The 72089-nt window shown below is 38.1% G+C and overlaps 1 protein-coding gene across 1 annotated transcript; it reads left to right on the top strand.

The window, feature by feature from the left end:
- Positions 1-33645: 33645 nt before the first annotated feature.
- LOC121803957 (protein FAR1-RELATED SEQUENCE 5-like) lies at positions 33646-35491 on the top strand. Its single transcript, XM_042203525.1, has 5 exons — positions 33646-33992; positions 34076-34357; positions 34475-34670; positions 34722-34869; positions 34968-35491. Exons 1-5 carry the CDS (start codon positions 33646-33648, stop codon positions 35489-35491), a joined length of 1497 nt encoding a protein of 498 aa, XP_042059459.1.
- The last annotated feature ends 36598 nt before the right edge of the window (positions 35492-72089 follow it).

Genomic DNA, 72089 nt, shown 5'->3' with positions numbered 1-72089 from the left:
AATTGTGTACTTTTATTTTTTTAGGATTTTAATTGTGTGCTTTTTATTTTTTTAGGATTTTAATTGTGTGCTTTTTATTTTTCTAAAAGTTTAAATTTTTTTAATGTTGTGTGTTTTTTAATAAAGTGTGTTTGTTTTTTAATAAAGTGTGTTTTTTAAATTGAATTGGGTTGGAAATAAAAAAAAATGAAATTGAATGAATAGTAATTTAAGGAACGGTAAAGGAACGGAGGGTTGCAGGTTCCGTTCCTTAGTTAAGAAATGAAGTAAAAAAGTACAGTGGAACCTTCAAATAGTGGTTTAAGGAACGGTATAGGAACAACATTGTGGATGGCCTTGTGAACTTATGATGCCTACGGAGAAAGGACTACAACGCCCAAGCAATTTTGAAGCTTGCACACAACATTTTTACCATTTTACCCCTTCCAACACGTTCATTTTTCCACCCACGAAATCAACAAAAATTAAATAATACGAAGTGACAAAATAGTCGTTACTTTCCAAAACAGACTGCAGAAATAGGCCTCTGCGGCAATCCCAAGAAAACGTAAGAACCTAAATTTGGAGTCAAATCAGGTAATAGAAGATTGTGAACAACGGAGAGATTTTTCCGATTAGTTGATTTATAATGACAAAGAAACACACTCACCGGAATCGGAGCAGCCGATTTTTTTACAATGAAAACGCCACTTTCTGTAAGATCGGATACGGATTGGAAGAGAGACAGGGAGAAAAATTATACGGAAATTAAAAAAAAAGGTCTATGCTTACGATTTGGAATTTAAAAACACTTCGCAAATAAATACCCCAATATTTCTCCCAAAGGATACTGGAGTCTTTATTTATTTATTTATTTAGATACAACTGGAGAGATTAAAATAAAATACTAGTAACAATCTTTCAATAAGAAAAATATAAGAAAAATAAACTATTTATGCAAATATAAAGAAAATTAAGTCTATTTATTAGTGCAATTTAAATAATAGCCCTTTCCCTTTTAAACTCTCCATTTTCTATTCTCTCTGTCCGCCATTACGAGTCTCATTTCTTGGTGGCACGGGTTTTAAGAAAAGTGGCTGAAAAAAAAGATAGTGGATTATTAATCCGACTGTATATATTAGTTTTAAATGAAATGTTAGTGGAATGAGTTAGTTGAATGTGAGACCCTATTAACACTTATAGTAAAAAATGAATCGGGAATCCTATTCACATTTATACGTATATATTCGAGGACAGATAGAGTATTTATGTCTAGCTCTTTATTCGTTCTCCTTTTCTTCAACATAAAACTAATAATTAGGACAAGATTTTATAAACAAATGAGATAAATTTGATTAAGGATAATAACTTATATAGTTGGAAGAAAACAATCGTGATATATAGGGCGATTGAAGACAACGATGGTGCAAAACAATATTCCAGAAACCTCGTCATATATGGGGCGATCGAAGACAACGACGGTGCAAAACAATATTCCACAAACCTCGTCATAAATCAGACGATCGAAGACAATGACAGTGCAAGCAAGCCATTTCAGACTAGATTAAAGTTAAACATAGGGGCGGGCGGGCGGGCAGAGTTGTTTCGTTTTATTTAATAAAGGAAATGTATACAATTTTATTAAAAAAACATTTTATGTGGTTTGTCGAGATACTTACTACGTAGCTTGAACGACCAATGGCATGAACACATACATGTCCATGTGCATCTCTCAGTGAATTCTGGCGATTACATTAGCCCCATGATAAGAAACCTGAGTAACTCTCAGCTATTATACCAATTATGATGATATATTTTGAATTTACAGATTCCACCTGATCTATAAATAGGGTAGTTATTCAATGTAATTCTACACACCATCTTGCATAACGAAATCATACCAAAGATCTGTAGGGATCAGACTTAGATCGGATTCACTAATTACCAAGACCTCTTTGTTCTTTATGAGGGAGCTCAGTCAAACTCCAACCAAGCGACTGATATTACAAGGAATTGAATATTGAATACAGAATAGGTGTCTAACTATTACACAAGATACGACTCCTGTTCAAGCTTCAGTATCTTCTACCTGTACACTCAACAATCGAGTCAGTAACACAAGAAACCGATCCTCACGGATCTAACAAGGTTACACAAGTAAACACACTGAAACACAAAGCAAACACACTGAAACACACTGCTTTGGCTCAGACACCCGCCGATAGCACTAGCCTATTCTCAAGAACACAGATCCAAGGGAGAACAACTGAATCCTTGGGTGATTAACCTCACACTCCAGATTCCAGCACCAACAGGCTCCACAGCACCAGATCTATCACCTCTGAGAACGATCTCACCAGAAAACCCTCACACACGAAACCCTAATTCGCCCAACACATCAGCAACCGAAGTGGTTGCTTCCTTAGTTACTGTAGCAAGATCCTTTGAACTTTCAACCGTCCAAGATCATCAGAAGAACCAACGGAGAGCCGTCGGAGAAGAAAGCAGAAGGGGAGAACGAGAGAGAGCGCAAGAGAAGTGAGAGAGTGTAAATGAGTGAATGATAAGAACCGAAAGGTCTAACCTCTCACATAACAAGCACACATCGCCATCCAACGGCTGAGAGCCTTGATCCGGGTGGGAGTACACATGGCGGCATCTGGAGTATGAGGAGTAAGTATTGGGCCAAGCGCAATTCAATCATCACATGGGCCAAGGAAATAGACAAGCCCAAATGAAAGTCCACCAATCATTCAACATACTCCACCTTGGACTTCATTATGAGAAACCAGCAAGTGCTACAAGCTAAAGTGAAACTCATCACAGCCAATAAGGCAATCCCCCTTCAGCCTTAAAGAACACAACCAAGGTTCACTGGCATTTAGGGAATCACCATGCTGCCTCCAGACACCAGAGGGATTAAACCCATTAGTCTAGGAGGACTTCCTGCCTCTAGCCATATACCTGCTTTACCAATGCAAGTAAATGACTGAGGACTTTTATCCCCGGGACATGCATCTAACCTAAATCAAAATGCAAAAACCTTATCCAGAAAAGGAGTTTCTCTACAGGTAAGCTTTTTGTCCCCATATCAGCAGGGTTTTTATCAGTGTGAACCTTTTGAAGAAATACTTCACCTTTTTCTACAATGTCTCTAATGTAATGAAATCTAACATCAATGTGTTTTGTCCTATCATGGAAAACAGGGTTTTTACATAACTGAATTGCAGACTGAGAATCAGAAAACACATTAGGAGATAACTTCACAAACTTAAGTTCAGAGAGTACTCCCTTCAGCCAGATTGCCTCCTTCATTGCTTCTGTGATAGCAATATATTCTGACTCAGTAGTGGAGAGAGCCACTATATGCTGCAACTGAGACTTCCAACTAACACAAGACTTGCAGACAGTAAACACATAGGAGGTAGTTGACTTCCTCTTATCCCTGTCATTGGCATAGTTAGAGTCCACAAAACCAGTTAAAGTAACACCTTCATCACATTTAGAATAACACATGCCATATTTAACAGTCTGTTTCAGATATCTCAGAAGCCACTTTAAGGCTTCCCAGTGCACAGGACCAGGGTTAGACATGTACCTACTTAGGCATGACACAACATAGGCAATGTCAGGCGTAGTGCTTATCATTAAGTACATCACTGAGCCAATAGCATTAGCATAGGGAACCTTCTTCATAGCATCGATTTCAGATTGAGTTTGAGGGCATTGATCTTTACTCAGCACAAAATGGGCAGCCAAGGGAACTGAACTAGGTTTTGCATCAAACATGTTAAATTTTTTAAGCACTTTGCACACATAGGGTTCTTGATGCAGCACAAGGGTAGAACACTTTCTATATCTGAAAATATTTATCCCTAAGATTTTCTGAGCATCACCTAAGTCTTTCATGTCAAAGTTTTCACTTAAAGCAGACTGCACAGATTTGATAGTTTTCAAACAGGGTCCCATAATAAGCATGTCATCAACATACAGCAACAAGAACACAGGCACATGAGACTCAAGATTCTTAATATACAAGCATACATCAAAAGTACTCCTTACAAAGCCCAACTTATGCATGCAATTATTAAACTTGATATTCCACTGCCTAGGGGATTGTTTCAAACCATACAAGGCCTTTTTTAGCAAACACATATGATTGGGGAGCTTGGGATCAACAAAGCCTTCAGGCTGCTTCATATAGATAGGTTTATCTAAATCACCATGCAAGAAAGCAGTTTTAACATCCATCTGTTTTAACTCCCAATTAAAGTGAGCACACAAGGCAAGCATCAATCTGACAGTAGTAAATTTAACAACAGGAGCAAAGATTTCAGTGTAATCTACCCCCTCTTGTTGAGTAAACCCTTTTGCAACTAGTCTGGCCTTGTACCTAAGGCCCTCCACCTCATTTTTTAGCTTATATAACCACCTGCAATCAACCACGGATGCACCAGGAGGCAAAGGAACAAGAATCCAGGTAAAGTTGACTCTAAGAGAATGCATCTCCTCTAACATTGCCTTATGCCAATTATTCCAGAACTTAGACTTTGTAGTTTGCTTATAGGACTGGGGTTCATCCCCATCAGATTCAAACACATTAAAAGCCAAGTTAATGAGAGCAACCAAGCCAACAAATCTAACAGGTTTGTGTACATTAAGCATTCTAGTCCTATCTCTAGCTAACACATAATTGCTCAAGTCAGTATTATCAATAGCATTTTGACCACCAACAGGACTATGCAAAATATTCTGAGCAGGAGAGTTCTGCCTAATAGGGCTAGCTTGCACATCATTGTCATTCACATTTTGGGGTACATTATCAATTAACTCTCCTTCTTGGGGTGTCTCATCAGATGTAAGAACTGGATAAGTATGCCAGAAAGGCTGCTCCACCTCACTTGGAGTATCATCTTGATTCTCCACATCAGTGAGTGGTATTGAGGACTCTTCCTCCATAAGAAGTTCACTGTCCTCAGATGGTAGAGATGAGTCAGAGGTCAATTTCAAGCAAGGGAATTCAGTCTCATTAAAGACAACATCCCTGCTTATAATGACCTTGAACCCTGGTTCATCTCTCAGCCAGACTCTATAACCCTTAACACCCTCGGGATATCCAAGAAAAACACCTTTCCTAGATCTAGGCTCAAGTTTATCAGACTTAGTATGCACAAAAGCAGTACAGCCAAACACCCTTAAGTGAGAAAGAGATAAGTTTTTTCCAGTAAACACATGCTCAGGACACTGACCATTTAGAGGCATAGAAGGGGATCTATTAATCAGATAAGTAGAAGTTAATAAAGCTTCACCCAAAACTTTTTTGACAAACCAGATTTTGCAAGCATGCATCTCACTTTTTGAAGCAAAGTTCTATTCATACTTTCAGCCACTCCATTTTGTTGGGGTGTGTAAGGAACAGTTTTATGTCTTTTAATACCATGAGCAGCACACAAGTCATCAATCTGTTTATTGCAGAACTCAAGGCAATTGTCAGTTCTGATAGCTTTAATATTCTTACATGTCTGAGTTTCTATCAACATTTTCTAGGTTTTTAATCTCTCAAAGACATCATACTTATGTTTCATGAGAAAGCACCAAACTTTCCTAGAGTAATCATCAATGATAGATAGAAAATAAACAGAACCAGAGTGAGAAGACACTGAGGCATGACCCCATACATCCATATGCAAGTACTCAAGAACACATTTGCTCACATTAACAGGCACAGGAGAAGGAAAAGAAACCCTATGCTGTTTACCCAGCACACAAGTGTCACAAAAATGCAGACTGCCTTGCACATCAGAGTCAGTCAACATAGCATGCTTTTTCAGTATATTCAAGCCTTTTTCACTCATGTGTCCTAGTCTCTCATGCCACAGCATAGTTTTATCACTCTTAACCACATTGGCATAAGCATTTTCACATGATAGAGGCACAACATTACAAACATACAAGCCACACTTCTTTTTGGCCTTGAAGAAACACATAGATCCTCTGCAAATTTTCATGCATCCATCCCCCCATTTTCCCCCCATGCCAGCAGCTTCTAAAGCAGTGCAAGACATCAAATTGTAGCATAAATCAGGAACATATCTCACATTTTTTAGGCAGAGCACAAAACCATTGTCAAATCTTAAACATACAGTGCCAATTCCATGGATTTCACATTTCTTGTCATCAGCCATTGACACACAGGTATTAATAACAGGTTTTAGCTCAGAGAACACCTCCTTAAAAGGACTAACATGATATGTACATCCTGAGTCACAAAGCCAATCATTTGAAGTAAAGGGGCACCCAGGAGAGGCATTAACATACATCAGATCATACACCATGAAAACACATTCATTATCAGCATCATATTTGGCCACATTGACAAGATTTTCAAGCTGAGTGTCATTATTAGGGGTTTTCTTCTTTTTATGCTTAGTGCACTCCTTTTTATAGTGCCCTACTTCCCCACAATTGAAACACTTTCTAAATGATTTAGGATTCCTGCTATTGGACCTAGATCTATGCTTTTTCTTTGAATTTGAGTTGGGACCTGATCCATTATTGGAGTCTTTGCCTCCTCTAGTTAGAGATCTTCCTCTTACATTTAGAGCCCTATTAAAAGCACTCTTATCAGTAGCCCTTTCCCTTAACTCCAATTCTTTAGATTTTAAGGAGCTTACAATTAAATCCAGAGGAACAGAATCCCTGCCATACTTAATGTCAGCTTTAACATCACTATAGGAGTCAGGTATGACATTCATTAGAGCTATACTTGTGTATTCATCTATGGTTTTATCCCCAGATCTTTTAATGTCTTGCACAAGCTTCTGAAATCTATCAATGTTATCATCTATATCTTTAGTCAAGTCAAGCTTATATTTAAACAATTTCTCAAGCAGATACATCCTAGAAGACATAGAGGTTTCTGTATACAGAGTGTCAAGATTTTTCCACATTTCAGAAGCAGATTCAATATGATCAACTTTCCTAATCACAGAATAAGACAGGTTTAACACAATGGTGGCCCTAGCCAACTCATTCATCTCATCAATTTTATCTTGGGCAGTATCATCAGGTAAAGAGCCATCTACAACCTTAAACACTTTTTGCTGAATCAACACACATTTCATTTTCTGTTTCCAGATCATAAAATCATTTTTACCATTGAAAGGGATCAAGCCAACAGGCTGAGTCATTTTTGCAAAGATTTTCGCAAGAGCACAGGAAGCAAGACAAACACAGAGAGCCTTACACACCTTAAAGCACAGAGACATTCAACAAGTACTCAGAACACACTTTCTCACAGACAATCAGCCTCAATTCCCTGACTGTCACGAGCACACTGGCAAAGGCTATCCCAGTTCGCAATCACTCACTCTTGGAGGACGCAGGGGGTCACTTTGCCAGTATCAGTGCTGGGTGGTCAAGTGAAGTGAGGTCAGAAACACAGAGCACCACAGAGCACCACCAAACAACAGCAGAAGCAACAACAGAACACAAGAAAGCAGCTAAGTCCTAAGTTCTTGCCAAGAACCAACTACCAGCAACAAATATCCCAAGCCTATGAATGGCACTACAACAGAAAAGAAATATCAGCAGGTTTCAGCCAATTTACCAGAGTGAATCCCCTCTCGAAGGAGGATTCCACTTGCCCACCTCCTTATGCGACTTGGCGTGCCGATCTAGTCCCCCCGTGGCTCTGATACCACTGTAGGGATCAGACTTAGATCGGATTCACTAATTACCAAGACCTCTTTGTTCTTTATGAGAGAGCTCAGTCAAACTCCAACCAAGCGACTGATATTACAAGGAATTGAATATTGAATACAGAATAGGTGTCTAACTATTACACAAGATACGAATCATGTTCAAGCTTCAGTATCTTCCACCTGTACACTCAACAACCGAGTCAGTAACACAAGAAACCGATCCTCACGGATCTAACAAGGTTACACAAGTAAACACACTGAAACACAAAGCAAACACACTGAAACACACTGCTTCGGCTCAGACACCCGCCGATAGCACTAGCCTATTCTCAAGAACACAGATCCAAGGGAGCACAACTGAATCCTTGGGTGATTAACCTCACACTCCAGATTCCAGCACCAACAAGCTCCACAGCACCAGATCTATCACCTCTGAGAACGATCTCACCAGAAAACTCTCACACACGAAACCCTAATTCGCCCAACACATCAGCAACCGAAGTGGTTGCTTCCTTAGTTACTGTAGCAAGATCCTTTGAACTTTCAACCGTCCAAGATCATCAGAAGAACCAACGGAGAGCCGTCGGAGAAGAAAGCAGAAGGGGAGAACGAGAGAGAGCGCAAGAGAAGTGAGAGAGTGTAAATGATTGAATGATAAGAACCGAAAGGTCTAACCTCTCACATAACAAGCACACATCGCCATCCAACGGCTGAGAGCCTTGATCCGGGTGGGAGTACACATGGCGGCATCTGGAGTATGAGGAGTAAGTATTGGGCCAAGCCCAATTCAATCATCACATGGGCCAAGGAAATAGACAAGCCCAAATGAAAGTCCACCAATCATTCAACAAGATCTACATCCATATTATTATCAAACCTTTGTTCTCGTCATGTTCCATTTGCTGGAACTTGTTTGTCTGTGATGCTTTGAGAGAGAAATAATTAGAAGCTTATATGATATATTTATACGTATATGCTTAGAAAGCAAAGATAATTTATTTATTGATCTTCTATTAATTTTTTTACATAAATTTATGATAAAATTAAGAAACATATAACAAAAAGTAAATGAGTGGAGATTGAATACGAAACCAACAAAATTACAATACGATGTATTTATACATTCATTCTAAGATTGCAAAGACAATTATATGGGGTAATAATCTTAAATTAGTAGTAGAAGATTACTTCTAATTGAGAGCTTTTGTATTTTCTTTATTGGAAATTTTAACAAAAATACGTAGTATTTGATGCTATTATATTTATACTTCCAAGGCTTGAAAATTATAAGAAACGAGGATACTTTTTATATTATCTTTATCCGATTATGGTGGGTCGTACGATATACCGCACTGAGAATGTCATATACATCACATATAATACTGAAATTTGCGGTATGAAAAAATATCATATATTTATCTTACCGAACTTTTTGCTATATCAAAAATACGTTATGATTTATTGCATTGTTATTGCTATATACTGTACCATATTTGATATACCAAAATACAATATCACATAGCGTTATATGTGTCTTCATATATCATGTGGATTGTCTAGCTAATCACATTTATAGAAATACTCTTTCCCCCTCTTTTTTGTTAACATCTCTTTTGCAATTATGATTGATTGGACACACCACATAATAATGTGTCCATATCATTTCGTTCGTTCCATCATATTTGAATTATTTTTTTTATTTTGGGACGTGCTACCATAATTGAATCGTTTTGATATATAGTGGAGTACTAATAATTTACAAATTTTCTCTTTCATATTGTATTCCCTTCTTATTTTATCTTCTATATTTTATTCTTTCTATTACTTTTACTTTATATACTCTTTTTACTTAATACAATAAACATCTTTTCTCTAGTTTTTGTTATGAAAAGAAATATCTCGTTGGAATGAAAGAATACTTACTAAAGATTTAATCGATCGTTTCGTTAATTGTTTTATTTGGACTTCAATTTTCTTGTATTTATGAATGCACATGATAGCAAAATCCGCCATTATCATGCATTTCTTTGATGTTAGGGATACATCAAATTTTGTGCCCAAACTTTTCGACCGACATTTGTAAAATACTTACAAAAATTAGTCGCTTTGAAAATTATGGCTAAGGAATTAGGATTGAGAAACCTACCCAAAAATCGAATATCCGAATTGAATTAATCCGAAACTTTGAAATCTGTTACGATTGAATTAAAGTTCTTCGATTCCAAATTTTGGATAATTTTAAATTGATACTTCCACCATTCTATAATAAGAGTCACATTTGATATAGGCACGGACTTTAAGAAATGTAAATAATAGTGAGTTGACAATGTTAGTGAAATATGAGACCCGCTTTTTTATATTTGTTTTATAATAAAATGTGAGTAAAATGAGTTAGCGGAATGTGGAACCTAATTACCATTTATAGTAAAAGTGAAATGTGACTCGAATTGTGGGACATACCGAAATGACAAAATGTGACTCTTATTGTGGATGGAAGAAGTATATTTTAAAACTAAAAAAAATGCAATATGAATATTAATGATATCAAAAGACTGATAGCTCAGCCAGTCAGCCTAATTAAGCAAATGAATACGGAGTATATAAAAGGGGAATATTCTCTAATAAAAAAAGTACTAAGAACTAAGGAGTATTTAGGACGCTAATTTATTGTCTATTTTGCACTTAGACATAATAAATGGGCAATCCGAAAAAAAACTGAAACATTATAAATGTTGCGGGGAGAAATAGAATATTGTTTTTGCATTATTGATTTTTTAAATTAAATTGGATTTGATTAAAAATGTTTGAATTTTTGCTTCGAGATGTTCAAATAATCGCGCGGTTAGATATATTAATTTTTTTTCCAAAATTTGAATTTTAGATTGGCTCATAATCCAAACAAAAATCCTACCGTTCCCCTTAATCCAAAATCATGAGTTGGCTAGCTAACTTCCTCCATTCCTTTTTAATGGTGACATTTAAGTAAAAAATTAAAAAATACTAGACGTTTAAGTGGAGTAATAATAAAATAATAAATAAATGGATAATTCTGCCTCTCTGATGTAAACTGCATTTTAACAACTTACTATATGTGATTTGTGAATTATATTTAGTTTATTTGTTTTGAAATTAGATAGCTATTAATTTGGATTGTCATTCGGAGTATTATTTGTATGAGTTTCAGAATAGAGATCAATTAACATCCAAATTGAATTTAAATATAGAAATTTGCCGTTAAAAATTGTTGGACTTTAGGTCTCTGACTCAAGATGAGTGGCGAAAGAATTGTCCAAATTGACCTTTAAAGGTCTTAAGGGTAACTTCGTCCGGAAAAAGTTTAAAATATCTCAAATGATATTAAATTGTAGTTGACGGACCTAAAATGATATTTTCAAAGTTCACGGACCTAAAATGATACTTTGGCAAAGTTCGTGGACCTAAAAAGAGGTTCCCTCAAAATAGAATAGAAAAGAAAAAATATGTTACGTTTTATCCAAAAAAAAACTCTATTATATTAGAACAATCTGATATTTTTTATAATTCTATTAATATTAAATGAAAGAAGTACTATACTATGTTATTATGGATTGGTCGTGAATCAACTTCAAAGGATAACGAGGTCATTATAAACGTATAGTAATATCCAATGAGGAGTCACGTTATCCACATTAGAGCATGCGCAGCGGTGGCGTCCGTCGCCACCGCCGTCCGCGCCGCTGGCACGCGCTGCTCGATGTATCGAGCACGTCCGTGCCAGCGGACGCACACGTGGCGGCACGGGATTGGGCAACGGCGTAGTCGTTGCATTCAAATTTTTTTTAAAAAATTGGTATTTAATTATAAATAATGCTAAAAAATAAAAATAAAAAATTTCCAAATCCCAAAAATATGGCCGTTTTTTCCCGTTTTTTCTGAATTTTTTTGATTTTTTTGATTTTTTTTCCCAAAATCATCTATAAATACACACATTCTTCACTCATTTATCACATCAATTCATCTCTCATTAATCTCTCATTCATAATTCTTATACAAACTATCAACACATTCAACCTTCACTCAAAACATCAAATGGATTTCACTCATCTCATGGCGGAAGCGGAGCGCGAAGAACAAGAATACTACGAACAACATCGTGCCGCTTACGAAGCATATGTCGCGGCGAATACCCCCCGCTCATCCTCCTCAACGCACTAGATCAAATCGCCGCTACATCCATCGTGACCGGGAGGGAGCCCACGAAAGGCTCGTTGCCGACTACTTTGCCGACCATCCGCGGTTTCCGGCAGATTACTTCAGGCGCCGTTTTCGCATGTCAAAGCGCTTGTTCATGCGAATTGTCAACACATTGTCCACACGTGTTGAATACTTTCAAACAGGTGTAGATGCAGCCGGCCGGCAAAGTATCACGGCGTTGCAGAAGTGTACGTGTGCCATCCGACAACTCGCTAGTGGGCAAACAGCCGACATCTTCGACGAGTATTTGCATATCGGTGAGTCCACTGGAATCCTTTGTTTAAAGAATTTTTGCGAGGGCGTTCGTTCTGCTTTTGGGGATGAATTCCTTCGGGCACCCACCACCGATGATTGCCAACGGTTGCTTCGTCTTCACGAATCAGTCCATGGCTTTCCCGGAATGCTTGGCAGCATTGACTGCATGTATTGGAGGTGGAAGAATTGTCCGACTGCTTGGAGGGGGCAACACTTAAGCGGTCACAAAGGCGGCGGCCCAACACTTATCCTTGAGGAGGTCGCCGACTATCGCCTATGGATTTGGCATGCATATTTCGGCGTTGCCGGATCCAACAACGACTTGAACGTGCTCTATTCTTCACCACTCTTCAATGATGTGATGAATGGTGTAGCACCGGCGATCGACTTCACCATCAACGGAAATACATACCGCATGGGTTACTATCTCGCCGATGGTATCTACCCAAGGTGGTCGACGTTCGTGAAGACGCTCCACAACCCGCACGACCTGAGACGGGTTCTTTTTGCGCATCGTCAAGAGTCAGCGCGGAAGGACGTCGAAAGAGCCTTCGGGGTCCTTCAATCTCGATTCAACATTGTGAAGGCCCCGACTCGGCTGTGGTACGTGAATAATATCGTCGACATCATGTTCACGTGTATTATATTACACAACATGATTATAGCCGACGAAGGGCCGAGGGCGGCTAGCTTCTACGACGAGGACGAAGCCGGAAGCTCAACAGCGAGGTCTCCCCCACGCCGAGGCGAGCATACGACGGTTGGCCAGAGGATCGAGACAAGACACACAATGCGCGATACTCGAATCCACAATCAACTACAAGAAGACCTAATCAACCACATGTGGGCGAAATTCGGCAACGAGTAGTGGTTTTTTTAATTTTTTAGATTTTAATTATGTAATTTTTAATTTTTAGGATTTTAATTATGTAATTTTTCATTTTTAGGATTTTAATTATGTAATGTTTAATTTTATTTGTCATTTTGAATATTTATTGTGGTTTTTAAATGAATTTTAATATTATGGAAATGTTATTGTTTAATTGAATTTTAAATTAATTGTGCTCGTCCTTGCGGAAGAGCACAGTTGTGGGTGTTGTGCTCTTGCCAGAGAGCAGGCATTAATAGTACCGCCCGGGCCCACAACCGTGCCGCTGGCAAGAGCACGGTTGTGGATGCTCTTATGATTTCAAAGTTAGAGATTCATAGCGGCCGTTTTCAGCAACTACTCTTCAATGGTCATATCATTGATAAAATAGATATGTCCCATAAATGATATATTTAGATAATGATATGGAATTTTTAAAAATATAATTTTATATGTTAAGTAGAAAGAAAAAATATTATATTTATATTAATATAAAAGAGAATTTTTTCTGAAAAAAAGATATATGACATTTTTTATGGGATAGAATAAGTAGTCAGCTAAATAAATGGATTATGTCTAACAAGGGATAGTTATCCCATATTTATTCAAGTTTTAAAAATATAGGTAAGGTGAAAAAAAAATAATAGAGTGAGTTTCATATTTATATAAGGAGTACTAATTTTATAATAAAATATGATAATTAAAAGTTAGTGGAAAGTTAGTGGAATGTAAATGGCAAAAATTGATAAAGTAAGAGAGATAGAAAGAAAAAGTAATTAAAGTTGTTAGTGGAAAATAGGTTCCTTTCAATAGAGAGAAAATAGTTTCCTAAATTAGACAATGCATACTCTTGTGGGATATATTAAAAAGGAAATAGTGCAAATTCCCGTGGGATGCAGGAAGTAAAAAATAAGACATATATTGAAGGAGATATCGAAAAAGAAAATTATATGGAATATGTTTACATATGGATGTGGATATTATTTATTACTCCATCCGTCCCATAATAGATGACACACTTGAGGATTGACACAGAATTTTAGGAGAATTTGTTTTGTGTGTTAAGTGGAGAGAGAAAATAATATATTTATATTAATGTGAGAGATAACTTTTTTTTAAAAAGGAAATGTGCTATCTTTTTTTTTGTGGGATAAACTAAAAATGAAAGTGTGATATCTATTATGGGATGGAGGGAGTATTTTTCTATGTCTTTGCATGACCGAAATATTATCAAGCCTTATAAAAAATTTGAGCCATATGACACTTAGAGAATTAACAGTTATTTAAATCAAGAAAATAATTAAATTTAGTCTATTTTATAAAGTTTAATTGAAATATTCAATTATAAAATTTTAATTTTTTAACTATTTCTTTTATAGGGGTGTGTTATATTGCTAACTCAACCCTAAATTGCTAACTATAACTAAATGATAGATATTGGATCATGAAATCAGAGCACGAGACCATCCATCCATGAATATCAATACAATACACATAAGGCCATCCGCATCCGTGTCTCAATACCGTCTCTTAACCGTCTCATCCCTTCACTATTCATGGGCTCCACTACACTTTTTACCCCATCTCTTAGTTTAACTAAGAGACAACACATGCATCCCTCCATCTCTTAACCATCTCTCCGTTAACTATTCATTCAATTTCATTTTTTATTTTTATTTCCAACAAATTCAATTAATATTTCATTGAAATATTACATTAATACTAATAATTCATAAAATCATTAAAAACCACGAAAATTACAACATCCGAAAATACGAAAAATACATAATTGAAATCCTAATATTACAATTTATTAAAATCCGCATAATCATGGCAAGTGATGCGGTGATCGTCTAACGGTTGCCAAATTTTGCCCAAATGTGCCCCATTAGATCCTCCTAGAGTTGGGCGTGGGCGGTAGAATCACGTGTCCTTGCCCGAACACAGCCTCTCTTGCAAAGACGGATGCACTCCACTGCGAGGCGGACTACTTGCGGTAGAGCTTCCTGGTGTTTCAGGGTCGAACCAATTTCCCGCCTCAGGTCCTTCGTCGGCGACAATCATGTTGGGCAAGATTATGCACGTATACATGATGTAGACCATATTCTCCATAAACCACGTACGAGTAGGGGATTTGATAATGTTGAATCGAGCTTGTAGAACCCCGAACGCTCTCTCCACATCCTTGTTAGCAGCCTCTTGCTTTTGCGCAAAAAGAGCCTATTTTTCGTTTATCGGCCTATTGAACGTCTTCACGATGGTTGGCCACTTCGGATAGATGTCATCGGCAAGATAGTACCCCATTTTATACTGGCGGTTGTTAGCGGTGAAGTTGATGGCCGGCGCTTTACCATTCAAAACTTCGTTGAAGAGGTCGGATTGGTTGAGCACGTTGACGTCGTTGTTCGATCCAGGGACCCCGAAAAACGCATGCCAAATCCATAGCCGATAGTCGACAACAGCCTCGAGTATAACGGTGGGGTGGGTGCCTTTGTGGCCGCTCGTGTATGACCCCCTCCACGCCACATGGCAATTCTTCCATTGCCAATGCATGCAATCGACGCTGCCGAGCATCCAACTGAATCCTTGCATTGTTTCGTGAAGTCGGAGCAGAAACTGACAACCAGGGGTGCTTGGCTTCTTGAGAAATTCGTCGGTGAAGGCTGCCCGGACGCCTTTGCAGAAGTTCATCAAACACAGTCTCCCAGTGCTTTCCCCAATGTGCAGGTATTCGTCGAACAAATCCGCCGTTTTTCCAGTAGCAAGCTGACTGATTGCTGTAGTACATTTCTGGAGCGTCGTGAGACTGGGACGGCCAATAGCGTCGAACCCTTATTGGAAGTACTCTTCCCGGGCCGCCAATGTATTTGCAATATGCAGAAATAGTTCCCGCCGCATGCGGAAACGACGACGGAAGTAGGTATCTCCCCATACCGGGTTTTCACAAAAGTAATCTCGTACCAACCTTGCGGCGGCTTCCTCTCGGTCACGATTGATGTATTTCCGGGGTCACTTTTGACGATCTGCTTCTAGCGATTCTTCCATCATTCGACGCATTTGCTCAAATGGATCCATGAATGAATTAAATTTGGGAGAAGAATAATGTTTTGAGATGAAGAATGTAGAGTGTTTGAGTGAGAATAGACAGTTTTTTGATGGTGGATAATTTGTGGGAATGATTTGATATTTATAGAAGTAATTGGGGGCTTAAAAAAATAGAAAAAAATAAAAAATGTGAAAAAACGGCTATAAACGGCTAGTATTTTTTGGGATTTTTTTTTCGATTTTTTCAGAATTTAAAAAAAATAAAAAAACATTTTTCAACGGATATAAACGACGTCCACTCGCGGGCCGGCGAGTGGGCGTCACGGACGAACGGGAGCTCGCCACGTGGCCAACGCGACGGGACGATACGACGCTCCTGCATCGCTGTCTCGATGCGGTCTCGTCTCTCCGAGATGAGATCTAGCCCGCATCGAGACGCGATGCCTATGCTCTAAAAATGTCAATTAGGGGGTCAATTGACCAAAAATTAATTATAACCAACTTTAAAAAAACATCCAAAAACTTTAAATGATTATAACTATCTTAATTTAAATTAAATTTTACACAACTTATATCAAATTAAAGATAATTTTATAATGATTCTAACGAGATCTCACTTGCACATGTTCCGATGTCAAAATTTGAAAAATAATCTTGAATTTTCGTATTTTTTGGGTAGCAGTTCAATGTCAATATAGTTATCATAATATGTCAATATAATACATATAAAATGTCAACGCTAAATGATATTGCATATTCAATGAATTGTATTGATATGTTTAATATACTATATTGACATTTTGATCAAAAACTCTAATTTTGGTAGGTTTCTTATCTTTTTAAATTTAAATAATAATAATAAAACGAAATTACACGCACGTGACAAGTTGTAGACCATTAGATCTCTACTAATCTTATGGTTTTAAATTAGTTGTATTTAGCAATTAAAGGTTGAGTTCGCAATTAATCACGACTTTTCTTTCATATACAAAATGTTAATATATTTTGATGAGGTTTAAAATGATTTTTTTTCTCATTATAGTGAAAAAAAGGAAAGAATGGAAGAAAAGGAAAATACATTATTTAATAAAACACATTAATTTGAATATCGTCTAACGACGATATTTTATAAATAGATGGAATAATTAAGAAAAATTGAAATTTCATAGTATTCCAATTTTAAACTTTATTGATAGATAAAAATTTGACTAAATTTTATAATTTATGTACTGACTACTAACCAGAAATTATAATATCCCCGAGTTAAAAACCCCCCTACCTAGAGTCTGGACTGAAAATTTGATGAAATACTAACACACGATAGTTGGAGTAACTCGTAAGTTGAGAGTGACTCTATGTCAATTCATTCATTTATATAATATTAATTACAATGAACTCAATTTGTAAGGTCGGCAAGTAATCACATCCTAAACCATATCTTGTTTAATAGTACTAATAAAAAGCATCATTTGAATTATTGATAAATACTGAATTATGCATCATTTGAATTATTGATAGGCACAATAAAACCACAAGATGAACTAATAAGTCCATACCAAATTGAAAAATTTGTTTTATATATAATTATTTGTATGATTAAATTACAGTATAAAAATTCCAATTATCACAACGTATTTCCATCTGAAATATATCGATAGATTGCGACTCTACATACGTGGTGACATTTTGAGCATTGGGGTATTTATGATTTGAGAAAGTGAGAGATGAAAAAGCAAAAACGTGGAAGTTGAAGCATTTATAAACCTCACAACTGGACAACGATGACTGCCCTAGCATATTCCATAATCTTGTAAATAATTTCTATTTTATTTCGTGAAAAATAATTATAGGGGAATATATATCCTCATTATCTCAATTTAATGTTGCAAACAAGAAGAAAAACAAATTTCTTTCTTATAGAGTAAAGGCCAAAATTGGTCCTGAACATATAGTCATTTTACGATTTTGGTCATAAACATTATCTTTTGGATTTTTTGGTCCTGCACATATGGACATTTGATCATTTTGGTCCTGCACATATGGAAATTTGATCATTTTGGTCCTCCGTCAACATTTTCGTTAAAAACTAACGGTCAACATTATCTTTTAGATTTTTTGGTCCTGCACATATGGATATTTGATCATTTTGGTCCTGCACATATGGAATTTTGATCATTTTGGTCCTCCGTCAACGTTTTCATTAAAAACTAAAGGTCAACGGCCGATTTTTGACTAAAACAATGGGTTGGGTCGGGTCGGGTCGTGTTTGAGTCGGGTTTGGGTTACACTTTAAGAAAAAAAATAATTATTTTTTATTAATTAAAAAATTATAAAACTTTAATTTTTAGTTATTTTTGTTGATTAAAAATATTATAACGGCTAAAACATGATGTTATTATACGATTTAAACATGATATTACACGATAAAATAAAAAATTACCAAATTAAAATAATCATTTTTTAATCAAAATAATAAAATTAAAGTATACTAATATTAAATCTATATAATAAAATTAAATAATTAAAAAAATTATTTTTAATAAAATCTAAGCATAATATTTTCTTTAAATTCATGAAAAAATTAATTAAAAAATACTATACTTTAATTTTATTAATTAAAAAATATTAATTAATTTTTAAAGAATATTATGCTTAGATTTTAACGAAAATATTATGCTTAGATTTTAAGAAAATATTATTTTTTTCTTAACGTGTAACCCAAACCCGACCCAACCCATTGTTTTAGTCAAAAATCGGCCGTTGACCGTTAGTTTTTAACGAAAATGTTGACGGAGGACCAAAATGATCAAAATTCCATATGTGCAGGACCAAAATGATCAAATGTCCATATGTGCAGGACCAAAAAATCCAAAAGATAATGTTGACCGTTAGTTTTTAACGGAAATATTGACGGAGGACCAAAATGATCAAATGTCCATATGTGCAGGACCAAAAAATCCAAAAGATAATGTTTAGGACCAAAATCGTAAAATGACTATATGTTCAGGACCAATTTTGGCCTTTACTCTTTCTTATATAAACATAAAGGTCAACGATGAATACCCTTACTATTTCGTTATACAAATGAAAACTTATGTTGCCATTATTGATTGGTACTTTGAGACGTCCAATACATCGTATGAGGTCTCTATGTATAGTTAATTGACTTCATAATTGTGAACCTACTGTGTGAGGTCTATAAATGATGCAACCAAACCCATTCCTTTTTAAAAATTGAATTACATATTTGTTAGACCTCCACAAAATACATATACAATACCTCGACTCATATACAATTTCGTTATATGGATGTAATCTTTTTTAACATTGTACGTACTAGCAATTTTCCTTTTCCTTATGGCATAATAATAGTATTACATCAACTTGCGTGATACTTAAAAAAATGTCACAATAGGTATATCAACTTTCTCAAAAATGTCACAATAGGTATATCAACTTTCTCAAAAATGTCACAATAGGTATATCAACTTTCTCAAAAATGTCACAATAGGTATAGCCTCGTCTACGGATTGCCCACACCCATATCCGAGCTCGCATAATCATCATACTACAAAATAAATAATCGAATTGACAAATTTTTTCGAATTACTCCCTCCGTCCCCGAATAGGAGTCCCGTTTTTTTTTTTAGTCCGTCCGCGAATAGGAGTCTGATACGAACAACACCTCCACTAATGACGAGGAGCCTAGAGAGACAGAGCCTAACCAGAATGAAGGGGCAGAACAGAGTGAGAAGGTAGAGCAGATGAAGAAAGGAGCGAAGGATAAGTCAGCACAGGTGCAAGGGCCTTCTGGAGCGGAGGGACGTCCCAAGCGGCAGTCAAAGCCGCCGACGAAATAAGGAGATTTTGTGTCTCGCTGAGTTCTTTATTTTTTTTTAGAGATTTTTGCTGTTTTATTATTTAAATTATAGTTGGATTGATTTATTAAAACTATTTAAGTCGAGCGTAATTATAAGCTCCATTCCGGGTTTTCTTGTTGGTTCTTTCCCGGATGATCGAGTCGAACCAAACCTAGGGTCCTTAGATAATATAAATAGGAATTATGTGAGTTGAAATCATTATACAATAAACCAGAATTTTCCTACTTTCTTGCATTTTATTTTACGCTCTTTCCTTCTCCGCCCAAAACCCTAGTTGCGGCGGCTATCTTCGCCGGATTACGGGAACGCTCCGTAACATCTGGTGCTTTCATCTAGTCCTCATGACGGGTGTGGATTCCAGCGTGGGCCACACGACTTAGCTAGGGCTAACGCAGCCGGTGGATCCGATTCCGCCGATGACCGACGTGGTGTCTCAGTTGGTTAGCAACCTTCATTCCACGTTGACCGGTAACGACTGGAGGGGTGGGTGTATGCCATCGGGGATCCAACCGTCCTCAACGCCTCTTTTCAGTAGCGTACTCGCCACGCACCTTCATTCCCCACAACGCATCCAATTACCGGCTTCCCTATTCTGTTCCTCCCGGATTTGGCGCTCACTACCTTTCCCTGCCATTTAGCCTGGGCCCGACGATCACGTCCCGATCACCGTTTCCCAGCCCTTTTCGATACCTTCTTTGGGCATGTCTGATGCCACATGCACGGCGGTTAGCACTTTCCGCCAGTCGCCCATAGCCTCGCAGGCGGGGCAAACCGACCAGCAAGGGTTCTGGTCTCAGAACCGCAGTCCGCTGCAGCATCCGCACTGATCAGCGCGTCATCCTCTTGGGGTTCACCCCCCCTCGTCCTCAATTTGGATCAGTGAATCAAGACCATCAGTTTACAAAGGATCCGAGGAATCCAGTTTTATTTTGACCATGTGGGCACGCCGGAAATTCATCGCTTGCACTATGTAATCATGTTATTTGAACCCAATGGGGCGGATTGGATTTGGAACTATGCGGCAAGCCATGAGCACGCAACTTGGTATGAATTCCTGGATGATGTGCAGCGTCGGTTCGATCCTAATTGCTACACTAGCCACATTGGACTCTTGAAAAAGTTGACGCAGACAAGTACGGTTGGTGAGTTTGAAAAATTGCAGAATAATGTTGTGAGTGTTCCTGACCACGTTCTCCTTGATTTATATGTGGCGCGATTGAGGCAATCCATCCAGGATGAAGTACTATTACATAGACCGTCGACCCTCATGGCAGCCTTCGCCCTTGCTATCCGTTTAGCGGCCTATCGATCAGACGCTCTGCCACCAACCCTGAGTTTTCCGAGACGCTGATGGCAGCCTCGCGACACCCGCTCTTCAGGCGAACTCCGACAGCCAGGCATCGCCGGCGGGAGTCATTCGCTCGGCGACACCAAGGTGACCTCTCCAAGCTGCCCATTGTCCGGCTTTCTGCAGCTGAGAAGGCCGATCGATCCCGCCGTGGGCTATGTTATTATTGTCCTGAGAAGTGGGTCTCCGGCCATGTCTGCAAATATTGTTTCTTGGCTTACATGGGCGGGGACGATGATGAAGAGGAATTCGAAGGGGAGGATACCGGGCCGTTGAACAATGAGGTAGTGGCTGCCGATCTCTCTCATCTTGAGTGACACTATAGAAAATAATATTGATTTCTTGTCCAATCCCAAAAGTACGAGTAAGAACAATGGCTCAACTCGCACTTGCACCGACCACAAGCAAACCCCCCTTTAACCGAAAGTCGCAAGGTAAGCTAAGTGGGAATAATACCCAACCCAAAGTACCTGCTTTAGAAACCCTAGCTTTCACAAAATACCGCACACGGTCCTCAACTGAACACACAATCGCACCGCTTCTAAAACTCACACCGAGGACTCGTGAACACAAAAAACTCTCGAATCTCACATGAAACCATCTAGATCTCCTCCGACTTAGAAAATCGAACAAGATAGTTCAATCTAGTGTCAGCCTTTGCAAGGAAACCACAAAGGTTACTACATTGGTGTTCGTAATCACAAAGAAAGAGAACGAATGCTCGGAGAATATGACCAGAGACGTCGATCGAAGAGAGAGAAAGAGAAACAGAAGGCAGTGTGAATCCCTAATCGCTCAAGAGGAGATGGTATGTGAGAGTACCGAGTGAATGAATTAATAGCTCGGGTAAGTCGCCAGAACACTAAAAGTCTAACATAACACACTATCAATCTAATGGCCATCCAAACATAGAGAGGGTTGAGAGCCAGCCAAATAGGTTAGTTGGGCTCCTCAAAATATATTAAGGGCCAATACTCCACATATCCTAAATAAGTAGAAAAGATATACAAGACCATGTATTTATTACAAAATACAAATGTTTTTCTTGACTCTCTACAATTTCAATTTGAGTCATTCGATTCATGTTTCACACGTTCTAGGTCATCTAATTGCAAGATAATTAAGTTGTTGTATTTTGCATTCTTATATTTCATGTTGTCATTATAGATTAATGAAAATTTTCTGATTTACTTCAAATAAAATGGCTACGACTGTCTTTAATTTCGTGCTCCATGAGTAAAAATTGAAGTACAATGTGATACACGAGTACAGTACAACAACATAGAGTATGCTTTTTGTTAATTATATATGTGTATGGAAAAATGTGATGTGCGATGATAAAAACTGAAGGTGAAGTAGCTTTTTGGAAAAAAGGGACCACCCTTTAATAGTGTAAAATTTTAATTGAAATTTTATGAACGAAATGAAATTGAATATAAGTAACGCTCTTAATTTAAGAAATATATTTCTATAATTAGAGAAGTATATTTCTATAATTAAATGGAATTAAGAGAAGAGCAGTGATAAATTAACAAAAATTGTATATACAAACTTGGATATTTTAGGCATTTTACATTTAAAATAAATTTATAGTTATTAATTAATCTAATGTATTACATATTTACCCTTTTATTGATCATTTAGGAAAGATTTAAATTTTCATAATCAACATTTATACATTTAATTAGGGAATGATTTACTACATTAATTTGTAGATTAAACGTTGCATAATTTATTCCTTCATTAACAAGAATTGAGGATACTTCTTTCTCCATTTTATCATATTCCTCCATTAACAAGAATTGAGGACACTTCTTCTCCATTTTATCAAAATTTAAACTCTCCAGTCTCCCCTATTCATATGGTTCATGATTTCAAAAATTTTGGATGAAGGAGTAATATTTTAGTAAGATATTATAGAATGTCTTTCTTCAAATTTGCACAATACTAATAAAAGGATTTGAATCGACTTGCCTTCTAAAATAGAGAATTTTATATAAATTCAAACACTAATATAAAATTATATTAATTCTTAGAGTTGCTTAAAAATTGATAAAATTCTAACTTTTAAATTCACTCATTTAACAGTCATTGACACCAAATTATTTTTTATAAAATAATTAAAAAATTTTTAATTATAAAAATGAATATAGGCATATATAGTACTTAATTTCTTAATATTATCTTTCAATGATAAAACAATGATCATTTGTATCCAATTATTTTGTTATTAAATAATCTTCAAGATTCTAAGTAATAAAAATTAATATATATATATATATATATATATATATATATATACATATGGAGTCCCATTATTCACAAATCCCCTCTTAAAGACCGAACTAGAGACCAAATTTGGGCCCTTAGATCTTAAATTTGATGGATTAGATTAGATCATTAAGGGTTATTTTTCGTAGTTCATTACATACATAATTTATTTCAACGCGGGGGTATTTATATCATTTCGCATTGGAGGTAAAAATTTTAGGGTTAAACCCATCCTAAAATTTTACTCATTTCACATTCCCACCTCTGCTCCTGCGCTACTTCTTCTTCTCCAAATCTCCAAATCGATTCATCTCACTCCAGCCGATTCATCTCACTCCAATCGATTCATCATCAACTGAAATCGATTCAGCATCTTCATCTCAGTAATTGATTCAACATCTTCATGACAGTTGAAATCGATTCAACATCTTCATCTTAGTAATCTCCAAATCTCCAGCCGATTCATCTCACTCCAATCGAGTTCATCAGTTGAAATCAATTTCACCAACGATTCAGCATCTCGAGTCGCCGAGTTCAACATCTACCGCCGCTGAGTTCGATATCTATAGCCGACGAGTTCAAATCCAATGACGATTCAAGAATGACTCGATTGTGATTAAATTCGTTGCAGTATCTGTGGGGTTTCAATTGTGATTTGAGCATGAAGAGACATAGTAGAAGAGGAAAGCAGTATGAGGTAAGAGATGGTTGCTTGGAGTTGTGCCTTTGATGTGTTTGTAGAAATGTTTCAAAGAATGTAGAGGTTTGATGATTAAGTTGTGTGTGTTTTTGTTGTTTATGTCAGTCGTTCTGGCCCTTAGTATAATGAAAAAATGGCTGAATATTAAGCCTAAGGTTTATGATTTAAGTGAAGATGAAGTGGACACAGAGAGTGAAGATAATGATATGGCCTATCAATCATGTTTCTTGCTTAATCACTTTGTGAGCTTTGCTTTTGGTTTCTGACGTGACTACTGTTTTGGGAAGCTTGCTCTTGTAAAGATGAATCTATTATGCTTGATGATCACGTCGACTCGACTAGGGGATTTGAATATGCTTGCTCAACCAAAACTATAGCAAATAGCTAATTTTAAACTGATCATTATTAATTAATTCATAGACAGTGAAAACGCAGGGAAACTTGGTTTTTCGAATGTATATAGCATTTGTTTGATTAAATAATGAAGTAAAACCGTAATCCAATGAAGTAATAATGTTTTTTAATGAAGTAAAATCTTACTGGAATGAAGTAAATATCTATTCATTTTCAATTTATTACATACTGGAATGATTTGTGTTAGTTATGATTTTTGACTAACAGCAGTTAGTTTTTATGTTTTATACCGGTGTCTTGTTTTATTTGACAAATAAAGTATATGTCCAAGCATGGTCGTAGATACGCTAAATGAGAAAATAAAGGATATGTCCAAGCTTGATCGTAGATGTGCCAAATGCCACGTGGTTGGTCGGCATGATTCAAGGAATTGCGACAAAACAGATGAGAAGAAGAAGCAAATATAAGTGAAGAGATGTTTTATTGATATTCTTTTGTTAGCATTTTGATTTTCTGAAAATATTGTGATACGTTTATTTATTTGTAATTTATTACTTCATTCCAATAGGTTTGATACTTCATTCCAGTAGTTAACTACTTCATTTCGGTACTTTATTACTTCATTCTACTTTATATTTGAATCTGTTTAAACTTTTTGCAAACTTTAAAGTAAATAGACTGTATGAAGTGTTTTAACAATGGAGTACTTCATCTTTATTATGATATATTCATATGTTAATGTTGAACCTATTCATTTAAATATAACTATATGTGCCTGCATTATTTAGGTATTTCTACATCCTCGGTATTTATTATGATGTATTCGTATAGTTTGTTGTCGTTTAAATTTTTTGAGGTAAAATAAAATCTCATTTCAAAAGCACATAATAACTCTACTAATGAAGTACTTTTTTGCATTTTATTTTATTATTTGTTAACCTTTCAATCTCTTACCAAACAAAATATATAGCATATGATTAAGATTATCGTGATAAATGTTCTATTGGACAATCATTTATCAATAGTACTTGTCTTGTTTTATGTTGACTCAAAGTAATGAATGGATGAAATAAACTAAATCATTTACGAGATGAAGTTTATAAACCAATGCCATAAATGATTCAAGAGCAGATGAGGAAGAGTGATCACTACTTCATTCGTACGTGCATTTACTTCATTCAACAAGTATATCACTTCATCACAATAGCTTTTTACTTCATCAAACTTCAAGTGGGTTATTACTTCAGTTCACTACCTTATTAAATGAGATTATAACTTCATGAATTAGGTTATTTAGTCAATACAGGTACAACTCCAACTGCACACTTATACATAAACACAATTTAGTTCTTATTACTACATTACAACTCCAACTGCACACTTATACATAAACACAATTTAGTTCTTATTACTACATTACATGTGGTTTTAACTTTATCGAGTATGTTATTTAGTTTATTACAATTATAATTCTTCGCAAACTATGCATACAACACAGTTCAGTTCATATTACTTCATTACTTAAGGTTATAACTTCATCAAGTGCATTATTTAGTCCATTACAATTATAATTCTTCATCTAATTAACTTCATAAAATTAACAGTTCAAGACAGTGTCCAATGCCAAAATACAAAGGTTGAAAATGCCACGGAGGACATCTGATAATGTTTATGATTGTGGAGTATTTCTAATGCGCCACATGAAAACATACAAGGGTGAGCACGAAGGTTATTGGAATTGTGGCCTAAAAAAGTCAAGTTTGGGTGTACTTCAGAGCTTGAAAGCCAAGTATTGTATTGCGTTGATGTTAGCAAAAAACAGCCATGAAAGCTTCAACAACAAAATCGTTATAGCAGCTTACTACGAGGAGGAAAGCAAACACAGTGTAATCGATATTGAGAACATGATAGCAGGGTATTTAAAGAAGAAATAGTAATTTTAGGAGATCAAGTTTTGGAATAGACATACATCTGTTTTGAGCAATTGAGAATAAAGTTCTACGGCTTTTAATATTGTTCATTATTAGTCTGAAATACTTCATTGGGTAACAGATTTAGTTCATTTCGCAAATCTATTGACTATTGCTAGATGATTGACAAATGAAAAATATATCAAAGTAAGATTAATAATCTACTATATACTTTTTCTGGTTAGAGATTGAAACGTTAACACTTAATAAAACAAATGGAAAAAAAGAGATTTTAGTTTATGTCAATTAATAAACTAAACTACAAAACTCTAAAATATTTCAGCCTCGACATAAGAAAAACTTCATAATAAAGAACAAATATATCATTGTTAAAACACTTTACACAGTCTATTCTCTTTAAGCTTGCAAAAAGTTTAAACAAATTCAAATTCAAAGTGTAAATGAAGTAATAAACTAAAAGACTGAAGTACAGAACTAAAAGAATGAAGAACAGAACATATTCAAATGAAGTAATAAATGTTAGAACGGAACTACTGGAACAGAACAACCAGCCTCATCACTTGTTTTTCCTTCAACTACGTTATTTTCTCCTTCTAGCTTTGAATCTGAATTTGAATCTGTATAAAAAAGAGTGCCTCCTTGATTTTGTAGATCATCCATAATTGATCCAATACTACCTTCTTCATCATTGGTCGATGTAGATCCATCTTCAATCGTAGAATTTGTCGGTGTCGTTCCTAATCCATCGAGATGTTGATGATTTTCACGTGTGGAATTCTCCATGGATGAGATTCCGAAGATACGAAATTGAGGCAGATCGCGGATTTGATGCAGATCACGATTGTCCAGCGATGCAGATCGTGAACTGACGCAATTGCAAAACGATCTTGAATTGAGGCAACACAACTGTCCGGCGATGGAGATCAATGAAGATTGAAGGAGATTACAGGAAGAAGATCGATGAAGATTGAAGGAGATTGTGATTGTGTGAGATCCGCGATCGACGAATTGAGAGAAAGAAAGAATCACGTATTTTATGATTATCAATAAACTGACTTCCCCAAATACCCTTTAGCAATTTTTTTTGGAATAAAATATTGAAATTATGGTAAATTAATCCTAACCACAAGATTAAGAAAATGGATGGACAATATTTGGTCTCTACTTCGCTCTTTAAGATTGGTTCGACATTGATCACAACTCTCTCTCTCTCTCTCTCTATATATATATACCTAATTTCTTAATGTTATTATCTAACAAGATAAGTCATTCTCATCCAATTTTATTTATAATTCATAAAATTATAAGTTATAGAGGTGTGATTAAATACAAACCCCTATCTATAATACAAACTACAAACTTTAATCCTACACACTCCTTGTAAGTAATCAACGGTTAGCAATGGGATTCATATGTCAATGTCAACGCCTAATACAAATTCTGTCACTGGGGGGAATGTCAACGCCTAATACAAATTCTGTCACCGGGAGGAATGTCAATGTCAACGCCTAATACAAATTCTGTCACGGGGGGGGGGGGGGATGTCAATGTCAATGTCAACGCCTAATACAAATTCTGTCACTGGGGGGAATATCAACAATGTCAACTCCTAAAGTTTGTATAGTTTGTATTATAGAGGGTTTGTAGATTATCATGACCATATATATATATATATATATATATATATATATATAGGGAGTTGATCAAAATAAAAATGCATTTAAATCCAGAAATACAGCCCAAATCTTGGCCCTAGGATTAGATGATCTAATGGTCAATAATTAACCAAAAATACGGAACGTCATAATTAAGCAATTTTAGGTCATATTATAATATTTGAGTTTAATGTCATGCTAAGATCATTTTAGGTCATGCTTTGTTAGCATGACCTAAAAATTAACTAACTATGACCTAAAAGTTCCCTACGTATGATATTGTACTGCATTTCTGTATTTAAATCTAATTTTGCATAGATCAAAACCATATATATATATATATAACGACGATCAATCCCAAACCCCTTTTATTCCTTAAGCGCAGGCCTAATATAGACCTTCTGATTTAGTGATCCTACGGTCAAACAATTACCATAAAATAATAATTAAATAACGGATATCTTGTGTGTTATTTTCGTAGAAGATTAGTTTAGACTTTGTAATCATTTGCATGCTATTATGATGAGAGATTATTATGGAAACTGCATATCACGTTAATTGCAATCAATTCATCCAACACTAATTACTTTGATGTTCTTAATCTTTTATTCCAAGACCACAAATATCCCACACGATTAGCTTTTCAGAAAAAGATTCGTCTTCTCCATGGCAGCATCGACACAATTGAATCCAATCGATCTAGTCGAGATGCCAATCAATCAGACACCCATGTCAGACGTTGCACCTATACCAGACTATCCTGTCGAGATGCCAATCAATCATACACCGTCATCTCCGGAAGACATATCCTTCGATGCTTCATCACCCATAACTGACGACACAGTTGAGTCTGAAGGTAACTTGTTAACTCGACGAACATGGTTTAGTCTCTCTGACTGAACTTTTTATAAATTATGTGTAAACCAATTTATGAAAAGTTTTCATTTGGCTAAAATGATGTTACATCTCTATATTAATGATATTAATATGTACGTCTGATGCAGTAGTTTTAGGAGGTTGACAATGTTGTGATTGGGTACCTATATATTACAGGAACACACACGCCAGTTTGCTCTGACAAAATTAAAACATATATTGGCCAAAGATAATGTGAATCTTAAGGATTCAAGAAACATATGTTGCCCGGATTTGTTCTTGCAAAAATATCCAATAATCCAAACAAGAAATAAGACAATAAAAAGATGGAAGAGAAGAAGAAGATGATAGGTGTTGTGATTTAGATTAAAGCTCAAGAAAGAAAACCCAATGGCTACTTTCACAAACAACAACCTAATGGCTCCACAAAACTAGCAACACAAGAACTAGTAAAGCATACCTTAACATTCAACCTAAGCCCGACAATAGATTGGAATGCAACCACAAGAGATTTTGATAAATCTTCAAAAATGAAGATGGTGCTCACAATGGAGTCTTTGTTCTTTCAATATCATTCAAAAGCTGCTCACAAAAACTCTAGACATGGGTATTTATACTATAGTGAAAAAAGAAGCAAAATAAAATAATTCTTGGTCAAAAAGTCACATTCCGGACAACAACACCCGACCGGGTGTTCTCCACGGCTCATTTCACCCGCCCGCCGGGTGATTTTGGGTTGGCAAAACATCCGCCCGCGTGTTTCTTTCTGCATTGCGCGACTTTCTTAAATTGATCATAACTTCCTCATCCGGGCTCCGATTGAGGCATGCAAGATACCCACGCGAAGCTCTTTTGACGGTGAAGACAATGGTGGTCTGAGGAGTGCATTTGGATTGTATCTTCATAGTGAAATTCCAGTCTGAATTTGGCTTGGCACCTTGACATGTCTCCACCCTCTTCTCGGACCCCAATCAACCCATGGCCCTCGACATCATTGTATTCTATGATTGTGAATACCCGGATTCATATCATCCTCTCCTTCTTTGTGAAAGGATTTTTCCTCAAATCCGGTTCTTTGATTTTTCTTTGTGACACCCGGATTCACATCATCCCCTCCTTCTTTTGAATGATTTGTCCTCAAATCCCAATCAAGTATACCTACAAAATTGAGCGAGTCCAAATCAAATATCATAGTTCTAGAAGTTGGACTAGGCTTACCAAAGGTGTTGTGGCCTACATAGTCTAGCTTGCACATCACTATGTGGAGTATATCTAGTGAATATACGGTCTCATCAATCATACCATCATCGTGATCATAAAGTAATAACAATATTGGAAAAATTCGGCCACTAGAGGTTAGGATGCTATCATCAAACAATGAAGTTTGCATCAAGTAAAGAGCATATGATTTCCAACCTAACCATACTACACATGTGAACTCAATTTCATAAGCAATGTTATGGTTACCAAGTTTTCTCCTAACACAAATGTGCATCCCATCAAGATATTTACCATGATCATACTCTAACGAGTCCAAAATATAAGCACATGATATGGAGGCACAAAAGTCTAACAATTCTTTCACGAGGAACTTCAAAACAAAATCATTTGTTGTAAGATCTTTGACAAAATAGCCATAAAATATACCAACTCCATTAAAAGGTTTGATTCTCATGCAATAATAGAACCTATCATGCCAAGACACACATGCATCAAACATTTTGTACCTCTTGGTCCCAAATCCACCTACTCTACCAATCCACATATCTAACATTGCCTCCATAAAAGAATTTACATTCTTAGAAGGGCTAGGGATACACAAGAAAGGATCCTCATAGCTTGTAAGACTAAACTTAGCAAGTAATGATTCAAGATTATCATGCCACATTCCAAACAAACCGCACGTGATAAGAGTATCAACACGAATGGGGATTTGAAAACCAATCACATTCACTTGTTTCATTAAATCATTATCAGAAGTTAAGGTGAGAATACTTGAACCTTGAGAAATGGGTGATTCATCTTGACATTGCTTCCATGAGCTTATTACCGGTAAGAAGTTACTCGGTACATCCACGACTCGGGGTTCACATTCTAATCCTCCCAATTCTTGTCTCCTAAAGTCATCAAAGAGAAAAGACAAGTCATAAGAGTTAGTGAAATAAGGGTCATTCTCCTCACCAATGGCAAAAGGAATAGGGTGATTTAGAGCCCTCCCAAGGTTGATCTTAGAATCTAACAAGCAATATTTTTTCCTCACATGCTTGTAGTTTTTCTCTCTTGGTTTGTTTGATTCACACTCACTCCCACCACTCTCTCTTGGCTTTTGCATCTCAATTTTTAGCCTTTTCTCACACTCTATATTTTCTTTTCTCTCTTGCTCATTCCCCAAGTAGTCATTTACTTTAGCAATTTCATCTGGATTCGTTTCAATGCTCAAAACTTGAAGGGCTTTTAATGGCTCACACTCGTCCTCGGCTCCCACTATGCTAGACACGCCATCATTTAAAGTTGGGCGTGCATCTAATTCATGTACGACCATGGACTCTTTTTCATCCTCACATTGCTCTTCATCATCATCGGCAAGAAAATCCACCATATGCTTGACACGCTCTTTAACAATGTAGTTAACATTGTCACACTCACTTTGAATCAAGGTCTTTGAAAGAGGAAAATTGGATGACAACCACGACGAAACCTTCGTGTGATAGCTAGGATGAGATAGGTCCACCTTCTTTGGTGGGATGCTTCTTCGGCTTGTGTCTCCACCACCATGACGAGGGCTTGAGCTCTTACTTGAGACCTCCTCCCCCTTTAACCACTCATGCACCTTATGACGATCATGGTCCCTCATCCACCTAGAGTGAGACTCTCTATCAAACATTGCAGCTCGTTCCATGCTACTCCCTCTAACAAGTCCATCATCATGGTACCTCGACTTGTAGTCACTCCTACCATGTCTCTCTCGGTCACTAGGTGTTATGGAATGGTTATGCCTAACTCTATCTCTAAGAAGGCTTATATCCCCATGAAATGCCGTAAATCCTCCTTGCATAGCATTCACATTGTCCCGCACCTCGTGCATCTCCTTCATGATTGAGGAGAACATCTCTTCGATAGTAACGTCGGATGGCGAGGCAACTTGATTTATAGGCGAGTCATGCCTAGATTTCACCATTTCAAGTACCTACAAAACAAATTGCACAAGACTAGGGACAAGTCCCTTTTTGTTAGTAACACAAAAAACGCACACACCCGAGAATGGAGGTTTTAGTGAGGAGCTCACTTCCCATAATGTAAAATCCCCTTTCCCCAAACTCACACCCAATGTCACTCGGAGGGCTTAGAAATTTGGTGGCTAAGATACTCTCCCTCACTTGCTCTCAAGGAATGTTCATCCACAAGGGTAGCACAATCCAAAAACAAAGTGTACAACTAGACAAGTAATTACTAGCCTTAGAAGCCACAAGGTAAGTGAAAGCAAGGTGCTAGGCTAAAGGGACAAAACAACAAACACTTTGTGTGCACAAATTCAATCAACAACAATAGACCCAACAATTGATGTAATTTTGGTCTACAACTTTGGAATAATCACATTGACATACCCAATGACACCTATAACAATTTATAGCTAAAGCCCATGGATATATTTTGAAGTATGACTCATTTTTTTGACAATTTCTTTTTTTTTTGTTTTTTTTTTCAAACTTACAAGAACAAGAACCAATGGCTCTTGATACCAAATAATGTGAATCTTAAGGATTCAAGAAACATATGTTGCCCGGATTTGTTCTTGCAAAAATATCCAATAACCCAAACAAGAAATAAGACAATAAAAAGATGGAAGAGAAGAAGATGATAGGTGTTATGATTTAGATTAAAGCTCAAAAAAGAAAACCCAATGGCTATTTTCACAAACAACAACCTAATGGCTTCACAAAACTAGCAACACAAGAACTAGTAAAGCATACCTTAACATTCAACCTAAGCCCGACAATATATTGGAATGCAACCACAAGGGATTTTGATAAATCTTCAAAAATGAAGATGGTGCTCACAATGGAGTCTTTGTTCTTTCAATATCATTAAAAAACTGCTCACAAAAACCCTAGACATGGGTATTTATACTAGAGTGAAAAAAGAAGTAAAATAAAACAATTCTTGGTCAAAAAGTCACATTCCGGACAAAACACCCGACCGGGTGTTCTCCACGGCTCATTTCACCCGCCCGCGTGAAGTCTCTGGACAAAAACTGTTCTCTCGGCAAAGCACCCGGCCAGGAGATTTTGGGTTGGCAAAACTCCCGCCCGCATGTTTCTTTCTACATTGCGCGACTTTCTTAAATTGATCATAACTTCCTCATTCGGGCTCCGATTGAGGCATGCAAGATACCCACGCGAAGCTCTTTTGACGATGAAGACAATGGTGGTCTGAGGAGTACATTTGGATTGTATCTTCATAGTGAAATTCTAGTTTGAATTAGACCTCTGAATTTGGCTTGGCACCTTGACATGTCTCCACCCTCTTCTCGGACCCCAATCAACCCATGGCCCTCGACATCGTTGTATTCTATATCAAAAGATTTCTCAAATTGGAAGACGCTATTGAGTTTTACAACAATTATGCTCGATTTGGTGGATTTGATACACGTAGAAACGGTTCTAAAAAGTCAGGTGATGTGTTCACTTGGCTTTATATGGTATGCTCGAGAGAAGGCGAAAGGAAAATTAATGAGGAAGGTTTCACTCCAAAACGCAAACGGTCTACGAAGAAGTGCAGTTGTCCGGCAAGGATTTCCTTCAAATTTGCTGGTTCGTTGGGTTATGTTGTTAATGATTTCGTAGAAGGACATAACCATGAGATGGTTCAAGCTGAACATAAGCACTACATGAGGTTGATCGTTCGTTGGATTTAGTGCATCAAAAATTTATAATTGATTGTGCCAATGCAAATATTGGGCCTACACTTACTTATAGATTATTGAAGGAGCTGCTCGGTGGATACGAATCAGTTGGATGTACTATTGGTGAAGTTAGGAATTTCACGCGTGATGTCAGAAGGTATGCCGACAGATTTGATGTTCAAATGTTACTAAATGAAATGCAGAAAAAGAAAGATAATTGTGAGGGATTTACGTTTGAATACGAAAAAGATTCTAGAGAAAGACTCACGCGACTATTTTGGTGTGATGCTTATTCGAAGATGAGTTATCACATGTTTGGTGATATCGTTGCTTTTGATACAACATATTCGACTAGGTAATTTTTCTAAACATTTTTATCAATGATTCTGTTCTTATAGGAGTAATGATTGCAACTTTCTAATGTAATGACATTTTGGATATCTTAGTAATGATGTCTTAATTTCCGCTGCAGGTATCGCATGATTTTTGCACCGTTCACAGGCAAGTATAACCATGGCAAGCCTATCACATTTGCAGCTGCTTTGTTAGCAAATGAAGGTACTGAATCGTTTTCTTGGGTGCTCGAGAAATTTGTTAAATGTATGGGTTCAACTCCTAAGCTCATAATAACCGATCAAGATCCAGCCATGAGAGGTGCTATTGAGCAGGTAATGTCAAATACTAGACACAGGTGGTGTATGTGGCACATTATGGTTAAGGTTTCTGATAAAGTGGGTAAGGATCTTAGAGCTGATGATCAGTTTAAGAAGGAATTAAATTCTTGTGTTTGGTCAGAGTTGATAGAACCTCACGAGTTTGAAGCTGCGTGGAATGAAGTCATGAACAAATATGGGTTGACGGGTGTAGGTTGGTTTAGAAAAATGTTTGCAGCAAGAAAAATGTGGTCCCTGCTTACTTTAGGGACTTCCCAATGAGTTCATTGATAAAAACAACTTCTGTTTCAGAATCACAGAATATGTTTTTCAAAAGATACAACAATTCTACAGTGAATCTTGTTCAGTTCATCATCAATTTCAATCATGCATTGGATGCCCAAAGAAGCAATAGTGCGAAGCATGATTACTTGGACTCGACAACCATCCCCATTTTGAAGACGAAGTTGTTATTTGAGAAACATGCTTCGACCATCTTCACTGAGAATGCTTTCAAATCAATTCAAGATGAGATGGCTGATGCATCCTCTAACTGTGGTATGAAAGGGATGTCCACGGAGGACGATATTCAGTACTACGAGGTTGATGATCTATATGAGAAGACATGGACTGTCACATTCTGTACGGATGACGATTCATACCAATGCGGCTGCAAATTGTTTGAGAGGATTGGAAAGATATGTAGTCACATATTTTTCATACTTAAAAGCAACCACGTGAAGCTGATCCCTGACACCTTATTTGGAGGTCGATGGTTGAAGACACCACTAATGAAGGCTGCACATGGTGTTTTATCTGAGGAGGACAGGACATAGGCATTTGCAGATGAGAAGAAAATGGCGATAAAGAAGTTGTATTCTTTCTTTTTTGAGTTGGTGCAAGCCGTGGAAAGCGACATTGAAAAATTCATGCTGCCACTGCCCTCATTGATGATGCCAAAAAAGGTTTGTTCAGCGGAGATGTCGTAATGTCGGCATTTGACAAGAAGAAGATGATTGAGAGCTTTTATGGTTGCGAGAAGCCGTAGGAAGTCGATGTTCATCCTCCTGAATATGTGAATACAAAAGGTTGCGGCAGTACTGCTGCAGCTAGGTTGATTTCAAAGAAGGAGAAAGCCATTCAGCTGTAAAAAAACCTCAACGTCGCTGAGCAAAGTGCAAAGAGATGGGGCACCATGACTCGCGGAACCGCACCAGAGTCAAAGAAAAAGAAAAGGAACTGCGCCAGAGTCAAAGAAAAGAAAAACGTGGTAGAAAGTCTCAAAGTTAAGAGTAGTACTTGTTCATTTGTTCATTTCTGTTCTTTTTGTTTTCATGCAGTCTTGTGATGAACTTCAGATTTTTCATTAATAATGACACTTCTTTTTTAATATTTTCATATTATGAACTAAGGTACAGTCACTAATGATATAGCACCTAGTTTCTAATGCAGAAATTAAGATTACCATAGTTCTCTAGTGTCTGGTGCTTTTTGGACATGCTAATGCATTGAAGAGTATCATTCGTTTTATATTGCAACAAATTAAGACTTTCACAGTTGATTTGTTTTTTCTAAGAGTAAAATTATAAGCTATTAAGAGTAAAAATAATACTCCCTCCGTCCACCATTTAAAGTGCCCTTTTGCCATTTTTGTTTGTCCATGATTTATAGAACCATTTACTTTATTCCACTTTAGTGTACAAATCTCATATTCCACCAACTTTTTACATTCACAATCCTATATAAATCCAATATTTTAAATGAGTCTCACATTCCCCTCACTTTCTCCTTTTACTTTTCTTCACAAAGTCAAATAATTTCTTAAAACTCGTGTCGAGTCAAAAGGGCTCTATAAATTGTGGGCGGAGGGAGTAGAATCTTTCAACTATAATTGTTATAGTTCGTGTTATGCAAAGCCCATTCTTAATACAAAAATGCAGAACCAAGCATGCAAATGTCATTTTTAAGTCATCATAAGTTTATTTTTACGTCATAAGTACGACGTGCACCGTAATGACATTTAACTTGCGTAATCATGAACAAATAATGGACACCATATCCGATTGACTTTTAGATTTTCCTAATATAGACCTTGCAGATAAATTGATTATTCATTATTAACGATAATGTTGGGTCAACTTGTGAATGGGAAACCAAAGACATTGAACTATCACATAAAAAAGCTTAGCAAATATCAACGAATAACACCAAAATGAGTGACAAATAATATGAGAAACAATCAATTCATATAGGTCATATGAAAAAAACACCTCATGTGTAATGTCATTAATGATTATTCAAAACGTAGCGAAAACTTCTGAAACATTGTCTCAAAACTACTTAAAATGATGAAACCTCCAGTGAATTAGTTAAATAGATTCGCTCCTTTTGCGTAGTTGGCTATCAACTTTTCCTCGTCTATCTTCTTGGTCTGTAGTGCATTTGCGTAATATGGTATTACCTTGGCTTTATTCTTGAAGTGTTCGTGATTTATTTTTGCCAGCATCAGTGCAGTACAGTACTTGGCTCTCAATATCTGCAACACCCCTTTGCTCTTCTTCGATAGGCCACAAGTCCATTCACGCCCTTTCTGACCCATGTAAGTTTCAAGGTGTCTCATCAAATACACACCGTTGTCGTCCTTGTTAGTTTCTGTACTCCATTTCAGTTTCAGCCTTTTAATGGCAGAATTTTCAACTGCTTTTGATTGCTGAGCGCAGCCAACTCCTGCAAGATATTTCTAGAAAAAGGTTCTCTGGAAAAATAAACAGCTGACAGGTCATTAGAAAGCAACACAACATACATTAATAATTATACATTTTCATCAATATTGCGTACCAAGGTTTCCGGTATCACACCGTAATTCACTGTGATGTTGTCAGAGTCTCCGCTACTTGAGTTGTCAATTACAATAACCCTTTTTGAAGCGTAGTAGAAGCACACCGCATAGTAGTGTTCATGTGCACAAATTGGGAAGAATACCTAATGCAACAAATTGACTACATGTTAAGCATAAAAGTAGTATATTCGCATTGAAATATGCAAATTTTTCAGATATCTATATACCATATCTATGTCCGCCCACTTGAAATTTGGGATTAGCTTCACCTCGTGATCTAAATTCGCCGCAAACGTCGCAAGCTGAGTGTCCGCACCCGCATCCCATGGATTAGTGCGTGACACAATTGTGCTATCCTGAACTTTTGTTACCACATATCAAATGACACAACTTTACACAAACAGTATATGATAAGAAATTTTACATTACTATGCAGTATAAAGATCTTACACAAGAGTATAAGGTGAAGAATAGCCTTTTTGGTGACTATGGCCCCCTGTATTCTTCCATGTTGTTTAGATATGAGCACCATGCACTAATCACACCCGAAGAGACATACGTATGTGGCAGTAAAGAATAGAACTCTAGCTTTGTCACAACAACCACATCATCATCGTATACAAGCACATCACTATAGTGATATTAATTTCAAATTAAATACAGTACATAAAAAATTCCATATGGTTTGATAAATAAATGCATTAAACTCACTCGTAGACATCATGACACTTCAGAATCCAATAGTATGTTTCCCTTTCAGTAGGAGTTAAAGTGATTCCCAATTTAATAGCTCTTTGGTTGTATGGTGATCTCAATGCATGAGATATCTTCTTTTCAGCTTTGGAACGCATTTCCATCCTACCATTCACTATCAATTCATGTACATTTTCATGAATGATCTTCATTACATATGTGCTGCACGATCATCACAGCACTAGAAATAGATCATTACAACTTGAACCTGTTTATGTTGGATGGAAATAGCTTCATTGTGGCTAGATGACCCCACTGATTTTTTACTGTCTCGCAATCCACTAGTGGTGAACTATAAGAAAATGTTAAATATCTTGGTCAACGAAAACATTCAGACAATTAAACATTTTTTTGGGTAGAAACACTGCATCACCTCACGTTTCCCAGGCGGGATTACATATGGCGTCGCAAAATCAAAATCGTCAATTAAATTATGAACCACGTTGAGCGCCAATTGCGTATTGTCTTCCTCACTGTCATCCTAGACAAATGTATTAAGTAGACGTTTATGCCATGATTTTATGAACATGTAAAGCATCAAAACTACCTTCTCTTCATTTGGTAAAACATCTTGAACTGCACTAGATATTATAACACCCCCCGTGTGTAAAGTGTGCTCCATGCCAGGTACTTGCTCATCGATAATTGGATTGTTCGGCTGGTTTGCATCCTGAGATGCATGACACACAGTTAATAAAGGAAGATAACAGTTAGTTCATTACATGCAGATGTTAGATTAGCCAAAAAAAGATTATTATAGCAGGATATAGTGATCAACTTACATCATGCGATGCGAAGCGAAGCCCCAAGTCGAATGTAGGGATGTCATCATCTTTGCACAGAGCAACGCGCTCATCAACCACCTTCATCATCTGCTCAACAGCCTCAATCCATGCTGGATTTCGAATGTCTTCATCTTCCATTGTCGGTGTCATCGATGCGATTGGATCTGCATGTTCATTGATGAGTTCAGGTTCTTTGAAACCAATCATCTTTAGTGCAGCAGTTGAAGCTATTTTGAAGCATCCAGTGCCCTTGACACCGTCAGGTGCCTCCCTCATCTTCCTAAGAAGCTTTGATATAGCCTTTGCGGCGTTCGATGCAGCTTCCATTAAGGCCATCATTGCATCAGTAGCATGATCAACATCATCATCTGCCTTGGTGTTCGATGTCCCTCCCTTTTCAGTAACACCTTTAGGTTTAGATGATTCTCCTCTCTCAACAACAATAGCCCTGTTCTTCTTTTTCTTCGCCACCATCAATCCAACCTCATTATCTCTGCTTGGATCATACTTAGCTTCAATGACTCCATAGCCAAATCCACCCAATTCCAGCTCATGTTTCTCCCTCAACCTTAGCAGCTTGGAATTCCAACCTTTTATGGATGGGAATGCACGCCGAACCTTTCGTGTTTCAATAATGAAGTGATCGACGTAGTATGACTACATGAAATAATAAAAACATCATTATTTACTACATCACGCCATGAAATAAATGATTACACATCCAAAAAGAGATGCAGTAATATTTGAAATCAAAGCAAAGTTAAATACCATCAGAAAGGCAATTGGTCCAGTGAATGGTGTGTCTGGGTTGTCCATCCAGTTTCGTTGGGCCATAACAAGTACATCAAGGACGTATGCACACCAATTATAGTTTCTCACATGTGTGACATCGGCTAACACACCAAGAAGCTTAGTCTTGCAGTAACCATCGCTGAAGGTTCTATCAAATGCGTCTCTATCAGAATTAGGAATAGCCTCCTAAACCATACGATCCTCATCTTTAAGCATCTGAGTCTGCATAAACTTAGGCAACATATTGTATCTATTCCTATCTCCGACACTTGCAATCTCATCTAACATCATTTGATTATCCTGCCTAGTCGACCTCACAATCATTATTTCACCCCTTGGGAACCCCATCGTCATGTGGACGTCCTCCTCAGTTAAGTGGACTCTTTGACCTCTCACCTTCACACTGCAAGTTATGTGGTCAAAGTTGTATAGAAGCCAGTAAGCTAGTTGCGACGGTATCGAAGTGATGTTAAAGTGTATTAGATGTCCAAATTCCATGTCTTGAACAGCATGTTGCTGGTTCTCGTTCAACAACTCCATCATCTCTACTAGGAATTTTGGAGATCGTCTTAGCTTCATTCTGTTCACTACTTCAACCTCATCAGCAGGATTAGGAACAGCTGGCACAACTGATGGTTGCCCTCTAGGTGCTTGCTCAGTAGGCCCATTTCTTGTGGAATCTTGACCCCAATTCACTGCTTTGATGAATATTTTTACTTGCCAGTTTTTCCTTTACGAGGCTTTGCCGTGAATCAACACCATTCAAAGTCCTCTTGCGCTTGTTTTCTAGAATCAAGAAATACGAAAAAATAAATGTTAGTTACCGATACATATAAGTGCAGATACGAATCTGATCATTAAATAGTCCTACGCGTGATCATTATACAATCCACACATGCTCATTACACACACTTAGATTGATCACCACTCTTCCATTTACAACACATGTCATCATTACATATGTAAACACTGATAATATATGATCATTCTCTTCCATACCTGATGCTGCAGGAGCTTTGTAATCGTCATCCACTTTCTCTTTTCCTTTTGCCTTGCCCACCAAGGACTAAAACCAACAATGTTAAAGGACTAAACATCATAGATCACAAACATCATTATACATATATTATATACATCATTACATAGTATCAATCACATCATATGGGTTTCATATTTTCTATCAACGACACACCCTAATATATATTTGAGATGAAAATCTTCCTAATTAAACTCTAAGATATTTAATACCAAGTTTTGACGAAGATCTCCATGTACCATTTGCCTGTTCTTTTCCTTTAGCTTCACCACCATTTCCTACCAGTTAAAACACAAGAACATAAATCTAAATGACTAAAATGCACACCAATATTTTGAAAATAACAAAACAAGTTCTTTAATACATGTTTTTGCCAACGATTTTCCATTATTTCGAGTAGCAACAGTGTTTCTAGAAGAAAATTTTGGTATTACATCAGATTTCTTGGTAGCACCGGGAGCACCACCTCCTTGTTCATTGTGAAGAAAAGAAACAAAAAATTTTAAAATCAATGTGCAATATATGACTATGAGTAAAATAATAAACAATGATTTTGCATAAAAAACCTTTTCCCGCTAAAGAGTTCAGAGAAACAGCTTCGGTTCTTCATCCCCTCTACTTTGGCGTGCTGAATCAAAACCCAAAAATTGTCAGAAGAATGGAAATCAGAGCAGCAACTAGACATGCAAACTATCAAAACAACAACCTACCTTCTGTCGAGTCAGCCGCACCGCCCTTGCTTTGTGTTGTAGTCATTTCTTGGTGATCGGTATCAGAGTGACAGAAAAAAGAGTGAAGATAAAGAGAAGAAGAATGTGTAATGACCGCACTTCCTAAGGATAGAAAATACGGTGGGTCGCGACATATGGGGGGAATAAGAAGCGGGGAAGAAAGGGAAAACAATCAAGGGGTATGACATGTAGATCAAAAGATGAAACTTTATTTCCAAATCATAGTTTGAAATCACGAAGCAACAAAGTTTGTATGAAAATAGTCCAACAGACTAAGGAAACATAAGAGTTTTAAAACATGGCGTAGCGGAAGCATTTGAGAGTTTGTTACTACTATGTATGAAGACACAATAGCAACCGGAACATTTATTGAATACGGCCTTTATCCAAATGCTCAACATCCTCCGTCCTCGTTAACGCTCAACCTGCACATAGAGAAAACACATGCAGGGCTGAGTACTTGATGCACTCAGTGAACTCATGCCAAAATACTCCCTCCGTCCCGGGCTACTCGCTCCTTTCCTTTTCGGCTCGGACATTAAGGAATGAGTGTATAGGAAAGTAAAAAATGACGGCTGTAGGTGAAATTTTTTACTAAAAATGGAAAGAGTGCAAGTAACTTGGGACGCCCAAAAAGGAAATAAGTGCGAGTAGTGCGGGACGGAGGGACTATATTTTTCTTTTTATAAAGTTATGTCAAGCCATCGTTGAGTGAAACTCGGGTTTTTCTTTAAATGCCGAGAAACACTAAAATCATTTCCATAAATAAAAAGGTGTCTGCGCAGACAAATATCATCATCATCCTCCATCATGTACCATATCTGAACCATCATGTGAAACGAGAATGTGGCCACAAACTCGATCACTGGACCGGCCGACCCAAAGGACGACTCACGATCCCCATCAGTGCACTAGCCTAAGTAGGGCTTAGACCCTAGTTAGACCCGAATTCATTAACCATCAAAGTCTAGTAGGACATTATCCTAGTAGACAATCAGATAAGCAAATCAAAACAGAAAAACAAAATACGGCATGACATAACATTTAAACCACCCTTATCTCACCATATACATATCGTTGCAAATAAAGGAGTTTAAGTAATAGAGTCCACCTCAAAAGCTTAGTAATTTCCTTAACAAACTTCTCGATCCAACTTTAACGAGCGTGCGAACAACCTTTTTGAGAAAATTAAAGTACACATCAATCTCAAGAAATAAAACATTTAGAATGCATGCACTCTAATTAAAGTCTTTTATCTCATTTCTCGGTTTTCGTGCATTTTTTATTATTCGGCGGCCGCCCAAGGCGTCACGTGCGATGCCGGTCGGCCGCTTACACCAATACCTCCTCCGTTGGCTCCTCGTATTTTCCTCCACGGTATCGAGTTACAGAACCTCAAAATTATTCAAGCGCATAAGTTAATTATCGGAATTATTTCCCCTCGAAAATTATATTTATCTCGGACTTAGGTTAAATTATTCATCCTTCGAATTATTCAGAAATTAATTATTAGCCCAAAGATTTATTCAACTAGCCCAAGCTATTTTATATTCGAGCCCAACGTAATTATCAAACAACCCACCTTATTTCTCCATTTTATTTGATGAGGCCCAACTGAAAAAGAATAGCCCAACTACTATACTCCCATCCTTATTTTTCCTCAATCAAAATAAAAGGCCTAATATACTCCCCTCCACCTTCGACTACCACTCTCTACTTTCCTCACTTCTCAAATTTCCCAAATTCAGAAATCCCTAACTTTGTCGTCTCGCTTCCTCCGTCGGTTTCGACTTCACCGTGGTTCTGGCGTCTCCGGTGAGAGACTCTAGCCGTGCTCACTCCCGCGCCACCAACAGTTCGTCCTTCCGTCGCACACTGTCAAAGGTCTGCTACCGCTGTCGTTAGCTGCTGCTCGTCGGTCAGCCTCCGCTGATTCTGCCATCTCCGCCGGGAAAGTGCTGCTGCTGACTCTGATTCGTCACCCGCGTCCACCACCGACGCTCGGCGCTGCTGCGTCGCCGCTGTTGTGCAGCCTCCTCGCCGGAGGTTGCCGCCAACGCTCGAAACAGCCCAGTTTACACCCGAACTATCCTCGAAACGCACTGAAAGATAACCGAACAGCCCCGAAACAGCCCCGCTTACATTCGAAAGATAAGTTCTTTCACAAAGCTATGTCCTTTCGTTTTCAGTTTTCAATTACTCTGTTATGGGTGTTCAATTGGGTTGTTCGATTCATTGTTGATAGAGTTATGAGTATGAGGGATGTACGATGAACAAGATACTTAAAAAAAAACATGACTTGAAATTGGGAAGGGATTTATACCTCAACCGATTGGAATTTGTGATGCAAAGCTATAGAGCCGAGAAGGGATTAATCTCTTTGGCTTGGCAGATTCGGTTTCTGTAAAAGAATTTGTGTACGTTGAATTGAGAGGAGTTGTGGAAACTGATATACAAGAAATTTACCTTAACTTGGTCAAAAGGCAGTGGCTCCTACTTTCTGACTCTCTATCTCCTTTCTCTCTGGTGAGCTCGAGATCGACTGATTGGAATTGGATCAAGTTATATGGAAGATAACCGAACCGGTCGGATCAGTTAGCAAATTGTCGTTGCCACTTAATCAAATCAATCCTCAAACCGACTCACGCAAGAAAATATTTATAACTCCCAATTTGCACAACTTTAACAGTAAAGCGGCAAGTTCGGGGTCGATCCCATAGAGAAGTTGGTGTGTCGAGTGTGTGAGTAGTGAACAGGGGGGGTTGGCTGCTGCCACGCTTTAACTTGGGAGTTTTTAACTACTGTTTTTAATCTAGGCAGAATTAAACTAGCTAGCTTGATTAATGGAACTTTAACTACTGGGTCAAGTGAATTGCAGGTAACAGCAGAAAAGTAAATGCGAGGATGTAAATGAAAAATAACTTCGATTAAACTAAAAACTGAGTACAACGTGAAATTAAACTAAGCTAACACTTCATAAACTAAGAAAATGGTAAAAACTGAGAAGAATCTCAGCGGGAAACTTAAGATAACGCATACAGAAATGAGTATTCTGCAGCGCTCCCTTCGGTCGCCCTTTTAACTAAGCTATCTAAACTAAACTAGAGAACTTATCTAAACTAAGTTAGGGAGATGAACTACACTAGTTAACTAAGCTAAGCTAAACTAGACGGAAAGTAAAGTCTCGGATTCCCCCTTTGTGATGGCACACCCTCTATTTATAAGCTCGATTCGCCCTCCAGCTGGATAATGATCTTGATAGGGAATATTCGCTCATGCTGAGAATGAGCGAATCATTGATTGCTACGTGCCCTTTCTTCTAGAATGACGACGCTTTTGAGTAACAGATTCCTGACTCAGCTCCGTCCTTGCGTCTCATAAGCTAGCACGTGTCCCCTTCTAGAACGTCGTCCTTGATAACAGAATGGTGCGCCATATCCAGCTTATTTCCTCACGTGTTCTTCTTCGGCTCAGGTGATCCGCCGCTCTATTCTCACATCCTTTCTTATCCACTGCTTCCCAGTCAAATTCCTGTAGAAGAAACACCCATCTGATGAACCGCGGCTTTGATTTTCTTTTTGCCAAGAGATATTTGATAGCCGTAGTCTGTATAGACCATCACTTTGGACCCCAGCAGGTACGACCTGAACGTTTCAAATGCGAAGACTACCAATAGCACCTCGTTTTCGGTCACATAGTTTCTTTGTGCCTGATTTAGGATTTTAGAGGCGTAGAAGATAGCGTAACTTTTTCCTCTGATTTTCTGACACAACACTGCCCTCACAGCATAGTTGCTAGCATTGTACATCAATTCAAAATGGTGATTCCAGTCGGGGACGCGTATAATCGGAGAACTTACAAATCGGTACTTCAGAAATGTGAACGCGGCCTTGCAGGCATCAAAGAATTCAATCTTTATGTCATTCTGGAAAAACTTCGTCAGAAGCTGGGCTATCTCTGTGAAATTCTTGATGAATCTCTTATAGATTCCGGCGCGTCCCAAAAAGGTTCTGACCTCCTCTTGGTCGATAGAGCATGGGAGTTTTACTGCCAGCGTGTGCAATGCCTTGATTGTTCGAGGGTCTGCCCAGTTCGAATTCCGCCTCGTGGATGTCAGTTTCGGTTGACACTGGAAGAATAACTCTTCCTCCCCCACCATGAACTCTTCCAATCTCAGGGTGGGGCTAAATCTGCATTGTCGATCAACGTGGGACGCCTCTCTTTTTTTTAGAATGGGATGCATATACAGCTCCGGGTAAATTTCTATCAAGGCATGCGTTTTCCAAATGACTACCCCTTGACTCAGCCTCAGTTCTTCTATCATCAGTCCTCCTTGTTCTTGCAGGTTTGATTTGACTGGTTTTTGATTGGCCTGGCTGGTAAGGCTATTGAGAGTCATCGACGATGCTGGTACGGAAAGTAGTTGCCTTGTAGGCGAGGGATCTTCCTTTAGCATTCTTTTCAATGAGACGGCTTGGTAAGGTGGTTTCCCAACCCTTCTTAGTTGGGTAATCTCCCTTGACCCGGATGGTTGAGACGGCTGGCAAAATTCCATAATTGCCCTTCTAATGGGATTGTCCATTTCTCCAGTCATCGTCGTATTAAACCATTCGCTGCCTCTCTCTTGAGCTGTTCACCTTCAGCGGAACCAGAGGGTGGTTCTTTTAAGGATTTCTTTTCCAGATACTTTTGTTTCCGAGGGCTGATAGCGTCTACTGTTTGAATGCTCTCGCTGTCCCGTGACTTCCTCACAACTTTATCAATTTCGAAGGTAAGCTGTTCTCCATTAAAACTCAGCTTCATCGTCCCTTGGCGGACGTCGATGACTGTGCTGGCTGTGGATAAGAATGGCCTTCCCAAAAGGATGCCAACAGACTCTTCCGCTCCTGGCTCTGTCGTCTTTATGACAAAAAAGTCGGCGGGGTACATGAACTTGTTTATCTTGACAAGTTCATCTTCCAGGACTCCTTCGGGGTAGATGCAAGACCCATCTGCTAGCTGTATCTCCATATCGGTTTTGATAAGCTTAGCATCTTCCAGCTTCTCGTTATAGAATACGGCATAATATTGATGGAAGCCCCTAAGTCGCACATTGCTTGCTTCATTTAGACGTCTCTGATGGAAATTGGGAGCGTAAATACCCCTGGGTCAGTTTTCTTGGGGGAAAGATCACCAGGTTGGATCATACCGGTCACTTTTTCCGCTTCGACCCTCCTTCTCTTTTCAGCAACCTGTTCACGGATGTTAGACTCTTCTTCCGTTGTAACTTGATCAAGGGCGCTGGATTCAAAGTTTTTATTATGACTGGTCCTGGGTGCTGGAAAATTTGCAGTTGAGCTTTGATAAACTCCTTCTGATTTCAGAGAGACTGTGTTGACATTCTCTCGCCCCGCAGGTGGTTGCACTATAGCTGGAATCTTTCCTTCATTACCTCTCAGCTCGCCTAGTGACATGGCGACCTGAGATAACTGCTTCGTAAGCATTTCTAATGCAGCTCTCTGTTCCCTCTGGGCTTCCTGTATTTCTCGCACAACATCATGGAGCTGGTGTGGGATCATCATATCCCCTGGACCTTCACTTTGTTGCCTGTTATTTCTCTGATTAAATCGGCCTCCTCCATGGCCTTGCTGGTAGTATCTGGAAGTTCCATACTGCTCTGGCTGGTTCTGGAAATGACTTTGCTGGTTCCCTTGGAAATACTGTGAGTTCCCTCTTTGGTATTGCGGAACATAATTCACCAGTTGATTGTTTTGCTGCCTTCCTTGATTGCTAAACTGAGGGATTTGATGTTGGTACCCCAGTCTCCTTCCTGTTGTCAGTTTGACCAGTTAGGCTGTCCTCCACTTGACCAGTTTCCTTGAGATCCATTTGACCATCCTGCCCGACCTCCATGTACCTTGTTCCCTCCAGTGTTTGGTCTTTCCTGGATTCGAGCAGGCCAGTTGGGCTGCCCTTCAGAAGGTTGCGATGGTTGGCTCTGATTCTGATGAGTCCACCTGAAGTTGGGGTGGTCCCCCCATGGAGCATCCCTTTGCTTCCCCTGGATCCAGTTGCCATTTGCGTTCCAGTGGTCCACGGCATTTCTTGCTCCACCTCAGGGGGAAACTCGCAATAGTAGTAGTGATGCTCTTCTGGTAGGGATGGTTGCGACACATACTGCGTTTCCTTTGGTGCAGGTGGTGGAGGTGGTCTGGCCTTTTCTACTGCCTCCAACAGCTTCTTCTCCATCTGCTCAAATCGAGCCTCCAATTTTTCATCGTTACGTGCCTCTGCCACGTGCACTGCCCCTCTTCTGTACTGGCCTCTAGATGTCTCATACGACCGCTTAGCCTCGATCAGCATCTCCAGTATATTTTTGGCTTGGGGCATGCGAGGTTAAGGTCGTTTTTGCTGTCCACCGTAAGTCCGCTATAGAATATCGAGTAGATCTCCCGCTCCTCCAGCTTGTGGTTGGGGCATTCTTGAAGCAGCCCTTGGAATCTGTCCCAGTATTGTCCGAGGGGCTCATCGTACTCCTGTATGGCTTCGGTAATCTCCCGTTTGAGGGCACTCGTCTTTGATGCTGGAAAGAAGCGGTCGAGGAATATCATGCGGAATTCAGTCCAGGTTCTGATGGATCCTTCTGGCAGCCTTGACAGCCAGACACCCGCATCGCCCTTCAAAACGAAGGGAATATCCTTGAGCCTATAATCTTCGGATGTGGATCCAGCTGGCACGGGCTGAATATCACAGTATAGGCAGAATTCCTCCAGAAAAGCGTACGGACATTCCTTCGAAAGACCGTAGAAGTGGGACAAAATGGCCAGTACTCCTGATTTGATTGCGATGGTCCGCATCCCAGGAGTAGCGGCGATGGCATGTGTGGGCTCTCTCTCATCATGAGCGTGTAGAGAGCCGATTCCCGAGTTGTCAGGGACAATGGCCATTTTTACTTCTGCTTATTCAGGTGGTGGTGGGTTTGTGTTCTGCTCGGTGGCTGCTGCTGCTTGTGCGGCTCTGTAACGAGTGGTAACTACGCCGGCTTCCTGGATTCTCCACTGAGTGTTAGTTCTTTTGTATATAAAGGGATGATTCCAGTAATCGCCTTGGTGGTACCTTCTCATCAACAGCAGGAAAAACAAATGAGAAAAGAAAGAAATAAAACTATTTACTCCTACGCACTACACACAAACATAAAATAACACCATGCTTCCCCGGCAACGGCGCCATTTTAGTGAGCTCGAGATCGACGAATTGGAATTGGATCAAGTTATATGGAAGATAACTGAACCGGTCGGATCAGTTAGAAAATTATCGTTGCCACTTAATCAAATCAATCCTCAAACCGACTCACGCAAGAAAATATTTATAACTCCCAATTTGCACAACTTTAACAGTAAAACGGCAAGTTCGGGGTCGATCCCACAGAGAAGTTGGTGTGTCGAGTGTGTGAGTAGTGAACAGGGGGGGTTGGCTGCTGCCACGCTTTAACTTGGGAGTTTTTAACTACTGTTTTTAATCTAGGCAGAATTAAACTAGCTAGCTTGATCAATGGAACTTTAACTACTGGGTCAAGTGAATTGCAGGTAACAGCAGAAAAGTAAATGCGAGGATGTAAATGAAAAATAACTTCGATTAAACTAAAAACTGAGTACAACGTGAAATTAAACTAAACTAACACTTCATAAACTAAGAAAACGGTAAAAACTGAGAAGAATCTCAGCGGGAAACTTAAGATAACGCATACAGAAATGAGTATTCTGCAGCGCTCCCTTCGGTCGCCCTTTTAACTAAACTATCTAAACTAAACTAGAGAACTGATCTAAACTAAGCTAGGGAGATGAACTACACTAGTTAACTAAGCTAAGCTAAACTAGACGGAAAGTAAAGTCTCGGATTCCCCCTTTGTGATGGCACACCCTCTATTTATAAGCTCGATTCGTCCTCCAGCTGGATAACGATCTTGACAGGGAATATTCGCTCATGCTGAGAATGAGCGAATCATTGATTGCTACGTGCCCTTTCTTCTAGAATGACGCTTTTGAGTAACAGATTCCTGACTCAGCTCCGTCCTTGCGTCTCATAAGCTAGCACGTGTCCCCTTCTAGAACGTCGTCCTTGATAACAGAATGGTGCGCCATATCCAGCTCATTTCCTCACGTGTTCTTCTTCTAGAAGCCAGCGGTCCCCGCCTAACTGCTTGATCACTCCCCCTGGTCAACTCCCCCGATTCTTGGCCTTTTATCGCCTTTTGTACTTGCTTGATCAGTTCGGCCTTGCTGCCTTTGTCAAGTGGCATTTCTGCACATTTAACACTTGTTTTGCGCGATAAACCGATCAAGTAGCATACATTTTACCCTTAAACCGATGCATGAAATGAGCCTTATCACTCTCTCTATTTGTTTTTGCTAGAGATGAAGATTGTGAAAATGTATGTTGTGAGGAGAGAAGTGAAGAAACTGATGTATTTAATTTGTGTGACCTTTGGTTGTAGAATGGAAGATGGAAGATCACGGCAGATTGGGAGTCGCATGATTTGGCTCTCCATTTCTGAGAGGAAAGAACTTGGGCTTGCAAAAAGAAATTCCATGGAGAAATTGGGCTCAACATGTTATTTGTAGAGTTTAGCTCAAGTTGGTTAAAGAAGAAGAAAATTTGGATGGCCCAACTCTCTTAAAATTAATATGAACATTTGGACTTTGATTTATTTTTACTTTGGTCGGCCCAAGTTCTTATATTTTATTTTTGTTCGTATTCTTTCGTTTAGACAAATTATTATTTGTCTCATAGTAACTTGGTGTTATTCCAAGTACTATAAAATCCATCTCAACCATCTCGCTCAATCAAGCCAAGTATAGCAACATCAACGTCATTACTTCAACAAGACTTTCAAACACGTCCCCTAGCAAACTCTATTATTTAAAGAAAAAGGGACGTCTCTCTTCACACCAAGCACATAAATACTATACTCAATTACAACAAAATAAATAACGAGAAGCATAGCATGATGACAGAATTTCACTTTAACTAATTCACGACATATTTTAAATAGTACTTAAAAAGTACGGGCATTACATAATGAGTGAGATTTGAAGTAATGTTGATTAGAATTGAAAAGATTTATATCTAATTCTACAGATATTCAAAAGGAGTAATGATATGGGTGTGGAAATTTTGATAATCTTTGGAACTGAATTAGTGCAAACAAATTTTCTCTCCATGATGTCTGCATATCATATAATTTCCTAAATCAGTAACTGCTATTTAATTCCAATGGGACTCATATACCCTTTAATGACCAAAACGTCATCATGTAATGACGACCGTCTGCATTCTCAAGCTCTAATCTCAGCCATTTATCCTTATGATCCAATGTCCCAAATTAAGCTTGTGCTTAACACTTAATATATAGTGTACCTAGAATGCAACTCTCTCTCTCTATATATATATATATATAATTTTTTAGTGTTATCATCCAACGAAATAAATATAGTCATAGCCATTCAATTATTTATTGTTAAATAATTCTTAAAATTCTAAAGTTATAAAAATAAGTACATGTATATACTTAATTTTTTGGTGTTATCATGCAATTGAATAATCATAGGTATTCACATCTAATTAATTTATTATAAAATAATCTATAAAAATTATGAGTTAGAAAAATGACCACATGTATATATACTTCATTTCTTAGTGTTATCATCCAAAGAAATAAAAATTATCATTCACATCCAATTATAATTATTGTTAAATAATTCTGAAAATCCTAAGTTATAAAAAGGACTAATGTCCATATACTTAATTATTGTCCAACGAAATAATAATAGTCATTCGATTTAATTATTTTATTATTAAATAATTTTAAAATTTAAAGTTATAAAAATGTCTACTTGTATATATACATAGTGTTATCATCCAACGAAATAATCATAGTCATTTAAATTTAATTATTTTAATATTAAATAATATTAAAAGTCTAAGTTATGAAAACGTATATATTTAATTTCTTAGTGTTATCATCCAACGTAATAATCATAGTCATTTACATTCAATTATTTTATTATTAAATTATTTTTAGAAATCTAAGTTATAAAAATGATTACATATTTATATATACTTATTTCTTAGTGTTATCATCCAACAGAATAATATTAGTCATTCACATTCAATTATTTTATGGTTAAATATTTCTTAAAATTTGAAGTTATAAAAATAATTGCATGTATATACTTAATCTTTTGGTGTTAACATCCAACAAAATAATATTAGTCAATTATATCCAATTATTTTATTTAATAATCTATGAAATTCTAAGTATAAAAATTACTACGTGGATATACACTTAATTTTTAGTGTGAATAATAATTATAGTCATTCGCATTCAATTATTATATTATTTAATAATCTTTAAAGTTTTAAGTTTTAAAAACAACTATATGTACTTTACTTCTAAGTATCATCATATTATCATCCAACGAAATAGTAACAGTCATTCATATCCAATTATTTTATTATTAAATAATTTTTAAAATTCTAAGTTATAAATATATGTATAAACCTTTTTATTTTTAACATATGATGAAATAATAACAGTCACGCATGCAATTATTTTAGTAATATATTCCTTTGTTTAAACATATGCATAAGGATCATGTTAGAAATAATGGGAAGAAATTCCCAAGCCGTGTACAGACGGTACTCTAACTATTACAATCGAAAGGAAACTTGCAGCAAATAGAGGAATGAAAATTACAACGAAAATAAAGCAAACCAAATTTATAAGTCGAGTCGAGGAAAGCCCTCTTTCCGCAAGACAAATTACGCCCCGACTAGTGCTCACGGAATGGCGTATTGCCCCCAAAGATAAAACGACTTCCTCCTAACGTGTAGAAGCACCTCAAACCCGCTAGGCACCGGCGAACTTGATGGAGTTCCGAGAATTGAGCTATGCAATGCTCCTATATGTGAACTAGGATGTAGAGAGCTAGAGATAGAGAATGCTTGTTGTTGTTGGTCTCTTCTACTCTCCTAAGCTCCACCTATTTATAGGATAGGGGAGGCCACCTCAAAGGTCTTGCATTAAGGGACACCATAAACCAAAAGTAAGTGAAAGGCCAAAAGCCTAGACTTTTGGAAATTCCACATGTTTCACATGTTTTCCTACAATCCCCCACATTGGTTAGAGCTCTGTCAGCTCAAACCAACACAAGACACGAATGCATGTATGTAGACCCTTTGCTCAATTCTCGAGAAACAATATTGCATTTGGAATAGTAGCTTGGGGCTTTGAACTTTCCATAGTCAACACTATCGGGCATACCGGCGGCCTGGTGGACGTGATGCCTTGAACCATTCCTCCTTAGTGTATACCGAGACAATAATATTGACACAATATTATTTACAAACTCATCAGTTCTCACGTTTGTGTCCTTTACTGGCCATGGAACACCACTTTGGATTCATAAGTGATTCACATGTTGAAGCGGCCCACACTTCTTCACTTACATAGGTGATTCTTTTCCAGGTATCCTGCAATACCCACCTCCTCGAGGTTTCTCAGAATCATTAAAAGTCAAAACTTAGCCTCTTACCACATGCAGGTAACAACACTCAATGCTTTCTAAAGAATGGGCGAAGATTAAAAATCTTCCGAGTGTTACAACTAGATTCATATAGCTTCGTTTTCCCATTGAACCAAGCCCATGGGATCTCCAATCGTATGGTTGGGTTACCACTATAATCATCTTTTAAGATGTGGTTTTCAGTCCCATTCCTTTTAGCAATTTATGCATTTGATCACGGTTTAAACCTTTTGTTAACGGATCCGCTAAGTTATCCACTGACCTTACATAGTCAACTGTGATAACACCACTTGTGATCAATTGCCTGACGGTATTATGTCGCCGACGAATATGTCGAGACTTACCATTGTATAAGCCACTATGTGCTCTCCCTATAGCTGCTTGGCTATCACAGTATATCACTACTGTCGGCACTGGCTTTTTCCAACATGGAATACATTCTAGGAAATTTCTGAGCCACTCGGCTTCTTTCCCTGCTTTATCCAATGCGATAAACTCAGATTCCATGGTGGAACGAGCAATACACGTCTGTTTCGTTGATTTCCACGAAACGGCACCACCCCCCACAGTGAACACATAACCACTCGTCGAGAACGAGTCTTTTGAATCAGAGATCCAATTTGCATCACAGTACCCTTCAAGTACTTGGGGATATCTTGTGTACTGCAGCTCAAAGTTAAGAGTATACTTCAAGTATCTCAAAACCCTACGCAGAGCTTTCCAATGTTCCTTGCTTGGGTTGCTCGTAAATCGGCTCAGCTTATTCACCGTACACGCAAGATCTGGTCGGGTGCAGTTTGTGATAAACATCAAACTCCCTATGATCCTTGCATATTCTTCTTGAGCTACAGGCTCACCCGTGTGCTTACTCAAATGCACGTTGGGTTCCAATGGAGTCTTAGCTGGCTCACAATCGAACGAGTGAAATTTCTTTAGCACTTTCTCAATATAATGAGATTGTGTCAGAGCAATTCCCTCATTATTCCTTTTAATTTTGATTCCGAGAATCACATCAGCTAAACCCATATCTTTCATGTCGAAATTTCTCTTCAACATATTTTTGGTTTCATTGATAATGGCACTATTGCTGCCCATAATCAACATATCATCTACATAAAGACACACAATAACAAAACCGTTATCTGTGTTCTTAATGTAAACACACTTATCACACTCATTGATAGTGAACCCGTTTGACAACATCACATTGTCAAACTTCAAGTGCCATTGTAACGGCGCTTGCTTCAACCCATATAATGATTTTACCAGTTTGCATACTTTACGCTCTTGCCCAGGCACAACAAACCCTTCGGGTTGTTCCATATATATTTCTTCTTCCAGATCACCATTCAGAAACGCAGTTTTCACATCCATATGGTGAATCTCAAGATTGTGCAAAGCAGCAATCGCAAGAAGCACCCGAATGGAAGTGATTCCTGTAACAGGTGAATAGGTATCAAAAAAGTCATGCCCTTCTTTCTGCTTAAAGCCTTGGACAACTAGGCGAGCTTTGTACTTATCTATAGTACCATCGGGCTTATATTTCCTTTTTAGAATCCACTTGCACCCTAAAGCCTTACAGCCTTCAGGCAAGCCTTGGACAATAGGTGTTATTTCTCATGATGGATTCAATCTCACTGTTGATAGCTTCTTGCCACCACGCTGCGTCTGGGCCAGACAAAGCTTCCGCCACTGACTTTGGTTCGTCATCCAACATAAAAGTTATGAAGTCGGGACCAAATGTCTTAGCAACTTTAACTCTTTTACCACGTCTTGGTTCAACATCCTCAGGACTTGACCTCGTCCTTTTTGGAGGATTAGAACTAGTGGATTCATCCATCATTCTTTCACTAGAACGATCCTCTTGCCTCTTACAAGGGTAAACATTCTCAAATAATATAGCATTCCTTGACTCAATCGTTGTTCCTTCAGCCACGCCAGGTACAGCTGACCTATGGACTAGGAAACGATAGGCACTACTATTAAGTGCATGGCCAATAAAGATGCAATCGACTGTTTTAGGGCCTATTGCAACTTGTTTTGGAGGTGGCACTTCTACCTTCGCTAAACACCCCCATACCTTGAGGTATGAATACGAAGGTTTCTTCCCTTTCCATAACTCATAAGGAGTCACATCCCTATTTTTTAGTGGAATTTTGTTCAGGATATGATTCGCTGTTAACACAGCCTCCCCCCACATGTTCTGGGATAAACCAGAATTAATCAACAGAGCATTCATCATCTCTTTAAGTGTTCGATTTTTTCGTTCAGCAACTCCATTTGACTGGGGAGAATATGGAGCCGTTGTTTGGTGAATTATACCACTTGCATGACATAATTCTGCAAACGGGGCTACGTACTCACCACCTCTATCACTTCGAACACACTTAATTCGACAATTAAGTTGATTTTCGGCTTCATTTTTGAAGTCTTTAAACGCTTCAATTGCCTCATCTTTACTTCTTAATAAGTAAAGGTAACAATACCTTGTGCAGTCATCTATAAATGTGATGAAGTACTTTTTACCACCTCTAGTTTGCACAAATTTTAAATCACATACGTCTGTATGGATTAACTCTAGAGGTTTTGTGCTCCGTTCTACCGAGCGAAACGGTAGCTTGGTCATTTTTGCTTCAACACAGACTTCACATTTTTCTTGTGAGTTAAACTTATCTACTTTTAGTAAATTAAGATTTACTAATCTTTTTATAGCATTTAGATTTACATGTCCCAATCTATTATGCCATAAATCAGAGTTTTCAAACAAATAAGAGGATGTGTCATCTTCCTTATTGCTTATTCCTTTTCCACGGTGAATGATTGTAACATTCAGCTCAAAAAGCCCATTCACTAGGTGACCTTCACCTATGAACTTTTCATACTTGGTCAGTATAACCTTTTCACACTCAAATTCTAGTGAAAATCCATGATTTACTAGAAGTGAGCCTGACACCAAATTATTTCGGATGTCTGGGACATGCAGCACATCCTTAAGGGTAAGAACCTTTCCTGATCCTAATTTTAGGAACACATTACCCACACCAACCACCTTAGAAGAGGCTTGGTTTCCCATGTGTACTTTTCTACCTTCAACAGATTTGTAGGTAGAAAAAACGCTTCTTTCGGAGCACACATGACATGTGGCACCTGTATCAACAAACCATTCATTTGGATTGTTACCATGGTTCACATCGGAGACCATTGCGATCACCTCGTGATCTTTGTTGTTTATAACAACTTGTTCAAATAATTTACACAATATTGGCTCCAACAATAAGTACACAATTATATTGAACCATATGTACATTGGTATATTCAACAACCCATGCATCCCAATTATTACTACCAAGTCAAAATTGGTCTTGCTTGTCAACTGACAAACGATAAACACAATTCTCAAGAGAATAGATCTCAAGGAATTAAACATTTCGTAGCTCATGAACATTGGTACTGTTCGTTTCTTCATTCCAGCTTTGGTGCTCATGTTTCCCCCAACTTCAATTGGTATAATCCTGTCCTAGAAGAGTACACTAATTTGTCTTGCGATTGTTAGAAATAATGGGAAGAAATTCCCAAGCCGTGTACAGACGGTACTCTAACTATTACAATCGAAAGGAAACTTGCAGCAAATAGAGGAATGAAAATTACAACGAAAATAAAGCAAACCAAATTTATAAGTCGAGTCGAGGAAAGCCCTCTTTCCGCAAGACAAATTACGCCCCGACTAGTGCTCACGGAATGGCGTATTGCCCCCAAAGATAAAACGACTTCCTCCTAACGTGTAGAAGCACCTCAAACCCGCTAGGCACCGGCGAACTTGATGGAGTTCCGAGAATTGAGCTATGCAATGCTCCTATATGTGAACTAGGATGTAGAGAGCTAGAGATAGAGAATGCTTGTTGTTGTTGGTCTCTTCTACTCTCCTAAGCTCCACCTATTTATAGGATAGGGGAGGCCACCTCAAAGGTCTTGCATTAAGGGACACCATAAACCAAAAGTAAGTGAAAGGCCAAAAGCCTAGACTTTTGGAAATTCCACATGTTTCACATGTTTTCCTACAGATCAATCTTGGCTACCTAAGTTTAAATTACTTTAGTTTATGAAATTTTTATATATAAATGACACCTTTTTTTATTATATTGATCTTCCATATTTTCATATTTTCCATCTGTTATTCATGTAATGTAATAATAATATAATTTTATAAATATAAAAAGGATAATCAAGTAAGAAAATAATACTTAATAAGAAAACCAGTTTAAGCAAAGATCAGTTTAAAATATAAGTGCATTTTGTAAATATAATTTTTGTTAATATATGTTTACTTTTTTATTATTACTAAATCATCCTAAACTTCTAAGTTATAAAAATCACTACTTGCATATGTAATTAATTATTTTTTATTTTATCATCCAATGAAATAACAATAATAAGTTTAAAGTTCTAAGTATTTTTATATTTTTGAATCTTGTGGTACTTTCTAAATAATGGAATCGGGTTTTTGGTTGTGTGAATAGAAGCTTTATAATATCATATGTATTGCATTTAGCCATATTCTCATACTATAAACAATCAATGTAATTTGGGAGTATTTTACTTGACAAATATAAAAAGAAGGGTAAACTAATAATAAAATAATAATTGATAAGAAAATTGGTTTAAATAAAAATCGATTTTAAATTCAAGGGTATTTTGTATATACAATGTTTATCGATTAATCTTTACTCTTAAGAGAATATCAGTACAACTGTATCAGTAAATATCAGTACAACCATTGACATCTTGAAACTGGAAAATATTCCTTACGATTTTTTTTTTGAGAAAATCGGGTAATTTTCTCTCAAATAGTGAAATGAACCGATTCACTAATTTCAAAGTTAACCCAATGGGGTCTACTCGATAAAATTACTTCTCCAAATAAATTCTTTGGAAAGACTGGCGGGGACACTGTCCCTCTTAAATACCAGATTCCTAACAGAATTTATCAATCGGTGTATTTATCACAATATAAAAACACCCAAAAGAACCGTACAAAACACTACTACCAAACCCGCAAATAATATTGAATACAATATCCCAACAGAAAATAAACCCAGAAATAAATGCGGAACAAAATAAATAATAAAGAAAGAACACACCCGAAACTTTGATAACGGAATTCGGCCAAATTGCCTACGTCTCCGAGCACCCTCTGCAGAGCCCGCTTATATTTAGACGGAGAAGAGAATACAATATTTGAGGTATCTTACAAATGAGGGAGGAGTGCTCCTTTTTTAGGTAGCAACTCCCCCCAACTATTCATAACCCATCGATGTGGGATAAAAAAATTTGTCAAATTTCAACAAATCTCCACCTTGACAAAATTTCAAATCCCACCGAACACAAATCTTCTCCATCCAAACAAACGACTCGCGGTGCTTTCATATTGGCGCAGTCAAGCGCCAGCTCCAAATCGCAGAATATTAACCAAGTCCAAACAATGTTCAAACTTGGCTCTCGTTACCACCTTAGTCAACATATCTGCAGGATTATCCAAAGTTGGAACATTTCTGATGACAATTTCCTCTTCTTCGAGAATTTCCCGCACGAAATGATAGCGAACATCAATGTGCTTCGTCCTTGCATGAAAGACCTGATTCTTTGCTAAATGAATAGCACTCTGGCTGTCAGAATATACTTCAAGTTGTTTCTGACCAACACCCAATTCTTTCAGCAACCCATGAAACCAAATTGCCTCCTTCACAGCTTCAGTAATGGCCATGTACTCTGCCTCTGTCGTAGACAAAGCTACCGTTAACTGCAAGGCAGACTTCCAACTAACTGTCGCACTCGCTAAAGTGAACAAATAGCCCGTAGTAGATCTTCGCTTATCCAAATCACCAGCATAGTCAGAATCACAATATCCAACTACAAAATGACCAAGTGATTTATCCTGCTCAAACAACAAACCAATATCTACAGTATCTTTGATATACCGCAGAATCCATTTCACAGCTTGCCAATGACCCTTTCCTGGATCATGCATGTATCTGCTCACAGTACCAACGGCCTGTGAAATGTCTGGTCTTGTACACACCATTGCATACATCAAGCTTCCAACTGCGTTAGCATAGGGAACCTTCGCCATATATTCTCGCTCATCTTCCGTATTTGGAGATAACTGAGAACTAAGTTTCAAATGAGGAGCAAGTGGGGTACTTACAGGTTTGGAATCATCATTTATACCAAAACGCAGTAGTACTTTGGTCAAATATTGCTTCTGTGTCAGCCAAAGCTTGCCTCCTTCTCTATCTCTTGTTATCTCCATGCCGAGAATCTTCTTGGCTTCCCCCAAATCCTTCATCTCGAACTCTTTACTCAACTGAGCCTTCAATCTGTCAATTTCAACTTGGCTCTTTGATGCTATCAGCATATCATCAACGTATAAGAGTAGGTAGATGTAGGAACCATCTTGAAGTCTGTGCAAATACACACAGTGGTCGTATTTGCTTCTTGTGTACATCTGATCCTTCATAAACTTGTCAAACCGTTTGTACCACTGTCTTGAAGACTGCTTCAATCCGTACAACGATTTGTTCAACTTGCAAACCCAATTTTCTTTACCAGCAACCTTGAATCCCTCCGGTTGGGTCATATAGATTTCCTCCTTCAAATCACCGTGTAAAAATGCGGTCTTCACATCAAGTTGAGCTAGCTCCAAATTCAACTGCGCTACCAAAGCCAACAAAATTCTAATGGAGGAATGTTTAACAACAGGAGAAAATACCTCATTGTAATCAATTCCCTCCTTCTGGGCATAGCCTTTAGCTACCAATCTTGCTTTGTAGCGAACATCATCTTTGTTAGGAAATCCCTCTTTCTTTGCAAAAACCCATTTACATCCAATTGCCTTCTTGCCTTTCGGCAATGGCATCAGCTTCCACGTCTTGTTCTTCCGAAAAGATTGCATCTCTTCTTCCGAAGCACCTTTCCAACCATCGCTTTCTGAACTTTCAATAGCTTTCGAAAAGATACATGGAACATCATCAACAACTGGAAGCGCATATGCTACCATATCCGCAAATCGAGCAGGTTTCTTATTTTCCCGCCTCGTTTGCCTAACTGCAATTGGCTCTGATTGCTGCGAAGGTTCTTGGGGTGGAACCTCTTCATCATCTTACTCTTCTTCTTCTGTAGGAGAGTCATTTGTGGTGTTCGTAGTTGGGATCACAACTGCTTCTTCGAACTCCACCTGCTTCGGTGTATACTCCACCTGCTGCGAAGTATCACTACTATTTGGATTTACCTTATTCAACATGGAAGATTCATCAAAGGTAACATCCCTACTTACAATCGTCTTCTTAGACTCCAAACACCATAACCGATATCCTTTAACACCAGCACTGAAACCCATAAACAAAGCCTTCTTTGCTCGTGGATCCAATTTTGACTCAGTCACATGATAATATGCAATAGAACCAAAAATACGCAAAGAATCATAATCAGTTGCAGGTTTACCGGACCATACCTCTAAAGGAGTCTTGCCATCAATGGCAGAACATGGCAAACGATTGACAATGTGTTGAGCGTATGTGATGGCCTCAACCCAAAATTTCCTGTCTAGCCCAGCATTAGACAGCATACAACGAACTTTCTCCACTAGTGTTCGATTCATACGCTCTGACAGTCCATTCTGTTGTGGTGTATTTCTCACTGTGAAGTGCCGAACTATGCCACACTCTTGGCATACATCTTGGAAAGGATCACTCTTGTATTCTCCACCGTTGTCAGATCGGAGAACCTTGATCTTCCTCCCCATCTGATTTTCAACTTGAGCTTTCCATTTTAGAAAAATCCCAAGGACTTCATTTTTGCTCTTCATAGTGTACACCCAAACTCTCCTGGAAAAATCATCAACAAAAGTGACAAAATAGTGTCTACCTCCAAGTGACGGAGTCTTGGCAGGTCCCCACACATCTGAGTGCACGTAATCCAGAATTCCCTTCGTATTATGGATTGCAGTGCCAAATTTCACTCTTCGTTGTTTTCCTAGAACACAATGCTCGCAAAACTCTAATTTGCAAGACTTCGTACCTTTCAATAATCCTTGCTTGGCGAGAATTTGCAATGATCTCTCACCAGCATGTCCCAATCGCAAATGCCAAAGCTTCGTTGTCTCTGCGTCCTTCTTATTACTCGAAGTTGCAGTTGCTACTATCCCAACAACTGTACTACCTTGGTAGTAATACAAATTGTTCTTCCTCACACCTTTCAGCATCACAAATGCTCCTGAAGTTGCTTTAAGAATTTCATCTCGCATCATCACAACTAGGCCTTTAGATTCTAAGGCCCCCAATGAGATGAGATTCTTCTTCAACTGGGGCACGTACCGCACATCCTTCAAAATTCTAGTGGATCCATCCTGATTCCGTAACTTGATTGAGCCTATCCCGGCTGTCTTACATGGACTGTCATTCCCCATGTAAACAAGTCCGCCATTGAGTTCTTCGAAATCAAAGAACCACTCCCTGATGGGACACATATGATAGGTGCAACCTGAATCCAATATCCACTCGTCTGGATGCGATGTTGAAGGTGAAACCGTCAAAGAACAATCTGATTCCGCATCATTTTTGCATTCAGCAACATTTGCATCTTGCGAAGCCTTTTCTTTCTTCTTCAACTTTGGGCAGTCTTTCTTCCAATGTCCTTTCTCATGTCAGAAAGCACACTCATCTTTGGCAACTCGCCTTTTCGATTTGGACCTTCCTCTTCTCTCCTTTGATCGGCCTTGTTGACGACCTCTTGCCACTAATGCTTCATCTGTAACTGCTTTGCCTTTCATTTTATCTGCCTTTCGCAATTCATGACTATACAAAACAGAACATACAGTATCTAAAGACACATTCTCTTTACCGTGGAGTAATGTGGTCTCCAGATGTTCAAATTCATCAGGTAGAGACGACAACAACATCAATGCCAGATCCTCATCCTCAAATTTCACATCTAAATTTAGCAGGTCTGTTACTAATTGGTTAAACAAAGTAATGTGTTCATTCATAGTGGTACCTGATCGGTATTCAAATCGGAACAACCTTTACTTCATAAGGAGCTTATTCTGATCACTCTTCTTCAGAAATTTGTCCTCCAGTGTCTTCCACAATCTATGTGCAGAAGTCTCATTCTTGACAGCATACTTCTGCTCCTTGGATAGACACGACCGAATTGTTCCACAAGCTAACCGATTTATGGTACTCCAATCTTTATCATCTATATCTTCTGGTTTCTTTTCTTCAATGGCAATGTCAAGACCTTGCTGGAAAAGAGAGTCTAGAACCTCCCCCTGCCACATACCAAAATGGCCAGTACCGTCAAATATCTCCACCGTCAATTTCATATTTGACAGTGGAAACCTCGACCACGATGACGAAGAACTAGCCTTGTTTTCTTGATCATTACCCGCCATTACAGACTCAAAATAAAGTATTCAATATTACAAACAAACAGAACCAAGGACGAACCTTGGCTCTGATACCACTTGTTGAGAAAACCGGGTAATTTTCTCTCAAATAGTGAAATGAACCGATTCAGTAATTTCAGAGTTAACCCAATGGGGTCTACTCGATAAAATTACTTCTCCAAATAAATTCTTTGGAAAGACTGGCGGGGACACTGTCCCTCTTAAATACCAGATTCCTAACAGAATTTATCAGTCGGTGTATTTATCACAATATAAAAACACCCAAAAGAACCGTACAAAACACTACTACCAAACCCGCAAATAATATTGAATACAATATCCCAACAGAAAATAAACCCAGAAATAAATGCGGAACAAAATAAATAATAAAGAAAGAACACACCCGAAACTTTGATAACGGAATTCGGCCAAATTGCCTACGTCTCCGAGCACCCTCTGCAGAGCCCGCTTATATTTAGACGTAGAAGAGAATACAATATTTGAGGTATCTTACAAATGAGGGAGGAGTGCTCCTTTTATAGGTAGCAACTCCCCCCAACTATTCATAACCCATCGATGTGGGATAAAAATTTTTGTCAAATTTCAACATTTTTTTCTTTTTTTTTGCATTTAGTATTAGTAAATGCTCTTCCGTCGGTAATTTTGTCAAAAAGGTTTCAAACATACGCTGCGGATTCTATGTTAATGGGGATTTATTTATATTTTTTGAAACTATACAACTTGGAGTAGAGGTGTGATCAATTGCTACATTTCTTAAGCTGTTAATGCTAACTTATTAACGCAGTATATTAAAAATGTCAACACGATGATATTAAAATGTCAATACATAATTTTGTTGACATTTCAATCTATTGTGTTGATATTTTTAATAAATCACATTGATGAGTAAGCAATTTAAAAAGTTAGCAATATAACACACCCCACTTGGAGTATATGATTTGTATTAAGAAAATTTATTTTAATACGCAATAAATGAGTCAATTGTCAGTCATATACTACCATGGTTTTAATTTGGTACTGGAACTCTAGAAGTACCACATTTCTTTGTCGATCTATTCGACCGGAATTATTGAGTTAGATAACAAGACATTTAGATCAAACGCATCTCTCTTAACGTTACATAAATGTGTGTCACAATTCCTTTTTCCAATATCATTTACTTATGAAATACTAACATATACTACAACTACAATCTATCATCCCTTCTATTATTAGTCTCACTTTTGTTATATTTTATTCATTTTTTACTTATTTAATATCTTATATATTCTAATTAAATTTGATATGTGATATAACTAAAATTCGAAATCCATTATAATTTTAAACCTACTAATGTAATCAAATAATGTAAGTTCTACTCCAAGATTTCTCCTATTTTTGTATATTTAAATCATCTATCAATTGATAATTAAAGTTTGATTATTATATATTAGTTGATAGACGTACATATGGAGTGACTACAATGAGCTAAAGCGGTGGGGTCTGATTCAAAGTGTTCGTTGCCTATCAATACAATGACCAAATTCTTTTATCTTACCACCGTTATCTTCATCATTGAAATAGCTTCGCGTGGGTACCTTGTACGCCTCAATCGGAGCTCGGATGAAGAAGTTATGGCCATTTGATGAAGGTTACGCGGAGCAATGCAAAAGCGCCCGACCCAGGCGTTTTCAGCATAAAAACGCCTGGGTCCAGTAGAAACACCCGGGTTGGTATTCAGGCGGTTTTTGGCTTCTGGTGCGGTTATTGGATTCATTCAGGCATATTCAGAGAGGAGAAAAGAGAGAGGAAAAGAGAGAAAGAGAGGAGGAAGAAGAAAAGGAAGAAATTTCGGCCAACATTTCGACTATCCGTCTCCAAATCCCAATTCCACTCAACGAGAGCATGCTTCCTATGATTTTTGTTGCAAATTCCACTGTGTGTTTAGGCTAAACTCTCTATGTTGCTCCAAATTGTAATCTAGGCTTTATATGGATATTTTTACACCATTGAACTCATGTGTTTGTTACCAACAATGTGCTCAATGTTTATACACTATGTTTTTGGCTAATAATGTAGTGTTGTTCTTTCCTTTGCTATTGTCTCTTTAACATAGTTTAGGAATGTTTGATTGTTGGTATGCTATTGAAGTAGAATTGTTCAGAGGATAATTTGATAGTGGATTAAGTAGGTGATCATAGTAGATGTTTATTTCTCCAGCGCTTCCGCAGGAGTTTATAAACATTGAAAATTGGTTCATAGGTTATGTGTTCAGCTAATTGTGAACTACTCATCTTGTACATGTTCAGTGTATGTGATTAGGTTGATGTTTTAATTCCTTCATATGTTTCTTTGTTAAAGGTGTAGAACAATGCAAGTCTAGTGATCAACTTGGAGTGACATATTTCCTGTTTGAAAAGTCTCTCGCTAGTAATTTGTAGCTTTATTTTGTCATTAACTTTCAGAAATAAAAAAATCAAATCTTTGTATGCTTTATATGCTCTTAAGTTTAAACAATCTTTACCTCCCTATGGATCGACACTTGAAATACTACTACGACACTGTAATCTTGCAGTATTGTAGTATTATTATAGTTAATTAATTAAATTTGATAATTTGTGTGAACTGGTATAGATACTCTAAAATACGCATCAAGTTTTGGCGCCGTTGTTGGGGAGGCAATAGGTTGTTTAATACTTAGTAGTTTTATTTTTGTTTTATTTTATTTGATCTTTTGTTTTGTTTTGTTTTGTTTTGTTTAGGTACATACTTCGTGTTGTTGGGGGTGATAGCTATCTACCACGTCCGTACTTGAAGACGAAGGAGTGTATATTTTAGGTGATAATTTTCTAACTTTTAGTTTAGTAGTTTAGTATTTTAGTTTACACTCAAGCACCCACGTTTTATAGGACTTACCCCGGAGTTGTCGAGAGGTCTCGCTTTCGGTAGTATTGTAATACATTTTGTGTTTGTACTTGGTTTCTTTTCTGTTGTGTAGGTGTCATAAAAAGAAGAAGAGTAGTGAATGCACACTAGATCAAGGGGTACACCGCCGTTTAATCAGCTCACATATCATAGAAGAGTACCGAGAGGTCTAGAAGTAGAGAACTATTCGGGTTATCAAAGTCCAGTTAGAGAGAATCCCGTATTCAACACAAGTTCAGAAAGTAATAGTTGGACAGAATCAGAAACAAAATCGATGGCTGGGAATGAGTACAATGTTGCCCCACCACCTATGGGAAGGTTTGGAGATATCCTTAGATCGGGAGTTGAACGCCCGGGGGAGTTTGCCTACGCAAATGACAATGTCAACATTCCACCTTACTATATCAGTTTGGTGAATGGAGGAAATCTTTTTCATGGTCGTGATGATGAAGATCCAATGAGCCATCTGAATGCTTTCTATGAGTTGACAAACTCTCACAGACCTCCAAATGTGGAGCATCATCGGATCAATAGAGCTTTATTCCCTTTCTCATTGAGAGAGAAAGCAAGGGAATGGTATGACTCATTACCGAGCTACAACATTGAAACATTTAAAGAGTTGAAGTCGAAGTTTCTCTTGGAGTACTCCCCAATGGAGATTGAAAAGTTGAGAGAGGAAATTACTTCCTTCCGGCAGAAATTTGATGAGTCATGGACTAGCTCCGGGGCATGATATCTTGAAATTCTACAAGGGACTTAATCATGAAGGCATGAGGTTGGTGAATGCAGGGTCAAGTGGGAACTTAGACGATTTGACCCATGATGAAGTGAGGGAACTATTTCAGAGATTGGCGAACAATCAAAGAAACTGGCATAATCCAAGAAAGGTAGGCGCAAGAGATACATTTGGTGCTACTAAGGAGTCGGAGAGAGTATCAGCTATAGAAGCTCAAGTGACTGATTTTAGTACTCAAATATCTTCAATGACAAAAGCTGTCAAATCCTTGCAATTGACTCCCAAACCAAGCTGTGCCTGTGATGAAGTGTGGAGTATGTCAAGGAGGACATTATACAGATCAATGTCCAAGTTTGCAAGGAGCACCAGTGGAGGATGTAAATTATATTGGTAACCTTCAAGGTTTCAACCAAGGTAATCAGTATGGGAATCAGCAGAATTGGAGGCCTCAACAAACAAATTGGAATCAAGCCAGTTCTAGCAACACTGCAGGAAATCAATGGAGGAGCAATACCCAACCTCCAGGGTTTGAGAAAAAGCTATCTAGTGATGATCAAGTTGCACAGATCTACTCCTTCATGACAAAGAATCAAAAGGAGAATGACCAGTTTAAGGAAAAGGTGAATGAGTAGTTTGGCCATATTGATGCTACAATGAAGAATTTAGACAGAATGATAGGCCAAATTACATCAGCTTCGCAAACAAGGACTCAAGGATCTATTCCGAGCGCCATAGTCACAAACCGAAATGTTAATGAGCAATGTAAAGCGGTTACTCTTAGAAGTGGAAAGAATTTAGATTCTATGCCAATAATGGACGGCCAAGTGTCTTTCGGCATCTCACATGCAGGGGCGGACGAGGTGTTAGGCTTGCACTCCTCGCACGCAGGGGCAGACGAGGTATGTAAGGGAAGTCCCGAGTTAGTGTAGAAGGCACAACATGGTCAAGAAGGGGCTGCATCCGGTGGCAAGAAAGTTGGTATGGAATCTGAACCTTATGCAGAGTATCGGTTGAAGAAAAAGGAAAGAGGATAGAAGAAACAAATATGAGTTTAGAGAAGGAGGTTACTTTAAGCCCAACACAAGATCCCAAGAGCATGTTCAATTTTGCCGATCACATCCACCTCTACCATATCCACCAAAGAGGAGGAAAAGAGTCCCCAAAGAGAAGAGCTTCGAATGGATGATGAATGTGATAAGAAAGGTAAATGTGGATGTCTCTTTGGTTGACCTCTTCACCAATTTCCCTGAATTCTCCAAGTTCTTCAAAGACATGATGGCAAACAAGGAGAAGCTTCAAGATGAGGGAATTGTCCCGTTGAGCATGAATTGCTCACAATTAATTTCGGGAATGATGCCAAGAAAGAAGAGTGATCCCGTGGGATGTGTGATTCCTTGTGAGATTGGGGATACCATCTTCACAAAATGCCTTTTAGACCAAGGGTCAGGAATATCTCTCATGGCATTGAAAACTGCTAGTGCCATAGGATTGGAAAAGAGAATTGAACCTATAGATATCGCTCTTCAATTGGATGATCACTCGATTGTGAAGGCTACTGGGATTGTACAGGATGTGCTAGTGAAAGTGACAAGTTCATCATTCCCGTCGACTTTATTGTCTTAGACATGCCTGAAGATACGGAAGTTCCCATTCTTTTTGGGCAACCTTTTCTTGCTACTAGAGATGTACTACTTGGCACAAAAGATAACTCCGTCACTTTTAGAATTAATGGTGAACAAGTGACTATCAATGTAGATAAAGTGATGAAGCATCCAAGTGATGCTAAGGCATTCTTTGTAGTTGATGTTCTTGATCGATGCATCTTCGAGAAGAGTTGTTGTTCGGTGCAAAAGGAAGATAATGTGTTTGATGAAGGGAGTTTGGAACAAGATTTTGGTTCCCTAATGAAAGTTGATTTCAAAGAAGAGGAGAATTATGAAGAGAAAATAAGCAAGGTTGTAGATGCTTGTGTGGCAGATTTGAGACCTTCTATTGAAGCTCCACCCAAGCTTGAGTTGAAAGCTCTCCCATCAAATCTCAAGTATGCATTTTTAGGTGAGAATGAGACACTCCCGGTTATCGTGTCGGCTTTGTTGAATAATGAGGAGTCAAAAGTGATACAACTTTTGAAGCTTCATAAGCAAGCTCTAGGATGGTCAATTGCCGACATTAAAGAATTTATCCTTACAGTCTGCATACAAAAAATTCTCATGGAAGATGAAGCTAAACCATTGAGAGACATACAGAGAAGGCTAAATCCTATTATGCAAGAGGTTGTTGAGAAGGAGGTGAAGAAGTTGCTAGATTTTGGCATGATTCAAAGTATACCAAAGAAAGGGGGAATAACCGTGAAGATAAATGAGAAGAATGAAGTGATGGCAACAAGATTGGTAAATTCATGGCGAGTTTGCATGGATTATCGGAAATTGAACAAAGCAACAAGGAAAGATCCTTTCCCATTGCCATTCATGGACCAATTGCTTGATAGGATTGCATGTTATTCTTATTACTGTTTTCTTGATGGATACTCGGGATACAATCAAATCACAATAGCTCTAGAAGATCAACACAAGACAACCTTCAATTGTCCTATTGGCACCTATGCATTTCGTAGGATGCCCTTTGGTCTTTGTAATGCGCCGGCTACTTTTAAGCGGTGCATGATGGTTGATAAGGCTCATTTCATGCATCGGTTATGGAGTTAAATTCTGTGATTTTCATGAACTAATACACGTTTATAAGTTTAGGTGCGTAGAGAATCTGCCAGGTCGAGGAAAAGGATGAAAAATCTACCAGGCAGAGGAAATCAAGGGAAATCAAAGTGAAGAATGCCAGTTCGTAACCTGACCAAAGAGATGGAGGAAGCGATGACGGAAGTAGCAGCGAAGCAAAGAATATTTTAAAGGATTTTCTAGGAGGGGCAAAATTGACAAATCTGCAAAGAAGATACCCTAGAAATCCGAGCCTCAGCAAGAGACCATCATCATGAAGCTCGACACATTCTGTTCAATCTTAGCTTTGTTGTTAGCTCACTTCACACACACATTCTCCTTGCGCACTTGGCATATATGGGGTGAATTTTGGGAATCCGTGGTAGTCTAGTTCAGTTCTCGTTGTGTAACACCGTCCTTACGAAGGGCGAAGATAAAATTGTTTATTTTCTGTCATTTTGAGCCGAGACTCCATCGTTTTGGAAGCTCGGCATTTTATATTTCTGTGTTGAATCTTAATTTCGTGGCTATGGATGTTTCTGTTTACTGTTCAGCTGTTTCTGATGTTTGATTGTTGGATTTTACTGATTTGGATACTTTTCGCAATTGATGTTTGATTTAGAGTTGAGATCGGGTTGATCAGAGTTAATTTGTTGTTGAATCGGTTGAATCTGAATTGAGGAGTATGGATTTGATGTATTGGAGTTGGTTTTTGTTGATCTGAGTTGAATTGAAGTTTGGAGTTGTGGATCTGAGACGTGATGTTCTGAATTTGCATGGTTATGGATGATTACTGTTGTTTTCTTATTTTGCTTGGCCTAGTAGTTTAGATTTAGTAGTTTTGTGCTTAATCGTAACGTTTGAAGTCGGATCTGAGATTGCTCTATTTTCTTATGTTTGATGCTATGTTTTCTTTTGTGTTTGCTTGGATCGTTGATGAAGATGAAGATGAAGATGAAGTTAGAAGTTAGTTAGAAGTCTGATTTGTCGCTGGCCGTAGTTTACTTTCTGCAACTTTTTCTGTCACCTTAGCCAAATCGGGAAAATGGTCCCCACTGCATGTTTACGTATTGTCTAGTTGTTTTCGGAAATCCGTTTGCTTGACCCAATAGTTTAGTTATCTCTTTCTTTTAGTTAACTTCAATTCCGTTAATCATGCATGCGTACGTACCTTTACATGTTTCCTAAGTCTAATAGATAGATTAGTCAACCTTTAAATTCCTCTGAGTCTTGATCCATGAGTTGCGTGGCAGCAGCCAACCCCTTCCAAATCCTTTGAACAATTGGTAACCCCTTCCATCTCTGTGGGATCGATCCTTACTACCCTATACTAGCCAATAGTAAATGAATTAAGGTTTTGATAGTGATTAAGAGTATCCCAACGACACAGTCAGATAGTTCAGAGATTTCCTAGGCCTTGCGGTTGAGTAAATCCTCTGGACCTATTTGATCTGCACATGCATTTTGCGCACACACACACACAAAATCAGTCACTTCAAATGGCGCCGTTGCCGGGGATGGATGGCGTATTTTATGTTTGTGTTTAGAGTGATTTAGTGTATATAGTTTTGATCTGTTTTATTTTCTTCTTTTTTTGTTTTCAGTTTATGAGCATAGGCTCGAGGTACGGGTATTGGAACGATACATCAAATTGGAGGGATAACCAGATTAGTTGGCGGGCCAAGGAAACAACAACCCCTTTTACTACTAGGTCAGGGTTAACCACAACAAACCCAACACCTTCGAGTTCAGAGAGTGAGGCAGAGCCAGCCTCACCGGTAAAACTAGGACTGGAATTACCACTGGAGTTTGAAGAAGAGCAGCCATAGTTTATGGCAGAGATAGTTGATAATGATCATGAGATAGGATCGCTGAATGCCCACCTCAAAGGTGAGCCAGCTCAAGCAATAGTGGTCACCCCAGTACATCTGGCGACTGAAGTCAAGACAAATGTCTTATCGGTGATGCCACATTATTATGGGCAAAAGATTTAGTGTCCGTATGAGTTTCTACATGAATTTTGCAAACTCTGCGGAATCCAGAAGAGACCCGTTAGGTCAACTGAAGAAGATTATAGGTTGCGTGCTCTCCCTTTCGCTCTCAAGGCGGAGGCGAACACATGGCTACTAAGGCTTCCTCCAAACTCCATCCGTACTTGGGCGGATTTCCGATTGATGTTCTTAGACTATTTCTTCCCTTCCACCAAGACCAATGCTATTAAGAAAGAGATTCAGGGGGCTAGGCAGGACTACGATGAGACCATTAACCAATACTGGTAGCACTTCAAAGGATTGCTAGACTCATGCCCAAATAACCGTATGGCTGAAGCAGAGATATACAACAATTTTTACAGTGGAATAACTCCAGAGTGCAAGGATCTTGTAAACACATCAAGCGGAGGAGATTTTGCTAGGAGGCGTGTGAGTGAAGCCAAGGATATCTTAGAGAGACTTATTGGAGCCAAGAAAGCGTATGATTCCCCTCGTACCACTATTCTTTGAAGGAGAAATGTGGATGCAGTGATGGTGCAAGCTGAGGATAGGATGGACGCTAGGATGGACAAACTGGAGAAGACGATTCTGAATGCTATAGGAAAGAACAATCCACCGGCCCCATTAGAAAAAACAAGCAATTACCTGGTCCAGAGGAGGGATGCCAATATTATGGTCCACAAGGAGAGATGGAATGCCAAGCTCAAGTGAATGCAGTTGGTAACTGGAACCAAAACAACCAGAATAGTAATTGGAACCCTTGGAAGATCAAGAACGCTCCATGGAGAGATCACCCTAATTTCATATGGGCTGATGGGAACCAGAATCCGCCTCCTCAACTGCAGAATACAAATCCACCGCAGGGGCAGTCTAACTGGCCCAACAGAAATCAGGAGGGAAAAAATTATCAATCTAATTGGTCTGGCAGGAATCAAGATGGACAGAACTTTCTACCAAACTGGCCTGCCAGGAATCACGATGGACAAACAATTGGGGAAATAGGAATCAAGGGAACCAGTCCAACCGGATCAACAGGAATCAGAACCAACCCTCAAGTAACTGTGTCCCACCACACCAGAGGAACTACCAGAGTAATAATTCAAATCCTCCAGCCAATTACCATGGGAACCAA

The sequence above is a fragment of the Salvia splendens genome, chromosome 5, assembly GCF_004379255.2.
Source record: "Salvia splendens isolate huo1 chromosome 5, SspV2, whole genome shotgun sequence".
Classification (NCBI taxonomy): domain Eukaryota; kingdom Viridiplantae; phylum Streptophyta; class Magnoliopsida; order Lamiales; family Lamiaceae; genus Salvia; species Salvia splendens.
Note: the sequence above shows the minus strand (reverse complement) of the source record. Positions and strands in the feature narration are given on the sequence as shown.

Bases quoted from the DNA above. Each gene is read 5' to 3' on its own strand.
- LOC121803957 (XM_042203525.1), top strand. From the start codon at position 33,646: ATGGCCCTCGACATCGTTGTATTCTATATCAAAAGATTTCTCAAATTG. The intron at 33,993-34,075 runs GTTGATCGTTCG...ACTTACTTATAG, and splicing joins GAACATAAGCACTACATGAG to ATTATTGAAGGAGCTGCTCG. The intron at 34,671-34,721 runs GTAATGTCAAAT...ATTATGGTTAAG, and splicing joins TGAGAGGTGCTATTGAGCAG to GTTTCTGATAAAGTGGGTAA.